Source organism: Clarias gariepinus, chromosome 19 (assembly GCF_024256425.1).
Source record: "Clarias gariepinus isolate MV-2021 ecotype Netherlands chromosome 19, CGAR_prim_01v2, whole genome shotgun sequence".
NCBI classification, from domain to species: Eukaryota; Metazoa; Chordata; class Actinopteri; order Siluriformes; family Clariidae; genus Clarias; species Clarias gariepinus.
The window spans coordinates 23,049,386-23,121,474 of NC_071118.1; the positions used below are offsets into that span (position 1 = coordinate 23,049,386).

Sequence of the window (72,089 nt, forward strand, 5' to 3'; positions counted from 1 at the left end):
AGTGGTTCCAGACTTTTGGACGCCAATGTAGCTTTACAGAAATCAGTACTTCATTACGTCTGTTAAATTTTGAGGTCTTCAGACTGCACTCCAAGATTTACACAACCAAATGTTCTTGACAGTATGATAGTGGCTGAATGCACACTCAATTTCCCACCTCTCTCAGCATGTCACTGTGACATAGCCGAGCCTTCATGACACCAACCCGAAGTCACAGATGGCTTCAAAATGGCTCAAATTGCCCGGAAATCAGGCCAATTCATTAATGTTTCCCAGCTGGCTCACAGAGTGCTAAGGTTAGGAATGGAGGACTAGAATTTTTTAGCTGATCGAACTGAAATCTCTCAGTCTGTTTGGCCTTTTAGCATTAGCATGTTCTAGGATCGTCTTTTCCATTTGGATACAGAAATCACTGAATTCGTGTCAACTTAAGCTGGCTTTACACTGTATGATTTTCCAGACAAAAGTCACCTAATGTAAAAGGGATCTTTGGTCGCGATTTGAGATCAGCCTTAGAATGAACTGTGTGACATGTTTATCGGTGGCAGGTTTAGTGTTGTTGCCATCAACTGCATCTTTTTTTCATATCAAAAACTTAGAATGTGATCTGTAATAGATTATGCCAACTGATTTATGGCACAGGATTATGTGAAAGGTACAAGACAGATTGAAATACAGTAGCGCCATTGGAGAAACATGAATGAAACATGCTAATGGACAAAAAATGATGCATAAGCTTAAGCTCAGGATAAAGGATGTTTCTGTTTATGCAACCCCATTTTCCAGACAAACCCAGATTAATGTCATAAGTATAATATTTTAATTTTCTTTAATTGCTATTGTTACATACAGCCAGTGTTGGCTCAGGGGGTTAAGGCTCTGGGTTGCTGATTGAAGGGTGAGGGGTTTGAGCATCGTCACTGCCGGGTTGCCACTTTTGGGGCCTTTGTGCAAGTCCCTTAACCCTGTGGCCATACAAATAAATCACTCCGCCATTCTTGATCCTAAAGCCGGATGGGAAAGGAGGAGAGCTGGACATCAGGATGGCAACTGAAAAACACCACTGCTATAAAATCGATGTGCTCAACAGCAACAAAAAAAGTTACATATAACCTGATGTGGAAAACACATATAATTACACAAACTTTCACAGAATCCAGCCAAAATTTTATTGGTATCATCTCATCCCATTGAGAAATCGAGAATAAAAGACCGAAGAAATCACACTGTGTAAAACCAGCTTTACAAGGTGTAAAGTCAATGCTATGGCCCAGGAATCAGCTTCTTTATAACAGATCTCACAGACATCGTGGAGGGTCAAAGAGTAAGGCTTGGAAAAGTGTTTGTTTACAGGCAGTATGCAGGGCTCTAAAAATCACACACTCCTCCGATAAAGTCCCTGACTTCGTTTGTGTATATGTTCTGGAAGGAGCAAAAATGTCAGACGTCAACATCTAGAACTTAATAGAATAACAAACTGTCTCTCCTCTTCCTTCAAAGTGAAAAACTTTGCTGCCTCGCAGACATATGTTCTGATGGCTGACATGAGACATCGCATGATATACGACAGGCTTGAAAATTTTCCATAAAAATAGATTTTAGTGCATTCAGCATTTGTGCCCCAATGAAGCACTGCAGCAACGCTTGTATAATCGCTGACACTTCACTAGTGCACTCCTATTTCCCACACTGCAGTACGCTGACCTGTGGAAACGGAATTCTGCTAATGGTTCCTGCTAACAAAACGCCTAAGCTAAGAGCTCGAAAAAAGAAACGACTATTGATTCCTGATGGAATTAACTAGTCTATACTGTAACAGAGATTTCTGAAACCGACTACTATATGGGAAAGGTATTTAAAGATTGGCTAGAAGAATTCTCCAGCATCTTCTCTAGTGATTATTGTTCATCAGAGTAAAGTCAGCAGAGTATACAGTCTTCACACAAGATACTTAACAAGGACTCCCAATCACATCTGGACAGAGGTTTAATGGACATACTCATCAATGGCTAAAACCTGAGTTATTCAAAGGACGTCATTAAAAAGACCACAACAATAAACATCATTATATAAATTATAGACCACTGACGTTTGGGTTATTTGCATGACTATGGCTACATAATATATTAACAAGATGTATGCACATCCATACTGTATATTACTATGATTTCTTCTCATGTCTCAATTAAATTTTTCGAAAAATAAAAAGTTCGAAAAACAGCCTGACATCATCTTTTTTTTTTTTCTCAAGCACGATACTCGTCAATAGCCTTAGTGAAGTAGATGTGTGACATAGAAAACACTGAACAGTCAGCCTCCATTCTTCAACACTGCCACTAAGGAGAGATTTCATTTCGCTTACTCTGACGTGAAATGCTATCGCTGGCACATGTCTCCTCTCATCTCCGTCTTCAGCCCTGAACCCATCTGCCACACTAACAGATCAGGGTCTCGAGTTAAGAGTCGAAACACATAATAACGGACTCTCGGGTACCAGCGGCATGATCTCCTTTTCCTGTTCTCTTTAATGACAGCTGGTGGAATGTGGTGTTTCACAGAGGGGTGGGTTCGGGGAGAGAAGAGTTCTGTCTGCTTGCATCCACAATCTCAGGGTCTCTGGGTCACAATAGATCCTCATAGTCCAAGAGCTTCGAGTGCTGTCGCGTCTTCCACAACCGATAGAGGCGGAAGTCAAAGTACGTTTCAATCATTTCCTTGCCTGCGACAGAGAGAAACAAGACAGAGGACTGATACATATGGTGAAATGCTTCGATAAATAAATATGACCACACTCTTACTAGGTCTGCAGAAAAACAAGATGAGAAAAACAGATGGGAAAACAAATGACTTAAGCACTACGCACCAGGATTTCAGCCTTATGGTATTCTTCAAATAAAGCATATTTGTACGAGAATGAGAAAATGATTTTAACACTGGAAAATACCAAAATGCAAGCACGGTCATAGTCAGAGGAGGAGGTTCTCAGCTTCAGCTGCATCAGTCGAGTTCATAACTGCCCGTAACAAGTTATAACTTTAATTATTATTATATATTTTTTAATTCAAAACTCATTTATATAATATACAGTATAAACCATGAAGGGCATTCAAGTCAAATAGGGATTTCTGATGAAATTTCTGATGAATGAAGGTGTAAAAACACAGTAAAATATTTGAATGAACATTTTAAAGAAGACCGTATGAGAATGACAATCCCAACAGAGGTGGCGCACTGTGAACAATTAGCAAATGTGAGAGGAACGCCTGATTCTTGAAATTTAACAGATAACTTGTACACACAATTATTCATTAACACCATTTGAACATTACAGGAACTCAGCTGGGAGTTATTGTCACATCCCCGTACAGTCCTGACCCCGTACAGTTCCAAGCCATTTCCAGATGTTTGGGCCATTAACAGAGTTCCTGGGAGGCCAGCGTTTCGATCATGGCTCCTGCGTACTGAGAAAAGTTCTGCGCACTGAGGAATCCAAGCACTGGTGAAATGCCGAGATGAGTACATACTGTAATTGTAGCAGTGGATTATATAGTGAAATAAAGGTAGTTTTTACTCAGCTGTGCTCTGTTATTCTGCACAATCAAAAGCCCCGGTCTGACTTGAATGCTCCTCATCCTCTTCATGGGAAGCACCACAACTGTAAAACTTTGTTATAAATACATCACGCAGTGCTAAACGTGGTCTTTAATTATGATTGATTAGGGAATAAATAATCATAACCAATCAGCACTGTTTATCCTGATAACAACAGTAGTTTCATACGGTATATCACTCAATCCTAATAGATGATAAATACACCGTACTGTATAATAAAATATGCAATTTGCAATTTACGAGTATTTAAAACTTAAGTGAAAAAAGTATTTTGCGTGTGTGTGTGCTCCTCACCCTGTGCAGATAGCTCCAGTGGTGACTCAAAGGTGACTGAATAAGGCCTCATCAGGTTCTTCAGCTTCTGAAACAGCTGTTGGCAAAAGATAAGCAGGGACACCAATTAATCCTGCCTCCCTCTCAAACAGTCCTTCCCAGCTCCCTCTCCCTCTCCCTCTCCGTGTCCTCTCGAAGCTGTATACAAAATGCCTAATTTTGCCCGAATAACAACCTGTTCTTTTCAGCCACAAGCATCTTGTTCATTTGTATAAAATGGCTGTCTGGAAGGGCAAGTTAAAGGAAGCTTCAAATGCACCAATTACCACGCGCTTTTAACTCAGGCATGGATATGAGGGGCTTAGAGCCTAGACCGAATCCGGGAAAGTCTATCCAGCTAAGGATTTCCTAAAGCATTTAGCACAATCTTTCTGCATAACCTGTCACTGTCACTTAAATGACATGTGCACATTTAAAGCAGGCATTCTATTGCATAACTTTAAGAATTGGAGGAAAACCGTACTTTTTTAAGAGGTGTTTTTTTTTTTTTTTTTTTTTTGTAAAACCTAAATAAGGAAACTTTTACTAATTCAAAGTCTTCCAGGAGGCTGGGTTTGTCTCAATTTGCCTCAGTTTCTGTCTTGACTGATGTAGACAACACAATCTTCAATAAACCACTACTTCTCTGTTGGATTTCTCATTAAAATGAAATTGAATCTTGCTCTTGAAAAGAGTGAGAAAAAGAAACCCATGTATGTTGGGTATGTTGCGAAATTGAAGATATATTTTTTGCTTCCTTATCTTAGAGAATCTTTCATTTCCCCAGTCGTATTTCCATTAGAAATGGCCCCCACACAAGCACTAACTTCTTACAGTAATAAAGAAGAAAGCCAGAAATTAACCTCACTTCCCATGCTGTACTGTAGTTCTTACGACTAAGGTCGACACTTCCTTTCAAATAACAGATCACATTCACACATTCATACAGTAAGTCACACTCAGTTCACAGAAAAGCCAGGCCTCTTGTGCAGTGACATACAGAAAAGTTAATTGGCACCCTATTGACCCTTACAGCACAAGTGCTAAAATGCCCCAGGGTTCAAACCTCACCAGCTAACAAACGACCTGCTAAAAAAAATTATCACTGGAAGTCTTTTAAAATACAAGGTTTTTATTTCGATTTTTATACGAGTGGACATCGCTTAATCTGGGTGTGCTTTTGTGAAAACGCAGTATGACACTTCAGCTTCTGGATTACGCAACCAGCAAGGGACGGAGTGTCAGACAGGCACAGACAGGCAGGTGGCAGAGACAAAATGAGACAAAGTGACAGACAGATGGAGTGAGAGAAAGAGATGGAGAGTGACATAGAGAAGAGACGAACATGGCCATTTATTGCTACACCAGACCCCAGGGGCTATGAGTCATGACTTGAGGTGAGATAATGGATTATAGCAAGAAGGTAGACAAGTGTGATGAACTGCCATTGTGTTCATGTGAAAACTGAGAAATCAGCAAAGTCCAGAACAGGCACTGTTTAGCACTGTGAGTGTTCTGTAAGGATATTTTGTTTTTCGTAAAAAAAAAAAGAAATCCTGTTTTTATTCTCTGCATTCCTGCAACTTTGTGAGGGCAGTCTGACAGAGATAGAAGTGATGTGCACTAATTATTGAAGTGCTCAAACACTGTACGAGTGTAACATACTGTACCAAAAGAAAGGTAAGTGATCATGACGAGTCTTTGTTTAAATGAATTTTTATTCTGCTTCAGATCTGCCAAGCCTTGTGTAGAAGCTCTGTGTAGTACGAGGTTTGATTTAAACAAAAATATGGCATCAGACCAACGTTCATTTATTTTCACAATAAGTCAAATGGTTCACAAATTTGGAATGATTGACATCTGAGTGGATATTTTAAACCGATATTGTCCGATACCTGATGGAACTCATCCCCCCTTTCATCAGTTTACTTTAAGCTAATTATAACCAAAAACAGACAAAACCAATTTCTTTTATCTAACCATAAAGCAGATAATGGGATTTCTTAACCTCATACAAGAGCTTTCTAACAGAAACAGTTTTGCAATCATTTTTTATAACTTTTTCAATAATCACCATAACCACAGATTCACCGATTGCAGTTTTCTTGGCTGATCTTTCCAAAGTCTGATATGCTGATAGCCATGGACTATTAAATAACCCTTTCTACAAAAGTGTACAAGGTTACAGAATTTTCTTCTGGTTACTGAGCTTTTTTGCATTTTTATTTTCTCAAAATAAGATCCAACTGAAAATAAAAAAAAATGTACAAAGGAGGGCAAATTTCCATGATATTTCATGACTCCTCCAGAACTTCAAGGTAAATTTTTATTGTGCTTTTCTCTTTGTTGAGGGCAGTTAAAACAGTTGCATTGTTTACTTTAAATTTGGTCTAATAATGGTGAGATGGACAGCTTATGAACCAGACTAGATTACTTTATTCCTTACTTTAAAGAGAATTATAGTAAATTCTACAGTAAAATTAAGTAATTATTGGGAGCAAATGTCACTGTGAACTGATATGTGGGATTGATCATCTAATAAATTTCCATTTTACAATAAATTAAATTCTTTTTCATTTATATATAGAAATATTAAATTTATAAAGTAATAAAATGTATTATATTATAATAATTTTAAATTCTACAGTACAATCAAATGATCTTTACTGAGCACATAAAGCGGGTGACTGTAGTGATACATATGGATTTTAAATGTGCCTTTTGTTTTAGCAGTGAGATAATGCCTTAAATTCACCAACATGACACAGATGTCTTTTCCGCTTTTTTGCAATCAGCAAATAACTGGTTTTATCAGAAGGTAATTCTGATTAATTACATCTGAAAATCACTTTTAAAGGCAGATCAAGCTAAAAAACGGCCAATTCTAGACACTATCAAACCATTTGAACAACTAACCTACAGAAAAAAATATATCAGCCATGTGGAAACATTAAACAAGTGATTTGTAAAGGAACTAAGCAATATTCTTCTTCAGAGTTCCTCTTACAGTTCAGTCATAACTAATTCTCACCTGATGTGTGAAGCTGACGGCTGAATGCTAACTGTCATATTCTAAGTACATATACGCTAACAAACATCTCTAATTGGCTAAAATGATTTTGGAGAACAAAGAAAAGAAGAACCCTTTATATCCAGAGTGGAGGGCCAGTATGCTCTGTTGGATAGCTGTGGCATCACTGGGATCCAAACCCCAGAGCTCAACTATGATCATGGCTATAATTTTTGCTATTAATTGGCAAACCATTGTTGGAATTGTAAAACCATTTGTTGCATCTGCATCAATATCCCATTTCTCTTAACGTCATTTCATGCGCTTGGAGCCTTTCCTTGGGATCTGAACTGATTCAATAATCTAACACGAGTTCAAGGCCTACCTTTTCTCCGTTAGGATTTCCCAGTACATAGCAGCCCATGACATGGATCAGGTTAGGCTCAGGGTTTATTTTACTCATAAATCTGCTTAGTCTTTTCCAAAACCTACACACAGAGACATATAAAAAGTGTGAGGGGAAAAAGAAATATATTGAGAACTGGATCTGAATAATAGAGCTATAAAATCACAGATTTTTTTACTTACTGGCTCATGTCCTCCTCTTTCTCCACCTTGGCAAAAGTGGCCACTTTATTCTTCAGCAGATACAAATGCCCTGGTCCACCCTGATAGAGTTTAATTTATAAGAGAATTCAGCCTCATAGGGAAACGTATAAAAAAACCCTTACATACACACATATACCAAACCGTAATTCACTTTGATTATTAAATAACATTTACTGTGTCACTACTGCATTTTCCGTGTGGCCATATTTGTTGTAAATTCACCTGACAGAAGATGAGCATATGCCAGATCTTGCATCCTTTCCTATAGGAAGTAAGTCTTTTTTCAATTTCCTCTACAGGACAAAGGCAAAAAACAGGAATCATCATCACTGTATGGCCAAGATTTAGAGATTTGATCATTTAGTATGACATTTAAGGCTTTTGCACCACCGTACACCAAGACAAGTCCTCAGAACAAGTTACAGTTTATCATTATCATTCTGAATCATTATCATTATTAAACTGCAGTCCAATTTATTCATTTCAGGCAACATGCAAGCCAGGGCTGATGATTATAATGCCATGCCAGTTTAAACGAACAACAAAAAAAGAGAAAACAGCACAAGAAATGACAAAAACGAACAAACAAGTTTGACATATCACACACCCACACATACAGAGACATGAACCACACATGGCTACCTACCCAAAATATCATCGAATGTAGCATGCTCATGATCCTAGATGTAAAGATATTGATGTTGAGTGATTAATAAACGCAGAACATCAAATTAACAACAAAGAATGACTTCTACAATACTGGTGCTACTTTATTTAAGAGTTTCAAATGTGTTTGAAAAGGTCATGCTATATAGGATAACAGAGGTGAGAATAAGTCTTTGTTTCATAAAAAAGCCTCAAATATCAATACCTATGTACTTAGTCAAGACAGACATACCTAAAATCAAGACCCAAGTAAAGACAAACAAATGGCAAGTCAAGAGCAAAGAAAACATTTTATGTCTAATAGATGTCCAAAAGACGTCAACACCGAATACCCCAACGGTATAATGTGGTAGATTGAAAGACATCCACAGTAAGACGTCTTTTAACAAAAAGCAAAACCTCCCAAGGACGTCTAGATTGCTTTCAGAATTAGTTTAAAAGACAGTTTTAAGAGAAATGTCCAATAAACATCTATAAACAACCATATTTGGAAATAATTCAAAACTCAAAATAGATTTTTTTGGACGTTGTTAAAAAGATTTTTATGGATGTTTTTCAATTGTATTTCATTCAGCTGGTCAAGGGATATCTAACGTTGAGGTGTTTTGAATGTCTTTTAGACATAACATGTTTTTACAATCTTAATTAAGTTTGCAGAATTTACCTTTGAACATTAAAAAAAAACTTAACAGACACCTAAAAGTAAGACCCTAATTTACCATGGTTTGACTTAAGAAGTTTATAATTTTACAATAGAGTGAAAGTGGTATGCATTCAATAAAAACTGTACTTTGAATTTTATATTTTGTTGTGTTCCCGGACTAGTGACTTAAACTAGCGGTCAGGCACTAAACTACGCTTCGGAAGGTCCCAGGTGCAAACCCCACGACCACTAAGTTGCCACCTAATTCCTTAACTGCTCAGATGAATAATGAAATGAAAATGTAAGTCGGTCTGCCAAATGCCTAAATGTAAATGTAGTGATATGTGAGACAGTCTATCCATCCATCTAGGAACCTTTGAAGTCCAACTAGGGACCGTGGAGGCCAATGGTTACCATTGTATTTACTCCCATTTGTACAACCATGGTAGGACCTACGGGCAATTTGGGAATGCCAAATCTGCATGTTTTTGGACTGTGGGAGGAAACTGGAGAAACCAGAGGAAACCCACCAAACACTGAAATAACATGCAAATTCCATGCACACAGACCCTACTTGGGAAATGAACTCAGAACCTGAAGCTGCAAGACAACAGTGCTAACCATTAAGCCACCGTGCCGCCTTGTGTGGCAAAATTCTCACAAATATATACAATGGTCAGCCATAGCTTTAAAACCATTGACATTAAACCCATATAGGTGGGGACCGTGGATGCCAATGGTGACCATTGTATTTATTCCCATTTGTACAACCTTGGTAGGACCTCCGGGCAATTTGGAAACACCAAATCTGCATGAATCTGGATCCTTCAGATGCTGTGAGTTGTGTGAGGTGGGTCCTCCCTGGTTTGGGCTTGTTGGCCTGGCGCATCTCATGGATGTTTAATGAGACTGGGATCTGAGGATTTTGAAGGCTGGGTCAACAACCTTCAACTCTTTGCCAGTTAAGTCCCATGCACAGCGGGCTGTGGTGCACTGGGTGTTCTGATACTTTTCTGTTCTGGCCAGCGATTGACAGTTTGTGTTGCATTGGCTTGTCTGTGGATCAGGCCAGACGGGCTGGCCTTTGGTCCCCATAGACATGGGTGAGTCTAGGTTGCCCATGATCCTGTCACCACTTTAATGGTGTATAATTGATAATCAGTGTTAATCAAATCACCTGGTGATGGTGTTAATGTTATGTCTGATCAGTAAGGATGTTCAATAAAATGTTATAAAATTGTTCCCCTATGAACATAAATTTGATGTCACAGTTTATTTGATGGACCAACCAAAACTGGCATAGATTTAACTATTCAACAAATGTCTCGTGTTTACTGAGCTATGCGTAGATAGATAATTCTCGAGTCAAGACGCAAAAAAAGACAGACAAGTCCCAAGTCAAGGTCAAAGAAAAACAGACAATTTCTATGACAAGTTCTAAGTGAAGACCAACATGTCCAAGGTCAAAACTTAAGTAAAAAAGTATGATTCGTGAGTCTAGTTCCAAGTCCTTAACTTTGACATACAAATATTATACAATGGAATTCTACCAAATTAATAATTATTGTTGTTGTAGGATATTACTTTGCCAAACGAAATGTTTTTCCCATGGTAATACATAAATAACTATAATAGGCACATGGTACAAAGCAATGTAGTGCAACTATATATTGAAGAAGATGCAAAGTTTTTTACAAAATATATAAATATATAAATATATAAAAAAGGTTTACACTCAGGTATGAAAGTGTAAAGTGGCAAGAGATCATTCAACACTAAAAACAGTAAAATTTTTCTGTTTTGGATTGTCTTATTGGGTCTTGAGTAACTTGTGTCCATGTCATGTGACTCAAGTCCACACCTCTGGATGTTAACTTGCTTCATTTGTGCACGATTATATTGTCATTCCATGTTCATGACAGACTAGAGCTTTATGCTGTGTGGACTTACATAAAGTATCGGGATAATGGAAGGGTCACCTCTGCGAATAATGTTGGGGACGTACTCTGCTTTGGGAACTTTCGATGATATCAACTGAAAAGAAAAACACAGTGACAGTCATTAGCGTCTTGGGTGGTGCAGTAGTGTGATTTGTCTTCTCAAACCTGACTTCATTTACTTTTTGCTGTTATTGGCGAATTGCATGTTTGTCACAGAGTATGTTTGGGTCTACAGTTCTACAGGTCTAATAAATATCTTGAAAGATATGATCTTTCAGTAGTAGAACCACTCTTTCACAATTTGAGTCCTGCAATATGCCTGCGTAATCAGGGAAAAAAACTCCATAGATAACTTCATTCAGGACATTAAGGTCATCATGTGACTTCATTTTATTGCCATACATATAATGTTGCTGAGCTTTGACCTGACCCCCTAAAGCAATTTTTTCATTGCTCCAAACTCCAATCCTTATAATCCCTAGTAAACTGGAGCCGTTTCTGATTACCGTTGATTTTTTCACCAATGCAATTCCACCAAGTATTTACAGTAGGTGATCTCCATTTATGATTTTTTTTCTAGCCACACGTCTTTAACAAAGTTTACAGATTAGCCGAATGTTTTGATAATGTATTGAAGAATTCTTTTGCAATTCTTTTATTTCTATTAGTTTTTGCAATGGTTTATGTGTACTGTGGGAGGGCATCGATCGACCCTAAGCATCAAATAAAAAAAAAAAAATAGATCACTTCCTAAATCATTAGTTAGTATTTTATTTCCTCTAACCAGTCAAGAAGACAAGGCGGTTGCCCGACACATTTTTACTATTGCAAGCGTCCTAGACAGGCTGTAAACACCTTCTCAGACTAAACTGCCATTTAAATCATTTTTATTAGAGATGGCAGTGGACGAGATGTATTGACCTCTTCAGGAGCCTTATTTATAATATTATGAAACCTGAAACCAATGTCAAATTGAAATATATGCGATGCTACTGCCAGCTCTCTTTTATGATTTGCAACAGTACATTTAGGAACTATTGTATTGTAACACAATAGATCTGAAAGTATGTGCAAGCATTAAATAAGAAGTTATAAAGTAAATATATATGTAAAATATATGTCTTTCATGCATGCACCATGGTACATAAGATGTACAGAAGTAAAATGGCAAAAAAATATATATTTACAGTATATAGTACATCACTTATTTCATATCTATCTCAGTGAGACATAAATCACTCGGAACTAAAGCAATCTAAGGCTCGGCTCAGCCTCCTGATTGATTTTTTTCGTTAGAAAAGTTGGCAAAGCTCACCATGACTTTAGGAGGGATGAAGTCATCGCTTTCACAGGCCAGTCTCTCCATCTCTTTCTCCTCCTCCCAGCCCGTGTCATTGCAGCCTCCTTCGTCTTGTGAAGCAGACGGCACCTGCAGATCTCCACCTACAGCACAACACGACATGGCAAAGCACAACACCCCAGACTCAGGTCAGTTCCCAGACAGACAGACAGATAGACAGACAGCAGCTGCAGACTAAGCGTAGTGCATAGACTGCATGACACCGATGGCAAAAGGGAACAGATGAAGAGATCAACAATCTGGAAAGTTCTTTCAAAAGCACAAAAATACCTGGCAGCATAGGAATGAAAGAATAAAGAGAAATGAACACTTGGATAATAAGACCAAATTGACAATCAGACAGCTCCCTCTTCCCATAGACACAAATTCCCCATATAGCGTAGGCGGCACACAGAGACAAAGCGGTTACAAACTACACATATAGGATGTCACATGCTGACACAAAATCTGCAGACCACACATACACACACACACTCCCACACACCCTCATTGGCCCACATACACCCACACACATACACACATACACACATACATACGAACACACAGTCTGAAGCCCTAGACATTCCAGCTGAGACAGATACTCACAGAAAGAGAGAGAGTGAGGAACACAAAATTGGAGACAGAGCCCCACTCAGAAGAAGACAAACAGACAAGGTCAGAGTCAGCAGCAGAAGAAGCACAGCACTCTGTGTGTGTGTGTGCATGTGAGAGTGTAATAAGTGGCTTGTTATGGCCGGTACGGGGGGGGGGTGCTTTTATAAACCTAAACCTTAAGCTCTCAAATCAAACAGTTGTCTAAGCTTTCAAAATATCACTGATTGATCATGAGTAGATCTGTGCATGTGCATGGGACGCTACCCAAAAGCTCTAAACGTTTCAGTCTGTAGTCACATAAATGATTCCTACAGTAAACATGCATTATGATTTCTATTAAATGTCCCCTGGGTACATTAAGTTGTTACCGTAACCTGGGATGTACTGAATCGAACAGTATTTTAAAAGCTGCTGAAAAATAAGGGGGGAATCCATTTACATTATAATAGATTTGACAGAATATCTGCATCCATTCCCTAGTTGTTGTGGCTTAAAGGTCCCTTATTTTATTATTTCTAAAAGGTCTCGTAAAGTGTGTCTGTTAATGCTCCAGCTGAAATACCACTTAGATAATGCATTTTTCATACCTCAAACTTCCTCTGATTCACTTTTCTTCCAAATGCACTATTCCAGGCTCATGAAAACGAGCTACTACTGAGCCACGCCTTAATAGAGAAACATAGGCTTGTCTTACACGAGGTAACATTTGGGGGACAAACTAATTTGCCTGTTTAAACCTCAGAAAAATGGAGGAAATAAAAGCAGGAAAATATTTTCCTCCCTTTTTTTGGTTGTAGACGCACATACAGTACACGCACACTGGAGACCCATCTGAAAGTATAAAAGTGACTTTTGCATAATAGGTCCCCTCAAAGATTTGTGCTTGTGTTTTAGTTGGGGGTTTTTATGCTGTGGGGAAAAGCCTTTCCCATATCATCCTGTTTTATTCATTCGTACAAATGCCCTTACTTTACAAATTTACATCTTAAGAATTCCAATTACGCAAGAGATTTGAATCAGCATCTTAAACATTTTCGGCATACAAACTCAAGGACTGAATTGAACGCCGGTTAAGTTGCGAGTTTTTCTGAAAGCCGTTCAAAACGTGATTGCGTCAGTGAAAAGCCAAACAAAGCGAGTTTAAATTATTTTTTTTTTTGTCAAGATTTTGAAGTTATCAAGGACAATAGCAAGAAGACTTTTGGTATAAATAAAAAAAAAAAAACAAGACATCAAGGTTCAGTGAGGTTTAATTCAATTCAATTTTATTTATATAGCGCTTTTAACAATGTTCATTCCTTCAAAGCAGCTTCGCAAATGTATATGTATATATAATGTATATTTATTTCATTATGAATGTCTTTTCTAATTCATATTTTTCGTAAAATATGATTATAGTGTTGGAAATTGGTAATATTGGTAATATCTTTAAATGTCTGGAACGGTTTATCTGCATTTACATTATTTCTTATGGGAAATTCTGTATCGCAATATGAATTTTTTGACTCCAGAAAAAAAAAAAATTCTCTAAGAATCTACATATCTTTCCCTGAATATCTTTTCCTATAAATATTGTCACCAAATCTAAACATGGCCTTCAGTCAAGAACAAGCGCATACTGTACCATGAATTTACAAACCATGGAAGTTCGAGCCAATAGAAAACACAAAGAGTCACAGTTTTATCATTTTTGGGGAGACCTGTTGGCTGAGTCGGTGGTTGGGAGTAGTGTCCACTTGATCTGAAAATCTTTCTCTCTTATCACTTGCTCCTGTCTACAAATAGTAAAAAATCTTGAGCTTGCAATTTTTTTTGCTGTACTATACGGCTTTCTAGTCCACATGCACAAATCTACTCGTTAGTTTGAATCCTAGTAAATCAACAGGAGTCCAAGACCGTTTAAGTGACTCTGCTCCTTGGGTTGGTCATATATTGAGAACAGGGGAGAGCAGGCACAGAAGAATGCCACTCTTTTCGCCTCAGGCCAAATTACGCTTACTTGGACTCTTGGTAATGCTATTATTATTATTTAAACATAAAGAACTAGCTAGTGCGTGGGAATTATTTAGGACTAATTGTAAAAAAATGCATTAAAAGTCATACAGGTCTTTAATGTGCAGCGTGAGAATTTCTTATAATTAGTCCTAGAATTACGGTTGCGAACAAATAAGGTGTCTGTATATATACATGTGCATTTTATACATATACTTGACCACATGATGAATGTGTCTGTACATGTGTGTAATCAGTCCAGTGTGCACGGTGGGTTCATGGGTTGACTCACTGTCTTTTGAGTCGGGTAGCGAGTCTTGCTTGACCGGGGTCGGGTCGCTCCAGGAGCGGTTGAAGCTCTTCGCCCTGCGCTCTGCAAAGGCTAGTGGAGGTGGAGAGATGATCACACACACTCTCTCTCTCTCTCTCTCTCTCCCTCCCCTCAATCACACACTTCTCTCACACTGTGCCCGCATAATATGTGTCACACATGACGTAGAGATGCCAGGACCACTAACCACATGCTTCACAGCTTCACATATACACACACATTTCTCACCTTCAGTCCATCATTGCCTAGTTTAACGCTGTTGTTTCAATTTCCCTGTTGGTTCTTCGTATCCCGCTTAAACAAACCCCTCAGCACACAGTGAAAGACCAAGGGCTAGTTCCAGTTCATTATCGTAATAATCATCAAGAAGAAGAGGACCACCCAGAACCACACTCACACACACACACACACACACACACACACATACCACTAATGCTCATATTTACTCATGCACACTGAGACACATTCTTATAGCAATCCATGTACACATAAGACTTATGCAAACGCAATACCATGCCTGTACATACCAAAACATAAATGAGAGACACAAATGAACAATGCTCAAATGAAGTCAATCATGCACTTAATAAGTCACTCATATACTGTACATGCACACACAATGACTCACTCTGAGCTTTCATTCTTCTGCTGCCCACCATTCGAAGGTGCTTCCGGAAATTTCTGTACTCATGTTTTATTGAAGGAAGGAGAAAGAGAGAAAAGGGAAAGAATAAGATTATTGGTTCAAAATGGTGAACAGATGAACAGAGATGAGAATCTAAAAAGACAAAAGTCTGTTTTCTAAACATATTAAAGAGGACATACTGGTCAAATTTACATTTAGGCATTTGGAAGATGCCCATATCCAAAGCGACTTACAATTTAATCTCATTATACATCTGAGCAGTTGAGGGTAAAGGGCCTTGCTCGAGGGTCCAACAGTGACATCTTGGTGGTTGTGAGGTTTGAACCTGGGACCTTTCGAACCATAGCCCAAAGCCTTAACAACTGGGCTATCCTGACCCACATTTTTACTTTCCCTTAACAATGGCTATGTACCTAAACTTTACAGTTATCAAGCACCCAATAAAAAACTTGACTTCAACATCTGAAGTTCAGCTGTCCAACCATAGTGCAAAATCAAACCTCCCCTTTATCTCCAAGGTCATAGGAAAGGTTGTAGGAAAAAAGTTATGCTCATACCTACACAGGTATAACATTCATGAAACACATATCAGTCAGGATTTGGGGCTCAGCATGCTGTAGCACAGAAGCAGCACTGGTTAAAGTGGTAAATTACCTACTCCTGGCCTCTGATTACCGATTTGTCTTGTTGCTTGTATCTAATTCTAGATTAGAAAATGCTGTAGGAGTTATCAGAAAGGCTGTCTCCCAGCTCAAATCTTATTTGGCCGATTGTTATTTATCAGTTTACAGATGTTAATTGTAACATTCCAAAGTTTGGTGTTCTGCAAGGTTCTGTTTTAGCCCCACTGTTTTTTTTCTCTCCTTATATCCTTACCTTTGGGTAAGATCATTTGGAAACACAGCCTTAGCTTCCCCTTTTATGCTGATGACACTCAGTTTTAAATTTCAACAAAGTCAGAAGAGAGACACAAGTTTAATCATTTTGGGAAATGAATAAAGGACTGTAGACACTGGATGCTTATTACCTTCCTTCTCCTTAATTCTGAAAAGATAGAAATAATTGTACTAGAGCCACATGTAGCTACAAGTAACTTTCTGCAAACTTTTTGATTACTCAGTAACCCTGTATGGCATTTCTGTTTTATCATGTGCAAAAGTAAAGGACCCCTTGTAAAAAGTAACCTTGGTGTGATTAATGATTTCAGTTTTCATTTTAAGCTCATATAGATAAAATCACAGGTATAGCCTTCTTTCATCTTATAAAATTTAAGAAATATAAGCAGTATTTATTGCTTATTCATTACATGATAGAGAGAAACCAAGGAGATGTTGCACTGAATGGTATAGTGCCACTATTTTATTACCCACCATGCCCACTACTTTGAACAAAAGATGCAAGCTATTTATTAGTACCTCATATAATAAAGACAATGCTTTCTTTTACAAAGCCCCACAGTTATGGAACATAATAGAGACCAGAGCGTTCTTGTACAAAGACCTCACAGTTATGAAACAGTGTAGTAGCTGGCAGCATGTACACTACATCTGTGGCTACAGATGTACACTGTGAACAAATTACAAATGGTAAAATAACAGCAATCTGTGATCTGCAAAAATATCAAAAGAAACTTCTACAGGCTTGTTCTAGAATGCAAGTTAACTGATAAAAAAAATCCCGAATATAAAATTCACAGAAGGAACAATGAGCAGAGTCTGTATGGGTGGGAAAAATGTCTATAATAGGTGAATACAAACCCTTCCTGCGTATACTGATCAAACACAACTAGTATTTAAGGACAGAGGACTCCGATGCAATGAAAATATATATAATATATATAAATAACGTATAACTGTACGGAAATGCTTTTCTGAAGTCAAATAACGCCTACTTATCTCCACTGCAACCCCATTCAAATTAATGTAACTAATGTTGTTAGCTGATACACTTCATTTAAAGTCATCCTTGCTACCACTATAAAATATTTGCCTTGTGGCCTAAGGGCAGTTCATGGCCAATTTGTAAACCAAATAAACATAAACCAACAACATAAAATATTGTATACAATCCATAAATGTTACCAAGTACATTTTATGATCGGGATCAATACTGGCAAGTACTCCTACTCCTAAGTGCAAACCTATACTGTTTCACTGTAACTCTGTAAAGTGGAAAATCTAAATCTTCAAGTGGTTAATTGGCAATGCTGCATCCCTGTATTCATTTATTAAAGACTGTTTTTACTGCAATTTAACGTTCTGCCACTTGGTCAACTTGGTACTGACCCATGCTGACCTACTCTATGCAATTTTCGTTTCCTCGGAGCACCTTTAGACACATGGGTAAGGTGCATCCCTCACTCCTGCTGACAATTATTATTATTCTGCCCCAGTTTCCGCCTAGAAAGGTATCACACTACTCTCATTACTATTATAACCATACACAAACAGCCGCAAAAGTGGATGAGAGGGCAAGGAACTACTGCTGCAATTCGTTTTGATCACAGACACACAATTGTAATAGTGACTTGGGAATAATTGGCAGGGCAATGAGAAAGGGATGGAATGAAAGAAAGATTTGCAATGAGTAGGGAGAATGAGAGCACAGTCATCCCATGCTGTCTTTTGTTCCCTTTGCCCCTCATGGCCATGGACATCAAAGACATGAATGAATGGCATCACCTTGCTTAATGAGGAGACGACAGAAGGAGAGAAAGGAAGCAATGAATGATGACTCAGTGATATTTTTCATCCTCATCAACATTTCATGGGTGTTCCCTGCATCTCCTGGTTCATTTTTATTTCCTAATACTCTTCTTATCTTTCCCCTGTGTCCCATCTTTTTTTTTTTATTCCTCCATTTCTTTGTGTATGTAGAGGGTTGTAGAGAAAATGTGCGAGTCTTTGTTTGCTACTCAATTCCACTTCTGAATTCGAAATTTTGCCCATGAAACATCATTCTTCTCTCGTAGCCTTGTTGACCTAAAGCAGCTGGGCATTGTGGGATATATACAGTACGTACACATTTCACATCTACTCTGATTATATAACAATTTTTTACCTGGCCCTCCTCAACCCCTCCCCTCTTCTTCTCTCTTTCACTTCTTTTCGTCTCCTCAATCTCCTGTATAAATGATTGCGAAATCGCCACTGGCTGTCTCCAGAACAATTGGGAATTCATTCAGACCTGTTTCAATTACATTTTTTGCATCTTCAAGAATTGCCTCAGATGATATTTATTCATATGCTATTCGACTATGTAAAAATCACATGGTATATTCAATGTTGCTGGCTTTGCTTGATCACTCATTCTTTAAGAACTGATTTTTTTAGTTTGAGTCTGTGAATATCACAGAAATCACTTCTGCCCCATGAAGTCTAAAGCGAAATGGGTAAATGAGGACTATTGGAATATTGTAATGCAATGATACTTTGTACTTGGTGACACAGTGGTTATTTTTAATTAAGGTGTGGTCACAAAGTAATTGATTAATTAAGGCCATATATTATATTATTATATAATATTCAATAATATGGGGTTTGTTAAATAAAAATTTCGAGCTTGTGATCAATAATTTTTAGGCCATCAGCTCATGACTTAATATGTTGTGGGAATGACACTTTATCACTATCTTTTAGATAATTACTTGAAAGAAACACATAAAAGCATCTATTAGCTTTGTTTAGCGGAGAATTTGCTTTAATGTAACATGGGCTAATGGTAAAGCCATTTGCAATGCTCTGATATGTGTTAATGCTTTATTCCAGGGTAGTAATGTGTTTCATTATTGACCATCTCCACGCTTAGGTTCATTGCCCACGATGATTTAATTCATTATTTTCCTTCAAATTCACTCATTTTTAATTACTACGCATAGCTGTGACAAATTAAATTAAAAGCTTGTGCGAAATTAAACTTATAGCCTCGAAATATTAATAGGAAGCCACGACAAAAAGATAAGGAATAAGTATACTCAGGGATTCTGTATTGTATATGTTTGTCTGGTAGTAAAGAATTTTCTGCCACTGTAACATATAAAACATTACCACAGACTAGAATAAACCTTTTCTCCCCTTTAATGAGAACTTTTAATGGCAATCAAACGTATACCCAAGTGTATAATTTTAAAATATATATTTTTTAAAGGATCTGACTACATAACAGGAGTGTATCCATTAAACAAACATAGAAGGTTTTTGGTTTATTTAAATATGAATAACATAAGAATAATATATATTTGGTTCTTTACATTTCCTAAAGCTTGATTGTGATCCAAGGGCGACTTTAACCAAATTATTATGTCTGTGATGAATAAGCAAATGTTCTATATATGGACCCATTATAGAAAATTAGAGCTTAATTTACAATTAAGTCTATGAAAGCATTCTATTTTTATTACCCACTGAACCAAGTTTTTAAGTAAACAGATTGTCCATTATGTTCTCAGTATAGAGAAATGCCTGGAAATTATTGTCTCCCGTGATCACACAAACAGTACACTACTATAGAGTAGATTAGGGTATGTCTCTGCATTATTTATCCCATTTATTTCCTGTTCAGTATAACGTCACTTGAAAGGATAAGTCACGGAACATTCATGCGACTGACTTTGAGAAAGTAATTTGTCCTTAGTGGTTATGCATCTCTCTGAATGGCGTAGATATGCATCTTGTGACCTTCAATACTGCCTCAATTTATATTTGAATGAAATCCTATATTGACTTTTTTTTCATTGTGATTTTATTGCCTGACCGTTTAAACAGATCAGCTTGCAAAGCTTCAACATTCATGCTAATACCACCATCAGTGCAGCACAACTGCATTGTATAGATTACTCTGAGATCAACTATGTGGTCGCTACTACTGGATTTCATGTTAAAATGATGTCGTAGTAGAATTTTCTAAGCATCACCATGTTTCATGTTGAACTTTTTTCCTTTAGTTGAAGTTTTGGGCTAGTGGTCAAAAAAGTAGATGTAAAAGGCTTGGAGTGTGTGATTTAACTTTCAAGACAATATAGAATATTACAGTATAATGAACTGTAAATCCTGGAACATTTGTTCGCAAATAATTATAAACAAAACTACACATAGTTTTAATATATAATAAAGTGCAGAGGTTTTGAGCCACTACTTTTTTTTTTGCTAATTTTGCATCCAAAGATCTAGACTTTCTTGTATTTTTAATGTAGTCTTGAAAAATAATTCTCCAGGCTTTCCTGTAGGATTTTTTTCCGTCCAGTCCCTGTATCTGAGCAGTTTCAGATAAAAGTTTTTTTTTTTCTGGTAAAACCACACAATGACCTATGAATCATTCAAGCTTAAAAGAATTTTAACTTGAGGCATGAACCATTATGAAACAGGTGAAAATGATGACAGATGGTCAGACTGGTGATTACTATACTGTACCGGTGATGCTGAATGCTAAATGGTTGGAAGAAACGAGGAGAGGGGAAATGAAGTTGCTGCTATGTTTGTTACATAAACAACCAATTTTTTTATAATTTAAATTTCTTTGGGCTCTTTGCAGCTTGTCACAGTAAAACATTGCTCCCATTTCTTTTATATATTCTACATACTTCTACTTCAACATAAAGAAATAAAGAATGGATTATGGCTTTGCACAGTAATCACTTATATATATATATATATATATATATATACAGTGGTGTGAAAAACTATTTGCCCCCTTCCTGATTTCTTATTCTTTTGCATGTTTGTCACACTTAAATGTTTCTGATCATCAAACACATTTAACTATTAGTCAAAGATAACACAAGTAAACACAAAATGCAGTTTTTAAATGATGGTTTTTATTATTTAGGGAGAAAAAAAATCCAAACTTACATGGCCCTGTGTGAAAAAGTAATTGCCCCCTGAACCTAATAACTGAGCAGCAATAACTGCAATCAAGTGTTTGCGATAACTTGCAACGAGTCTTTTACAGAGCTCTGGAGGAATTTTGGCCCACTCATCTTTGCAGAATTGTTGTAATTCAGCTTTATTTGAGAGTTTTCTAGCATGAACCGCCTTTTTAAGGTCATGCCACAACATCTCAATAGGATTCAGGTCAGGACTTTGACTGGGCCACTCCAAAGTCTTCATTTTGTTTTTCTTCAGTCATTCAGAGGTGGATTTGCTGGTGTGTTTTGGGTCATTGTCCTGCTGCAGCACCCAAGATCGCTTCAGCTTGAGTTGACGAACAGATGGCCGGACATTCTCCTTCAGGATTTTTTGGTAGACAGTAGAATTCATGGTTCCATCTATCACAGCAAGCCTTCCAGGTCCTGAAGCAGCAAAACAACCCCAGACCATCACACTACCACCCCCATATTTTACTGTTGGTATGGTGTTCTTTTTCTGAAATGCTGTGTTACTTTTACGCCAGATGTAACGGGACACGCACCTTCCAAAAAGTTCAACTTTTGTCTCGTCGGTCCACAAGGTATTTTCACAAAAGTCTTGGCAATCATTGAGATGTTTTTTAGCAAAATTGAGACGAGCCTTGATGTTCTTTTTGCTTAAGTGGTTTGCGCCGTGGAAATCTGCCATGCAGGCCGTTTTTGCCCAGTCTCTTTCTTTTGGTGGAGTCGTGAACACTGACCTTAATTGAGGCAAGTGAGGCCTGCAGTTCTTTAGTTGTTGTCCTGGGGTCTTTTGTGGCCTCTCGGATGAGTTGTCTCTGCGCTCTTGGGGTAATTTTGGTCGGCTGGCCACTCCTGGGAAGGTTCACCACTGTTCCATGTTTTTGCCATTTGTGGATGATGGCTCTCACTGTGGTTCGCTGGAGTCCCAAGGCTTTGGAAATGGCTTTATAACCTTTACCAGCCTGATAGATCTCAATTACTTTTGTTCTCATTTTTTTCTGAATTTCTTTGGATCTTGGCATAATGTCTAGCTTTTGAGGTGCTTTTGGTCTACTTCTCTGTGTCAGGTAGCTCCTATTTAAGTGATTTTTTGATTGAAACAGGTGTGGCAGTAATCAGGACTGGGGGTGACTACAGAAATTGAACTTTTAACTGTGATAAACCACAGTTAAGTTATTTTTTAACAAGGGGGGGCAATTACTTTTTCACACAGGGCCATGTAGATTTGGAGTTTTTTTTCTCCCTTAATAACATAATCTTCATTTAAAAACTGCATTTTGTGTTCAATTATGTTATCTTTGACTAATAGTTAACGGTTTTTGATGAGCAGAAACATTTAAGTGTGACAAACATGCAAAAGAATAAGAAATCAGGAAGGGGGCAAATAGTTTTTCACACCACTGTATATATATAAACTTTTTCTTATAATTTGTTTTCTGATCATGCACAGGATATGAAGATTTGTTGCTTAAAAGTTGTCTAATTGAAAGCTTCTTTACACTCTGGCAGAAAAGTTGCTTTTAAAATGTCAAGCAGTCACCTGGCTGTAATGATGAGGAGGTTAGAAAAGGTTACACAGAATACAGAAGTTGCTGAGAGAACCAAGCATTTAACAGGTAAAAAATAAAGTTGGTTTTTACTCACGATATCCTGAAGGACAGTACAGGAGATCATGCATAAAATAAAAGAGAAAAGAAAGAGAAAAAGTCACTTTACAGCACTGATTATGTGTATGTCTGTAGTATGCGTGGTATGGAGGTGTTTCCGTGTGCGATTTGCTTCCTGTGTACTCATCAACCTTCTGAGTCACTGAGAGTGTGTGTGAAATAAAATTGAGTGTGATTGGTTGGAGAACATGCAGGACCAACAGTTGGTAAGGTCACTGCAGATTTCAACTTAATAGTGTGTGTGTGTGTGTGTGTGTGTGTGTCAGTGGATTGCTTACGCTTGCATGGTCGTGGTAGCAGTCTGGAAGCTGAACATGTTCTCTTTGGGGTACCACTGGTTGTCTTCTGTTGCAGAAAAAAATAAAGTTAGCTGTGGGTTTAATGGACACGACTGAAAAGATGCAAAAAAATTTTATGGATGCATGCAGACAGGGATTATGGGAAATCAAAGTTTTAGGAAGCATAAAGAAGAGCCAAGCTTGTATTATTACTGCATGAGTGGCTGATGACATATTTTGCGCATCCTGATTAGTCTAAGAAATGTAAAGCTAAAAATTACCGAACAGAAAACATTTTTAATATGTGTGCTTTGCTTTAATCTGCTTTTTGTTTTTCAAAATTAAAAACTGGAATGCAATGATTTCTCCTGACGCTGACGTATAAAGGAAGAAAATCCTATATGAAAATAAAAATCTAGATTTATAAAATTATTTTAGAAAATAAGAAGAATATTGACTTATTCCCTAAGAAGCAGAATTCAGTCCCTCTTGTGTCACGCAGCATAAAACACAGTTCCACTGCACAGAGGGCGAGAGAGGCTCACAGAGACACAGAGAGAGAGACATGAAGAAAATACAGACCACGGCACAAATCAACAAAGCCCCCTTTTGATCTCCTGTCTTTCTCTCTCTCTGTCCGTTCTCTTTTCCCATCTCACCTCTGTCTATAAAAGTCACCCGGTCCACACTGCTCATGCGCTCTAGTGGGCGGCGCTGCTTGCCTGGCTCTCGCATGCTGCTCTCAAGCTCTAGCGAGCCTTGGCTGCGTGACGGTGCTCCGGGGCATAGGTCGCACGCCAGGCTGCACTCTTTGCCCTCACCCCACCCGCGTATGTTGTGAGCGCTGACGGAACTCTGCAGGGGTTGAGAGAGGTTGTGGTGATGATGATGGTGATGGTGGTGTTGGTGCTGCGATGGACCTGCTCCGGCGCTTCCTGACGCTCCACCTGCAGGCTGCTGCATATTTGGGCCAGTGGTGCTATGGTGGTGGTTGGCGTGATGATGGTGGTGATGCTGGATGGGTGAGGAGGATGTGGAGGCCTGGGCGAGGGCTTGAGAGGCAGACGGGGAGTCCCGTGTCTCCCTCAGTACATCCAGCTCTAAGCTCTCCTTGCTGTTACGGCGTCCTGAGAGCATGGCACTCTCGCCGCTGATGGTGTAGACGCGTGATGGCTGCAGCGAGCACTCCACACACTTCTGCTGCTCCTCCTCGACCGAAAAGCTACGCTCCAGTGATAGGCGGCTCTCAGAGGAGGTAGAAGGGATGGCTGAAGGCTGCAGCAGGCGCACCGTAGGGTCGATCAGACTGGGTTCGGTGCTGCTGTTTGAGTCCTGAAGAGGAAAGATCTGCTGGTGGTTGTTGTTCTGGGTGCAAACACTATCCGGCGAGTCCGAGTCGTGGCCAATGAGGGTGTCAGACAATAAGTGATCTTAATTGAATAAACAGACACAGACAGTAAGTATGACAAAAAAGGGAATAAGGGATAAATAAAGCCATGGCCAGTGGGAAAATTAAAAAATTAAAACATTACAGTGAAGCCTCGGATTACGAGTAATGTGGTTTGCGAGTGTTCCGCAAGACGAGCAAAGATTTTAAATAAATTTTGACTTGGAAAACGAACAAGTCTTGGTTTACGAGTACCGAGTATTATGTATCACGCATGCGCTTCTTGTTTTGACGCTGAGCATCGCATGACCACAACTTTGTCTCCCCTGCTGGGTCTTAGTTCGCGTCTCTTATTGGTATAATTAACATCCGTGTACGCGTGTCCTGTTTACTATAACACTGTGACCACGTGTGTGTGTGCGTAAAACATTTTATTTTATGTCTGTATGCGTGTGTGTACAGCGCGTGTGTAGAGCAAAAGCAAGTCTCATTAAAGAGGTGCGCGTGTGTGTGAAAAGAGTGGAGGAAGGTTAACTGTGTAAAACGAGAAAGGGGAGAGAGGAGGGGCTCCTTACTTTAGCATCACACACACACATACAGTACACAGCGCCTGCGCGCACAAATGGAAACACTTATCTGTCTGAATTAATTTTTACTTTTTTTTTTTAAAGGTAAAGTGCAGGTTAATTTGGTTGATTTTCACTTTAATTTTGTGTTAATTAATTTTAGGTATTTTTTTTTTTTGAGCTGTGGAACAAATAATTTGGGCCACCATTATTTCTTATGGGAAAATTTTATTTGGTTTACAAGTGGTTTGAAATACAAACCCGCTTCAGGAATGAATTATTCTCATAATCCAAGGTTCCACCGTACTTTCTATGAGGCTTGAGATAGAGGTGTACATCACGCCTGGGATCCCCTGGATCCAACAAAGGAGCAAATTGGGTTCACATGGGGTGCTAAGTGTTGCATTTACTATTAACTCATCTTCAGTGACTGCTTTATTTTGGCCAGAGTCACTGTGATTAAACTAGCTTATCAATTGTTACTAAGTTTGTTAGAAAATGCAAAAACAGTCATTTTATGAGCAGGAAAGATTTGTTTAAACTTTCTGCCCGAAGCAGACAGGATTTGTCAAACAACCCTTTAGGACCGGGTGGGAGTGTGATTTAAAAAAATCCCACGCACACCTCTAACTTGAGGCACACACAGAAAGGCTTATCGGGAAAGAATGAGGAGAAGAGAGGTTAATGAGGGGCTGACCTGATCCGTTTCGGCTCTCAGGGTGAGCGTGAAGGTACTCTCCAAATGCTCGGGCTGCTCTGCAAAGACACACACAAAATCCATCATACACACACTAGCTATCTCATCAACGCAAGCACAGCAAGACACAAGAGAGGCTGCAAGTCATGATAATTGATGTTCTGAGCCCAATCAATTACTTGGACTTGGATCTATATCTCTATGTCACTGTCATGGGATTTGAGAAACTATAGAAGCTATTTGCACCTGGGTAAAAATAAAAAGGCAGAATAAAGCTATCTGTGCCTTGGTGGAAATAGAAATGTGCAGCAAATTTAATCTCTGACGATTTCCACGTGGTTGCCAAGTCAGTCTTTTAAACATAATAACCATTAGGAGACAAAGAGCTTCACTTGCTAGCAAAGCTATTTATTTGTTCACACAAAATAATAGTCATGATAGCCTAAGGTTAGCTAGCTTGCTACTGACCTTTATGCTACTGAGGCACAATAATATATATTAATATTAATAACACAATACTTAGCCTATAGTTAGCTTGCACTGTTTTAGTTTAGCTAGCACTTTCACAAACTTGCCTAAATACTGAAGTCCAATAGCAATATGCTAAAGGGAAAGCTAAAACAGTTGAGCTGGCTTGTGTAACTAATGTTAAAATGCTAAAGCATGTGCTAATTCTTTTATACAAAACCTGTTTTGTGTGTATTTATATAGCACAAATAGCTGTAAATGTGACCAAAGCTAGTTTACCAGGCTAACACTAATTTTGTTTAAGAATACAGTCAAGTCGAGTTGCCACATTTTGCATATGTTCTCATTCTCTTTATCAAACATTTTTAGCATTTTAATGAAGTTTAACTTCAAAACAAACAGTAGCCTATACTGTAGACAAAAGAGTTAGCTCCTGGTAAGCTAACAAATACAGTATCCTTAATCACATGCTTTAGAGACATGAAATTAATCAATCCCACCCCCAAAAAATGAGTGTAACAACGCTAAAACAATCTGACAAGGAATGGCTATGAAATGCTACCCCCTGATTATTGCTATGAACCTATGCTAACCTGGTGATATAAATTACATGTAGCAGAGCCCAGTAAATTATCACAGTCCATATAGCCATTCTATGCAGTACAAATTTTTATCATACAACAGCTTGAGGATCCATCCATCCATACATCCATCCATCCATCAATCCATCCATCAAGGAACCTCTGTAGTCTATTGTATTCATTCATTGACCCCCGGTCAATATTCACACGCGCTTTTACACACTACGAGCAATTTGGGAACGCCAATTAGCTTAACGTCCATGTCTTTGGCATTCCCAAATTGCTCATAGTGTGTAAAAGCAATTTGGAACGCCATTTAGCATAACCTGCATATCTCTGAACTGTGGGAGGAAACTCACCAAGTACGGGGGGAAAACAAACAAACTCCATACACATAGACCGAGGTGGGAATCAAACCCGGACCCTGGGGGTGCAATGTCACAGTGCTAACCACTAAGCCACCAGCTTAAAAATCACTCTTGATAAACCTACAATATATGAAAAATTTTATGTTTTCAATGTAGAGGCCTAATGATTATGATTTATGATACTGTGTCCAGTACATTTTAATCTTAAAGAGAGCCTATTACGCAAAGACAGCCAGAAGGGTTTGCATTCCGCATATTGCCGCAAAAAAATTCCCTGCTTTTTGTCTTTTTTCCATTTCTGTATTGCCAGAGGCTTAAACAAGCAAATTAGATTTTTTCCCCCTAACGTGACCTCATATAAGGGCTGTTGCTCAGCTCTGGCCAGCTTTGCTCATTATCTAATCTAATTGTATTTATTAATCTAAATTATCTATTTAAAATGCATTATCTAAGGGTATTTTAGCTGGAGCATTAACAGATACTTTCAGGGAGCTGTGAGAGCTGTCTTAAAAATAGTAAAATACGGGATCTTTAATATTCCACTGATAAACTTTTAATATCATTCACAAAGTATGCAGTGCAGCTCACAATAACTAATAGCATTCTGATAAAAAAAAGCTAAAAACATGATTTTATATAAGGTATACATGTATGTAATGTACGGTCATGCAACTGGGTCCCTCCTAAAAACCCACTCTTTTAATCCATGATATTTTTGCACATACCGTTAATCATCTTACTTAAAAAGGCAATGTGATGTCCTGCTTAGGAAAATAATAAATGACATGGTGAACAAATGCAACCCAAAACTACCCTATATTTTTTAATACCAGAACACTGTAAAATGACTTTTGCTTCTTATACCACAAAAAACTTGACTTAAAGTTACAGCTGTGCTGTTATAAAGTGCTGACACTGGAGACTCCAAACAATAAACTTTTCCCATAACTATACACTCTCACTCATTCTCTAAACTGTTACTCCCCTGGGAGGCTTGGATCCTATCCCATGGGGCTGGAGGCACTAGGTGGGATATACTCTCACATCACATGGCACAAGCATGCACACACACTACACGCAATTTGGAAATGCAAATTAGCCTAATCTGCATATCTTTGGACTGTTGGAGGAAATCGGAGTACATGGAGCAAAATCCACCAAGCACGGAGAGACCATGCCACCCGCACATACACGCAGACCCGAGACAACTCAAACCTCAGTCAGGAAGTGCAAGGCCACAGTGCTGATCGAAACACCACCCACTGGCCCGTATCAACAATTAAAAATATATTAAATCTGTAATCTTAGATTATGTGGTATACATGATTACTAAGGAATTAATCAAATATTAGAACAATTACAACAGCGCTGCTGCCATTATACATTTATAAAGATCTAAATAATTAATAAAACATTAACAGCAACGTGGTATAACACGCATTAGACAAGCGGAGTAATGTACAGAACATGCTGATAAGTCACTCTCAAGCAACAATGGTTCGTTTTATGATGAGGAGTTTATTAAAACTGACGCTTTGTCTTATTTCCCTTGTACTGCTGATGCTCAGCAGCTTGGTTTAATCTTAATGGAGTCTATTATGTGTTATCATTTTACTGTGCGATGGTTAGAAACGATCTGCAATTCATTATTTGGTAATTGTTAGCATGCAGTAACGGCCTGATAATGACACATTAAACACAGTAGGTCTTCCCTACTTAAAAATAAACAACTAGAATGAAATGTAGGGTCCTGCAGATATTTATTTCTCTCATTTATGAATTGGAAAAGTGACACCTTTTTAGATTAGTATCTGACCTGGAATCTTTCACAGGCACAAAAGATTGTTGGTATAAGTTTGCAGGGCGTAGTGCTAAAGTTCTACAGTGTCATATGTGACAAAGAGAAAGAGATCAACATTGAGAACTCGGATATAATCTCCTTATCTTTTCACTTCGAGCATGAAAAAGGATGAAAATGTAAAACTGATCTTTAGGTGAAAAAAATATCAGGGACGTGTAAGTCAAAACGGGGCTTTTGATTGCGCAGAATCACAAAGCACAGTTATGAGAGTGAAAAACAACCTTATTTCTTTATTTAATCCCATGCTACACTGATGCACTTATTACAGGATTTCACTGGTGCTTGGACACCATCAAGGTAGAAAGCTGTGGTGGTAGAATCAGGCTTAGACAAAGCAAAAGTAGGCAGCTGATCATAAGATGAACCACCATCAAGAGATGCAGAAATGAGGTAGATGAGGAGGTAGGATGATCACAGGGACAGTCTGGTCGGCAACACTTTTCTCCAGTATGGAATTATGGGAGATTTTTGCAGTATAAGTGCAAATGCCAGAATTGTCTTAAAGTCGCAGGAATATGGGAATGAGAAAAAAAAGCAAAAGAGATGTAGAAGTAATGAAAGATGTTAAATTAAAAGAGAAACAATGAATGAGAAATGTATGCGTGTCTCTGTAAACTGCCAGCTCACACAAGACTAACACGCTTATTATAACATGACTAAGTAGAATGATTACAGCAATAATGGCAAATAAATTCAGAATCAATGTACCATAATCTCACACACAAAAAAACAAGTATACAAAAATAGAGAAAATAAAAAAGATAGAATACTTACACATGTCAGAAAAAAACAGACAAGAAGAGATTCTCTAGGGGAAGTACTGTATCTGAAGACTAACGATGAAGAAGCAAAAAGCTGAAATGACTGTACTGTAATGCATCAGCCGAGAAGAAAAAATAACAGGAACCTAAAAAGGGAAGTAGTAAAAGACAACCCTTCTTATCAATAACAGATGGGAGGCAAAAAAAGGGTTTGGCCTTGAAAATAATACTGTCTAGGCAAATGTAGGCAAATTAACAGAAGGAAAAACTAAAGGCATTAGAAAGTATATATACATACTCCATGAGTAAAGGAGAGGGATATTTTTTATTACCTTTCTCGACCATCTCCTGACCGATTCAGACCTTTTTGCTTTTTACTTAACTTTTTTTGGATTTAAAGATGCAAATAGATTTATTGGATTCAAATTTAACATTTAAATTTCATTTGCCACAAGCATACATAGTATACAGTATGACGTAAAGTGCAATGCTTACACTACTTCCAATGACTGGAAACAAAAAATGTGCAAATACACCAAAAATAATAAAATATACAGAAAGCCAAATCAAAAGAAAATGTGCAAGCAATGAAAATATATAAATATGCAGAGATGTGTATTAATAGACAGTAGTAATGCGCATAAGGATAGATGCCAGCAGTAGTTATGACTGTCAGACATAAAGTGCAGAGGTTCCATTTTAATGATTGTTTCATGTGCAAAAATTTACAATACAGTATGTCCAACAAGAAGACCGTAATGAAACGGAAGCACTTTCCTGACTGCAACAAAGAGATCAGTCTAATGTTGAGTTGTCCTTGGTTCAGCACCACTTAATGTAGACAGTGTGCAAATCAGGGGCCTAAGTGGGTTAGATGCTCTGAGCTGATTACACAACCCTCTGTAGAGCTCATCTCCCCTACATGGTGCTGTTTCCACACCAGGTTGTGATGTTTCCCATCAGGATGCTCTGAGTGGTACAGGTGTAAAAGTGTACCGCAGGCTAAAGTTCTTGAAATGTCTCAGAGACAGAGATGCTGCCGGGCCTTCCTCACCATGTGAACACCAAGGTACCAGAAGCTGTTAACTATCTCCGCTGGGGTCCCGTTGATGACAATGGGCTCGTAGTTCATCCCCTGATTTGCACACTATCAACTCTGTTCCCTTGCTGATGTTCAAGAGGAGGTTATTCCTCTGGCGCCAGTTTTCCAGGTGTTTAAACTCCTCTAGGTAGACCTTCTTATTGTTGTCAGTCCCACCACAACAGTGTCATTAGCAAACTTGATGTTGGTAGTGTCCACATAGTCATATGGTGTGTTTACAGTGAGGGAAGCAAGGGGCTCAGGACACAACCCTGAGGTATCCAGTGCTGAGGGTGAGGGAGACTGAGACATGTCTGGCCAACCATATTCCCAGTGGCCTGTCAGTTAGGGAATTGAAGAGCCACTCACACAAAGGGAGGCCGAGTCCCAGGTCTTCCAGCTTGGGCGGGTGAGTGTGGAGGGAATTCTAGTGTTAACGGCTGAATATAGACTATAGTCAACTGATCTATAAACTATAGTCAGCAAACAGCATTAATTCCCCTTTCTAATATCTAGGTGACTTAGGGTTGTATGTAGAATATGTGAGATGGCATCTGTGGTCAATTCTTTCTTGATCAGTTGATCTGTTGATTGTACTTCTTGCTGCAATAAATTCTGACTTGCTTTTCGCAACTCAAGACACAGTTTTGAAAGTCTGCAATGTCATCCTTAGCTGAGGTTAAGACTGTATGGTGGATGTGGCAATAACTCCTAATTGTGTAATGTGGTGTTGGTGAATGATCGTGTGTACAGTTCCCAAAGACAGATGTGTCTCTTCCACAAAGGTTATCCATTAATTTTCAAAAATGAGGAATTCTACTTTCTGAACATTCACAGGAATGAAGGCCGTGGGCACCGAGCCACCTCAGATGGGACTGTCAATCATGGACGAAAAGCCTTCCTTAAATCGTCTGCACCATTCAAATGTTTTACTGCAGCTTTTGTCCGAGTCTCATCACCGTACTTTGCTTGAAGTCTTCTGTAAATGTCAATCGGTTTTACAACCTGATTTACCGCAGTCCCAGTGTGACTTGGCTTCATATAGAGCTTTATAGTCTTCATCAAAAGACATTTTTGGGTCATCAAAACATCAGAATTACCCAACTAACAATTTAAAAATGAAAAGTAGTTTCTCATTCTGTCTTTAGGAACTTTTGATTCAAAGAATCTCCAAAGCTCAACATTTTTGTAACACTAACTTTCCATAATGTTGGTTTTTATCCAAAATGAAAATGTTGGGTAAGCAATGTTCTAACAGCATTGTGAAGCAATGATTAATTACAGCAGATGTTCTGATGTTCAATCTTGCAGGACCATTTTTGGAACATTACAGCCAAACCTTATTAGAACCTGCAGAATACATATGGAATTAGATTTTAAAGAAAAAAAAAAAGAGAAAATAATCAATTGCAAAGTGGCATGATGTAGTCTGAAACAAAGCAGTTGCTAATAGTTTGGATTAAGCAAAAAGAGACATAGTACATTTGAATAGTTTATAGGTATAGTTGCAATGTTGTGGAATGCTGTCCAACATTATAGCAGGTGAAAACAGTTGTTCCACTGCCAGGCTCTTTTTTTCTCACCAAGCTAATAAGACAAATAAACTACACCACATCATGTTTCCAAGCAAAGCTCATTCACTTATTTATTGTCTAAACCGCTTAAACCTCTATACAGGGTCGCGGGGGTCCTGGAGCCTATCCCAGGGTACTTATGCCACGAAGTACATCCCGGATGGGGTGCCAATCCATCACAGGGCTCACAGACTCAAACTTATTCACACACTACAGTCAATTTGGGAACGCCAGTTAGCCTAATCTGCATGTCTTTGGACTGTGGGAGGAAACCAGAGTACCTCGAGGAAACCCACCAAGCACGGGGAGAACATGCACATAATCAATCCTGGACCCTGCAGATGCAAGGCAACAGTGCTACAATGTGTTACAATGTGATGACACTGGAGACTCCTTTCAAAACCATTAAACATATATCTCCGCACAAAAAAAAAAACATCCCTGTGTACGTCATTACTATACACACAATAATGTATCAGAAAGAGTGCTTTAATATAAACCAAGTTCATGAGGTTTTCTGTAAATTCTAGGAGTCAGACGAGACTGTCATTAGTCTGTGTATGAGAAGGCTTCATGGGTAACCATCCATCAAACAACCTCAGAAACATGGGAGCGAGCTCCAGATTGCCAGACATCTGCACCAACCCCAACGGTGGCATGCTGAATGACAGAGTAAACCAAAAGCAGCCTTTGCGACACACAATCAGAGCAACCAGTAATCCCTTGCAGTCAACCCGTGATTTAAGTTACTTGCCGTTTAAGTATTGTGTGAATATTCGGAAACCCCAGTTGAATTAAAGTTTATTCTGATTCGCACACGTTGGCACAGACTGGCGCAAGCCCCTTGTGAGTCACAGCTCTGTAAGAAGCTGCTCTGCATCAAAACATCGGAGGAGACGAACTGAACAGGAAGCCTCTAATGAGGACACGCTTTTGCTGGGTTTATTTCCTTGGTTTATTTCAAGATAATACCCCTACACAAACTAATGCACGCACACGCTCGCACAGCGGAACTGGGTGTCCGCAATAAGAGCGACAAACAATGTACATCCTCTTCTAAACACACACAACCACCAAGCACCCACTCCTCTCTTAAAATTGCAGCCTCCTCCACATGAGCTGTCACGCTGCCGGGGATCCCTCTGCCGGCGATTCCTCTAGTGTAAGAGCGAACCTCTCAGGCCCTGTAACACCATGTCCTGGAATGTGAAGTCTGCCTTCTGACACGAGGCCATGATGTGTATGACACCGCTCTCAATTACTGAGGTTCAGCCTACACAAATAGGTCTCCACATTACCTTAACGAGCACTCAGCCCAATTTCAGCAATAATGGGAGGACAAATCAGTGTGAAGAGCCATGCAATCTACTTTAACACACACAGGCAATTACATGACGGGTAAACATTTTGTTCAACTCATGGAGATTATATATCCACTTAGACTGGAGAGATATGATCATAAGTTTTGTCATGGTATAGGTACCATGGTCGTCTGACTAATTAACCTTTACCCTGGTAATTTTGACAGTACCATGTTTTGTTGTTATAGTACTTATACCACACTATGGTACATGGTTCCACTGTGGGATAAGTACCAGGACTTTGTACTGTCAAAAAATATGATACACACGTTTATGTACCATACGGGTAATTCATCCATTCATCCATCCATCCATCTAGGCACCCCTGTTATCCAACCATGAAAACCATTGTATTCATTTCTATTTCTACAAACGTGGTGAGACCTCCAGTCCTGATTCACATGCACGTTTACACACTACGGGCAATTTGGGAACATCAAAATGTTAGCCAAATCTGCATGTTTTTGGAATGTGGGAGAGAACCCGGAGGAAACCCATCAAGCACAGAGAACATGCACACAGACCTGACGCTGAAATCAAACCTAAGACCTAGAGGTGCGAGTGCCAACCACTACAACATCGTGCCACCATAATGGTAATATGCTCAGTATATAGTAACCTCTGTAGTGCCATTTTACAGTGACATCCAAAAGTTAATACACAATTCTTTTGTGAATACCATTGTAGGTACTGTAGCTTCAGTGGGTACCCTTGTAGTATTATGGTATGGACCACAACACTTTAAAGAATACCAAGGTTCTTATTGGGTATCACAGTGGCTACCAAACTTCGGTGGGTATCTAATATGGTGATGTCTGTACTACCGTACATCTTACCAGTAGTATGCACTGATATACTATAGTGGATATCTGTTAAAATTTAGTAGCCACTGTGATACCACAATAAGTACCATGGTATACATCACAAGTGTTGTAGTCCACACCATGACATTGAAATGTCACAGTACCCTACTCTATAAAGTCCTATAATGCCTACCATGGTAAGATCCGTGTGAAGTACCACAATCATACTATTGAAAATGATGGTATGTACTTTTTTTTGTTTCTTGTTTTTTAACATGAATAAATGTACCTAACTGGAAGCATGAAATTTGATCTGCATTGCAATGCATTGTAGACTCCTTCCAGAAATATTAAATAAATGTCTCCCAGAGAAAAGTTTACCATCTTAATCCATTTATGTGTACAGTACAACAACAGTTTTTCAGATTTTATTTTTTTTTAAGAAATAAAAATATTTATTCTTCTATTGTCTATTTGTCTATAACAGGTCGGCAACCCGCGGCTCTGGAGCCACATGTGGCTCTTTGATGCCTCTTCTGCAGCTCCCTGTGGTTTTGGAAAATAAATAACGAGTATTTAATGTAAATTTATTGTATTGTAGTTTGTTCGTTTTTGAACAAATTCTAAATTTGAAGATTATAGTGATCTTAATTTTTTTTGTCGCTTAAAATATGCGTCACACCCGGCAATGTGCGACACCCATTGGCACACGATTTATTGAGCTTTTATTCAGGTTGACATCTGACTGCACACACCAGTACACGCGATAAAAGGATGACGGCACACAGAAGCAGGTGCCACTTTTGTTTTGCTGCAGGTTGATCATTTCAAGTTCGGCATTTTCTTTAATAAATACGAGGAATCCCACCATGCACAGGGAGAACATGCACACCCACCCACACACACACACACACACACACACACACGCACACACACACAGACCAGTGGCAATATTCGAACCTTTAACAGGTAACTGAACGTGTTTCTTGCAACGCTAGTATATTGCTGTGAATTTGGGTATTGTAGAAATTATAGAAACGTATTATATTGGCTGCTTATGAATTATAATGCACTCTAAATTAGTGTTTTACTAAATGTGCACTTGGAAGGAAAACCACTTAAGCCTACAGAAAAATTGATAAAAGGCTCAGTCAGTATTCCATTATTAACTATAATATGAAAATACCTAACTAGACTATGATCAATATCAGTTCTTATTGTTTATTATAGTCCGTATTGATAAATTTCTTCATTTCTCTATTGACGTCTATGTTTTAAAAATGATCTCTATGATTATTTAATCTAAAATCGCCTCTCTTTAATTCAAATGCATGTGCCTGGCGGTGTGTGTATAAATATATTCAGACATATGTTGAGGTGCTGCTGGCGTCACAACTGAATTGCAAGCATTACATTAACACCTACTGCCTGGCTGGTAGACATCTCGGGAGGATGAGTTTTAACTGCAGAGGAGGTCATTTAACACATATGATTTTGCTGCAGTTTTTAGAACACTAGCATGCTGTTCGAGCAATTTCTCTCTCTCGCTGCATGGTGTGATTAGAAAACAATCCTTTCAACTGAAAGATCCTATCATCAGGCACCTCTGAAGACCTCGTGCACTGCTTTATATTTTTCATTTACGTCCTCTGGGTTTTGATTAACATCAACAAGACGCCCCATTGCTTGGCGAATTGCAACATTAATAATACATGATGAGGAATACGAAAAAAGAACCGAGAGGAAAGAAATGGGAAACCAACTGGAGTTTGGGATTTTCCTGCAGGTCCTGGCACTGAATGTATAATTACTGTAGATTTGATTGCAAGGCAAGATATCTGTAAGTAGCGAAAATGGTCTAGGACCTATAAAATAACCTAGTCTAGAATAATTCTAGACTATAGAATAACCTTTAAAATAATACAGTTTTCTATTTCTGGTGGACAGATCCTTTTTTTTCTGAGAAATAAAAATAAAAAAAGGCTTAAGTATGGCACATGTCACCTCAGGATATGGCAAATACAGAAGAATGAATTCTCCTTCTGGCATTAGTTTTTAGACACTGTAATGCTATTGTGTTGAAATAAATACTACACTGATACTACACACGGCCATAACCTTAACACCACTGCCAGATTTATTACATAACATTGATTATCAATTATACACTGACCTAAAGGATTATTAGGAACACCTGTTCAATTTCTCATTAATGCAATTATCTAATCAACCAATCACATGGCAGTTGCTTCAATGCATTTAGGGGTGTGGTCCTGGTCAAGACAATCCCCTGAACTCCAAACTAAATGTCAGAATGGAAAAGAAAGGCGATTTAAGCAATTTTGAGCGTGGCATGGTTGTTGGTGCCAGACGGGCCGGTCTGAGTATTTCACAATCTGCTCAGTTACTGGGATTTTCACGCACAACCATTTCTAGGGTTTACAAAGAATGGTGTGAAACAGGAAAAACATCCAGTATGCGGCGGTCCTGTGGGCGAAAATGCCTTGTTGAGGCTAAAGTTCAGAGGAGAATGGGCCGACTGATTCAAGCTGATAGAAGAGCAACTTTGACTGAAATAACCACTCGTTACAACCGAGGTATGCAGCAAAGCATTTGTGAAGCCACAACACACACAACCTTGAGGCGGATGGGCTACAACAGCAGAAGACCCCACCGGGTACCACTCATCTCCACTACAAATAGGAAAAAGAGGCTACAATTTGCACGAGCTCACCAAAATTGGACAGTTGAAGACTGGAAAAATGTTGCCTGGTCTGATGAGTCTCGATTTCTGTTAAGACATTCAAATGGTAGAGTCAGAATTTGGCGTAAACAGAATGAGAACATGGATCCATCATGCCTTGTTACCACTGTGCAGGCTGGTGGTGGTGGTGTAATGGTGTGGGGGATGTTTTCTTGGCACACTTTAGGCCCCTTAGTGCCAATTGGGCATCGTTTAAATGCCACGGGTTACCTGAGCATTGTTCCTGACCATGTCCATCCCTTTATGACCACCATGTTCCCATCCTCTGATAGCTACTTTCAGCAGGATAATGCACCATGTCACAAAGTTCAATCATTTCAAATTGGTTTCTTGAACATGACAATGAGTTCACTGTACTAAAATGGCCCCCACAGTCACCAGATCTCAACCCAATAGAGCATCTTTGGGATGTGATGAAACGGGAGCTTCGTGCTGCGTTTTAATGTTTCGGCTGATCGTAGTAATGTACAGCATAAGCGTTTTCTTCTGGTCAGGGTCGCCAGTTATTTACCAGATTTACAGTAGCATTGGGAGATCTGAATATTTTCCCGATTTATATATATATATATATATATATATATATATATATATATATATATATATATATATATAAATGGTTTCAAGATGTGAAAATATTGACATATTTTATTTATATGCGTTCATATGGCAGATGCTCTTGTCCAGAACAACTTTTATTTTATTACACATTTGAGCAATTGAGGGTTAAGGGCCTTGCTCAAGGACCCAACAGGGGCAACTTCATGGTGGTGGGTTGGAACATTCCAGACTGCAGTATAATGCCTTTACAACCCATTACATGTCCATTGTTTTCTTATGGTTGTGTGGGTTTCCTTCTACCTCCCAAAAAGACGCCAATTAAATTGGGTACACTTTTGGTGTAAATATGTGTTTAAATCTGCGATGCCCTTTGAAGGTCTCACATTCCATCTGGTGTGTTCCTACAGTTTGCCCTGTCTTTAAGATAGACTGGAGAAAAATGGAAGAATTAAAGATGAATGAACCCTTAAGAAATACAGCTGTGTTCACAATAATGCTGTAAAACTCAACTTAAGCCCCGATCCTTCGAGATGGCCTTTTCACCAAAGAAGATTCTGCATCAAGAATCTTTCTTGTTGGCAAAGACATTGGAGTCCTGCATTAAAGGCATTTCAAGGTGATGGAATGGACTTACCCTGCCCAAACAACTGAGACACCGTCTGCATCCAAAAAGCAGACGGAAGACCTACCAAGCACCAAGCTCATTAAACTAAGATAAAACTCTCAAACCTGTCTCTTCTGGCTCCTGGACCTACTGAATATACTACCTATTCCTATCTAGCAGGATTCTAGCCGGATATTTCTAGACCGCCCACTAATTACACTTGCACTTCTTTAAGTCACTGTGGGTAATCGGAAATATAATTCTACAGGGTGTCTGAAAAGCCTACATACATAAGGACAATTAACACTTTTAAAACACTCTTGGGACACGCTGTAGCTGTAACTCTAAATATAATTCAAATACAAAACCCGCAGAAGTAACAACCTTCCCCCGAGGTCATTCATCAGGTTAATGCACTCTATTAAGGGTGTAATGCATTGAAATGTTTAAGTGAAGAAAACCCTAATACTCTACTGTCGACAATCCTACGCAGGTGTTAATCTCGCTTCTTACAACACCTCAAGCTCTGTAAAGAAGCGTTTTCCCTTTCTTCCTTTGCACCACGCTGTGGACAAGGTCCTGATGAAAGCCTGCAGCTCGGCAGGGCGCGACACACCCTACGACACAGAGCTCTCCCATCACTGCATAACTAACAAAAACACACACCTGCACATTCACCGAGCATTTTCACACAGCGTTCTGCTCTTTCCCTCCACATATCCACTCCGCCGGCGCTTTGAAGCCGTTCACATGTGGGCAGTTCCTACCCACCTGTCCTTTAAATAAATTATTGTTTTTGCGCCTTTTATAGAAGCCGTCACGGCGCAGCTGAGCAAGACTGCAATTATAGAAATGCGAGCTGCATGGTATACATTTCCTCTCCTAACAAGAAATCATCTCTAATGAAGCAGCAGCTATAAAACGAAAATAAACAGTAATAATAATAATAGTCTCTAAATACGAATGTACCTTTCCCGACCTTTTTATTTCCCCCGGAAATACTCCGGACATAACTAGTTTTTAAATAATTAATAATGACAGATAGATCCGAGAAGGCTGCAGCGCAGGAAGGCATTAAGGAAACTCTGCTTCTATGGTCATTCATTAGGATAACAGCCTCTTCCAAATCCACTTGATACGTGCGATGGAAGATCCCTGCATTGAGACACCAGGACATTAGACGTTAACAGCCGTAACGGCACGTTCAAAAGCGCGGCCTCTTCTACACGAAAGTCGCAGACCATTGATTAAATTGTCATGTCCTCCAAGCCCCACGGCTCTATAGTAGATCACTCTCTGAAGATGTCTCGAACCCTCCGTAGGTTTCAAAAGCGCACATCTTTGAAGGAGGAGCTTGAATTGTCAAAGGCATAATCGAAGATCCTGAAATCTGTACCATTGCATCATCTAAGCCTAATTACAGTGCATGGTGCACATTCTCCATCTCCACCACCGCAGGATGAAGAGGACGGGGGGAGAACCGTATACACCAATCAGCTTGACTGGTTCAACTGTTTATGCTTAATGCCTGCAATTTGGCTTCCTCACAAGGTGATAATTAGGTACGGTTTAAAAACAAAAAAACTCTATACTATAAACGGAACATTTTGCCATCTCGATCATTAGTGCTTCCTTGTGGTGTTCGTTTGTAGACATTCTTGAAAAATTGCTTTTTGGAAGAGCAAGTGCAGGCTTCATAAATAACCAGTAAACTTTAAAAAGACATCCACGGGCAGCGGAACAGAGCAGTTCTATGGAACACATACTGTACAGTACATTTTTCTTCGTTGATATCAAATATAAATGCATGTCACTTCGACTGGGGTAGAGCTAATAATGAGGTTACGGCCCCATTACGCAGAAGTGTTCGGTGACATTCGGCAGCTTATGATTCTCTCGGCCAAAGATTTAAACAGCAGCAGACACTCAACTGAGCATCTCTTCTTTCACTGAAAATTCTCAGCAGGAGTTTGTAACCCATGATACATGCGAGTCAGAAATCAGCAGTTTGGCATAAATGATTATTTCTTTTGCTTACTTAATGTAATTGCCTCGACATGCTTGGTGCACTAGAGAGTCATCCAAGAAATATACACATGTATACAGTTTTATGAGGTTGCTGCTTTTTTTAATTTTATTTTTTATTTTATCTTTAGGCACTTTGCAGCCTGTCATAGAAAAACATTTATTTCCATGTCTGTAATTTAATCTAAATCAATGAATTAAATTTAAAAGAAATGATGGTGGGGCTCGAGACTTTTGCACAATACTGAATATGATGAGTAATAAACTCATCATACACTTTCAGGCACATTTGCACAACCCCTGGACATTTCCATTTATATTCACTTTCATTCCCACACAAAAATTCCATAAATTCTATATTCTGTATTGTACAGCTGTTTTTCTTATTTTTCTATATTTTTCATATATTTTTCTTATATTCTATATTTTGTATTGTACAGTTTTTTATTTTATTTTATATTTTATTTTATTCTTTCTTAGTTAAATTCACCTTTTATTTTATTTTCATATTTATTTCCTATTCATAGTCTTTTATTTTAAGGTCACAGGCAGTTGTCTAAGCATTTCACTGCATATTGTACTATGTATGACTGTGTATGTAACAAATAAAATTTTAATTTTAATTTTTAAAGCTTTGACCTTACATATTTTGGCAAAATGTAACAGCAAATAAAGTCATTATAGAGCAAAATGCAAAGAATCCAAAAAAAACATCACTTTTTTCAGTCATTAAACTAATTGACGGGCTGAATAAAGGGTGTCGTGAATGAACAAAATGCATTAATGGGCTTTTGGAGACTACTGAAGCCAAGAAAAAGGATGTCTGTCGACCTTAATAGTAGTTACCCTCAGCTCTTATGGACCACTATGATAAGACGCTGTCATCAACTGTTGAAGTGGTTGAGAAGGAGACTGATGAGGACAACGCTGATGATGTGCTATAAACTGAGCTTTTTTCTATTAAGTTTAATGTTTCTCATGATCTTGAGGTAATCTCACTCATTGTCGTCTATACAACTTTATCCTGTTGTACAGGGTCACGAGGGGCCTGGAGCCTATCCCAGAAAAGGGCAGGATACAATCTGGACGAGATGCCAATCCATCATAGGGCACACACACATACATACACTCACATGCTCATTTACACACTATAGGACCAAGCACAGGGAGAACATTTAATTACATGCACATAGACCCTGAAGTGGGAATCAAACACAGAACCTGGAGGTGCAAGGAGAAAGTGCTAACCACTAAGCCATCTTCAAAATCCTTTATATTTTTTGTTTACATCCGATTCGCAAAACAGTGTGAAACAACATAAGAGTTCAAGAGGTTGAATATAGTATAATAACATCATAGTAAACCGTTCCAAATATTGTCATAATTCAGCAGGTCTCAGTGCTCTTCTTACTAGTAATTGATTAGGCCTTGAAAACTAGTTTTGTAAAAACTGCCTTTTCTTTATAAAACACTTTTACCTTGGCAGAAACCTCTAAAGCTCTAGTAGCCCTTGATGTTTTTTTAAAGCAAAATCTCAGAAACACACTGCCTGGCCAAAACAAAGTTGCATTTCAGAAGGGTCAAATTATTGGTCAGACATCGAGGAGGAGATGAAATAACTGGACTTGGGTTGAAAACTAAGCATAATGCTGAAGCATCAACTTTACAGAAGAAATCCGAAAAAATGCCTCCGAGTTTTCCAGTGGTAAAGTGCTCGCCCTATCATCCCGAGATCGCGAGTTCGAGTCCTGGGTGATGCTGTAACCTCTCGCAGCCGGAGGTCTGGAGAGAGCTGATTGGCCGAGCTCCCTCAGAGGGGAGGGATGAAAGGTACTTAGTGCTCCCACATAATCAGGACTCTACAGCCAATTAGGGGCGTCTGTGAGCTCACACAAGCGGAAGGAGCGGATAGCGCTGTCCTCCGAGTGTGTTAGACCGCCCCCAACGGTGCGTGAGCGAGCAGTTCGAAAAGATGCGGTCGGCTGGCGTCATGTGGTTTGGAGAAAACACGTGATAGTCTTGCTCAAGGGCCCAACAGGGGCAACTTGGTGGTTGCATGGTTTGGACCTTATAAACCACAGTCCAGCGCCTTAACCACTGAGCTACTCCTAATTCCAGTGTTATGATACGGGGTTGATTCAGGTTGTCAGATCTAGACATTATGTGGCCATAAAATGAGCTGAAAATCATCTGATGCCTAAATGTACTGAACGACTAGGTTAATACATTTATTGGCTTTTTTCTTCCCTGATGGCACTTGGCATATTCCAAGAATTTTTTTTTTTTTTTTTTTTAAACGAAAAACTTATTATCATATCTGAATCAGTCATGAATGTAATATAAGAGTGTGCAATATAAGTGTGTATATATTGAAATATAGCTAGACACAGTAATGTGATGTAATGTCTCATAATATATCAATTCTTTGATAGTGCCTAATGCCAATGTTTTTTTATGGGAAATAACTATTTATTTTACTTTGTCAATAGCTATGAGAATAAATCTTCACTCATTCCAAAAACTTCAAAGCTTCTGTGTGTGTGTAGAGTTTGCATGTTCTCTGGTACTCCAGTTTCATCTGGTTTCATAGTCCAAAGACATGCTGATTAGGTTAATTGCAGTTACTAAGTTGCCTGTAGTGTGTGTGTGAGTGTGTGTGCCTTGCAATGGATTGGCACCCTGTCCAGGTTGTACCCCGCCTCATGCCCAAAGTCTCCTGGGATATTCTCCAGGCCCCCCGTGACCTTGTATAGAATAAGCGGTATAGAAGATAAATGAATGAATGAGGCGATAGAGTAAAAGTTTAAGCTACAGTATAATAAAGGTATACGTTTTTGTTTTTTTATCTTAAAAAGTCTTTTATTTTCACACTTTTGTGGCCGAAAGCTGAAAAACAAAAAAAAAATTTCCACCTACATTTACTGGCCTCTGTTTCACATTGATTATGTTGTTTTATGGCTGTCTGGAAGAAATACATGAGAGGGGAATAACAAGCAGCTCTCGGCAGACATGGCCATTTGTCTATTTGCACACTGGTGCAAGTGCGTCATAAGAGAGCAATGGAGATCCTCATTGATGACTCAGCCACTCTGCATAGAAACCAGGCTGGATGGACTTCAAGTGGGAACATGAGTAATAAGCGGGGATCTTTAAGGATCTTATCCATGTTTAGGATAAGACCCTAATCCTGACCAATAACTGTTAACAGCCTTTACCTATATATATATATATGTGTGTGTGTGTGTGTGTGTGTGTGCATGAATCACACTGAAGACTTGGGTGATAATTTTCTTCCACCATGTTGACGGCAAATAAAAACTAGAGGGTCACACGAAGTAGCACTTTGGACCCGTTTAATCACACTGTGCTGTATAAAATATAAAAAACAGTAGATGAATTAAAATCCAAGGGTATGTCAATGACATCTGCTTGGAGATCTTTACAATAGGTTCAGCATGAAGTAACAGTTTTTTCCTGATGTGTAGGCAATCAGGAACATGGAATGTTAAGGATGAGGGTGTGTGCGTGTGTGGTGAGATGGGAACAGGGAGAGATGTGACAGGTAGGAGGGTTGAAATAGATAAACTCTGATCTTGCTATTGATTACCAGATAGCAGAACATCCACAGCACCTAGCCGGATTTTCATTGTTTTTTTTTTTTCACTGCCAAGATTAACAAATAATCAAATGACTTAAACAGAGATCATGATATGATGTAATGTAAAAGTTTACTATTTATTATAATAATTTTTTTTTTCACCGAAAGTGGGAAAAAACAACAACAACATGTTGCATATTATATAAAAATACATTATTGTTTATATTTCAGAGTTGTGGCCTGTATTGCCACAAAGCCGCCATGAGGTGCTTAATAAACGCCATCAGTGGTGAAATCTGCATATTTTAGCTAATATAAGTAATTCTGTTTCCCCACACCATGCGAGTTACTGATCCTGAGAAGCGGCCCCGAGGCTACAGACGTACTTTCATTCTAATTATTTATTTTCAAAGAAACCACAGTCAGGACTTTGCTGCCTTCTACATACTTGCATTGATAATGTATTCCTCTTTTTTTTTTTAACTCAGATCAGTCTATGCTCGTCTGTGTCCGCCGCTCTCGCTGTGCCCTGGTTTAAAGAGTCTGGGTGCCTGGACTGTATTTTTTCAACACTGCATCTGAAATCGGTATGCAGAGCTATGTGCACACTCGTCTGTCCTGCATACTGAGCAGGAATTTTATCCTTTAAGCACCCCCTCAAACACACACACATTCACACACACACATCCTGACCCGAGGGGATGGCATGCACCCAATAGTCAGACATTAAAAAAAGCCTGAGCCAGGGTGATACCAAGCAAGGTTATGCCCATGACCTTCTGTTGGAAAATAAGACACGTGAAAGGGTCTTCTCAAGAAATCTGACGCATTCTCGACACGGATGACGCAGTAATTTTACTTAAACGGTGCATAAACTGCACTGAATTAGGACACACAACCCGATGCACTGTCTGAGGATGATATATGAGGATGACAGCCTGCAGCGCATGTAGTGCAGTGATGAGCGCTCCCGACGCCAACATTCCTATGTAAATAAATCACAAGAAGATTACTTCAACTCAATAACTCAACAGGGATGCGATCGACCCGGCTGAGTGACTGATGGATCGATTGATCTGTCTTCTACCATCTTCTACCTGCTAGTGCCAGTGCCAGTATCATCATCAGTCCCGGTGCCACACCATGAGTGATCAGAAGGTGAACGACCTCTACGTACCCCAAAATCTATGAGGTGTAGTTGTGTATTTATATGCTGTTCCTTTTTCCCCCCACTTAAAAAAAAAAAAAAAAAAAAAAAGCTTAAGCCTCTGCAGTGGTACCTGACACACATGCAGCTACATCAGGGGGTGCATTTCTGTCGTAGCCTTTGTGTCACGTGACAACAACAGGACCACAAAGGGTGCTTTTTTTGAAAAATATTAAATCCAGTATGAATGCAATGCTACAACCACATGCTGTAGGAGGAATCAGACAGGTTAAAATGATGCACCACATGATCCATTATTTAATTAGAGCATGACTGATCACTTATATATAACAGAGCTAATAATAAGAATAATAATGATGAAATTGACAACATGCATTCAGTTCATCATTCTGGTGCACTCACTGATGCGTGTTTGCTTTAAGAAGATGAAGATCCTGCACATTTCAGCGCGTGCTGCCTTGGACAGAGCTGTGCATGTGCAGGTGCATGTGGACACCAAGTGGAAAGCTGCTGCTCACCTAACTTTTGCTGCCACCGATGAAATAGCATCATTCCTCAGATTCCGCCTCTTGGACACGGCAGTTCCCATGCTGGCATGGAAACCACGGCGGTCAGAAAGCGGCTCATTCCAAAACGATCACGACGCACAGAGGGAAAAGCACGAATAGAATAAATAGATGTGGAGGGGGAAAAAAACCCTCGTCAGGCAGCGTCCTCTCCCGAACTACAGGCAAATGTGAGGAAATGAAGCATCAACTGCGCCTGACTCGGGCTCCTGCCTGCGCTACGCAGCGCTCTGTCACAGAGTACATAGAAGAGCAAAAAAGCCCAAACAACATGCCCCGCCCCTTTGCTTGTTTCCCATTCAGCTGTCAAAGGCCAGGTAACAAAGGGGCGTGTCTGTTTCGCCTGACGAATATGTGTAGGCGTGTCGAATAGGAAACGCCATATATGGTCACGGAATTCCACCGCGTGAGGCTGTTTTATACAGGATTAACCACCGTTCCTATAATACGGGCACAGTGTACCCACTCACTGTAACTCACACACTGTAACTCACACACTTTAACTCACACACTCACATAATGTATCTCACACACACTGTAACTCACACACTGTAACTCACACACTCACATAATGTATCTCACACACACTGTAACTCACACACTGTATCTCACACACACTGTAACTCACACACTCAATGTAACCCACTCACTGTAACTCACACACTGTAACCCACTCACTGTAACTCACACACTCACACACTTTAACTCACACACTCACATAATGTATCTCACACACACTGTAACTCACACACTGTATCTCACACACACTGTAACTCACACACTGTAACTCACACACTCACATAATGTATCTCACACACACTGTAACTCACACACTCACATAATGTATCTCACACACACTGTAACTCACACACTGTATCTCACACACTCACATAATGTATCTCACACACACTGTATCTCACACTCACTGTAACTAACACACTTTAACTCACACACTCACATAATGTATTTCACACACACTGTAACTCACACACTGTATCTCACACACACTGTAACTCACACACTGTATCTCACACACTCACATAATGTATCTCACACACACTGTAACTCACACACTGTAACTAACACACTCACACACTTTAACTCACACACTCACATAATGTATCTCTCACACACTGTATCTCACACTCACTGTAACTAACACACTTTAACTCACACACTCAATGTAACCCACTCACTGTACCCACTCACACTCACACAATGTATCTCACACACACTGTATCTCACACACACTGTAACTCACACACTCAATGTAACCCACTCACTGTAACTCACACACTGTAACTCACACACTCACATAATGTATCTCACACACACTGTAACCCACTCACTGTATCTCACACACACTGTAACTCACACACTCACATAATGTATCTCACACACACTGTAACTCACACACTCACATAATGTATCTCACACACACTGTAACTCACACACTCACATAATGTATCTCACACACACTGTAACTCACACACTGTATCTCACACACTCACATAATGTATCTCACACACACTGTAACTCACACACTGTATCTCACACACTCACATAATGTATCTCACACACACTGTATCTCACATACTCACATAATGTATCTCACACACACTGTAACTCACACAGTGTAACTCACACTTTATCTCACATACTCACATACTGTATCTCACACAGTGTGTCTCACATATTGTGCCCCAGACACTATCACACAGACCGTATCTTGCACATCGTATCTCACACACTGTATTCACATACACAGTAAAAAACATTGCTATAATAATTACTCACTCACTCACTCACTCACTCATCAGCGTCATTACCGCTTAATCCTGTATTCAGGGTCACAGGGGGGCCTGGAGTCTATCCCAGGAGACACAAGGCGGAGTACACCCTGGACAGGGTGCCAATCCATCGCAGGGCACACAGACATACACACACTCACAAACTCTGGGCAATTTTGAGAACACCAACTAACCTAACCCATACTGTATGTCTTTGGACTGTGGGAGGAAACCTGAGTACCCAAAGGAAATCCCCCCAGGATGGGGAGAACATGCAAACTCCATGCACACAGGGATTTCAGGAATCGAACCCAGACCCTGGAGGTGCAAGGCGACTGTGCTAACCACTACACCCATGCCGCCGCTATAATAATTAATGTAGTGTTAAATAAGGCGGTTTACATAGTGGTTTGCACTGTTGCCTTGCACCTCCACATTCCAGGTTCAATTCAAGGCCAGGTTTGAGTCCTGCACTTGTGTGCATGGAGTTTGCATATGTACACTTTGCAATATTTTCCCACTTTTTTTTTCTCCTTCAACCACTGTATGATCAGTTTTGCAATGTGCTTTGGGCCATTGTCATGAACAGGTGTCTCAGTTAAAAGGTGTTTAATAGTTGTACTTATATAGGTCTGTTTTCTAAAAAGATATACAAATATTATTGCTGTGGAAATTAACTTTCAATAAACAGGAATTGTTTAACATGTTATAAACGTTAACAATGTTAATGCATGCCTTTTTACCTTTCCCAAAGCATCAAAAAGTATGGAAGCTAGTATGGAATCCTTTGTGTTTAAGCAAAGTGTAGCTGGAAGAATACTGGAACAATAAACCAAGCTTTCATTAGGTAGCAGGGAATTCCCACGGGTGCCCTATGTGTGGGTCGTTAAATAGTTAAATGGCGGTTTTGGCAATAGAAAAGATACATTCAGCCATAACATTAAAACCATTGACAGGTTACGTAAATAACCTTAATTGTCTCATTTCAGTGACACCTGTCATGGGTTGAGCTATGCAAGGCAATGAATGATCAGTCAGTTGATGTGTTAGAAGCAAGAAAAATGGGCAAGCATAAGGATCTGAGTGTCATATTTTGATTATAAGTCAAAATATGACAGCTAGAGAGCTCGTTCCGGGCATCTCCAAAACAATAGGTCTTGTACTGTATTAGCATTCCCAAATTGCCTGTATAGTGTGAGTGTGTGTATGTGTGCCCTGTGATGGGTTGTGTGTCCAGGGTGTACGCTGCCTTGTGCGGATAGGCTCCAGGCCCCCAACACTCCTGTACACAGGATAAAGTGGTATAGACAGTGAGTGAGTTAGTGAGTGGTATCTACCAACATTGGTCCAAGGAAGTACAAACTGGAGAAGAGATCAAAGAAAAATGCACTACGGGAAGAAGGCAAGCCAGAGATGCAGTGTTTTGCTCCAGGCAATGTTCTGCAGGAGAACCATGGGTCCTGGGTATATGTTATTTTGACATGTAGCACCTTCCTAAACAGTGTTGCAGATCTTTATACACCATTTTATAGCAATCATCTTGCCTAATGGTAGTGGCCTCTTTCAGCAGGATTGTACAGGAATTTTTTGACAAATCTAACATAGGGGTCAAGGTGTTGAATTGGCCTCAAACTCCCAGACCTCAAATCGAGTGTCAGTAGGATGTGCTGGACAAACAAGTCCAAACGCATAGTGGCCCCACCTTGCAAATTACAGGACTGCTGCCAACATATTGGTGCCAGATACAAAGCCTTGAGGGGTCAGAGCTGTTTTTGGCACCACATCTGGGACCTACACAATAATAAGCAGGTAGTTTTAATGTCATGGCCGATTGAAGTACTGTATATATAGTGTATATGAGAGAAAGGGGATGAATTACGGACACTCCTAGCAGTGTAGAAAAATATAATTCCACATTTAGGAAAGTGAAGATGAAAGAATGGGATGCACAAAATAGACACACACACACACAGACATGTAGACAGTGCAGAAACGATTCAGCCGCCAGCTCTCAGTAACACTGTTAAAGAAGATGGGTTTGCATTATCAAATAGGTTATAGACAGGGGATGCAACAGAGACAGAAAGATAATACAAAATTTATACTCTAGAAAATAGCAATAGGATGAGTCTCACTCATTCATCATCTATGCTGCTTTATCCCATCCCAGGAGACTTAGGCCAATCTATCACACATGTACACAATCACATTCTCATGTCCATAATACGGAACAATTCGGGTACGCCAATTAGCCTAATCTGAATGTCTTTGGACAGTGAACCAAACAAGAGGAGAAAATGTAAACAGACCCGAAGCGGGAATCGTATCCAGACCCTGGAGGTGCGAAGCGACAATACTAGTCACTAAGCCAACATGCCACCTTAATAGAGCTACTGAATTACTATATTTGTTCTGTTCTCTAATAAATTATGCTTTAAATCCAAATGCAAATAAAGGTACTTTGATTATAGAATAATTACAAATGAAGACAAGATGGTATTCTGAGTTTATTCTACTGGAACGAGAAAAATGAAGACATTGTCTCCTGCATACAAACTTAGTAATAGGCATAAATATGTACCTGAGTTCTTGAAGCACCACAATCAGCATGACCCATCAGTAAACATTTTAATTAACATGCAAAACACCACCGTTTCTTGTTTCCCATCGTTGCTCTCTCTATTGGTAGTCTGTCCATGTAGTCACTATACAAAAGAGTCTGCTCACAGCTCGTGAAGCCAAGGCACTTGTTTGAATTGACGAATCTTTGCAATAATTAAACTGCTTAAATGAGATGAAGTACTTTGTTTTGGTAGACTTAAATTGACAACATTTACACAATCTATGTGTTATACAGATACAAGTTAAAATCTAAATGCTTAAGTAAATATGAACATGCTGCATACTGTATGCTGGTGTTTTTTTTTTTTTTCTAATTCATCAATTTGGTCTTGTCTCCTAAGATACACACAAAGTAGTGGCCCAATAATAGACCTGGACAATCCCTCCATGACGTCACCCATTGGTTTTCTGAAGAGCTGTTTTGAAGCTCAAATGTTGGAGCTCTGCTCATGGACATCTTGGCAGGAGCAGACTCAGTGTATACTAAGGTTAATCCATGAATGAGCGAATTGGCAGAGCAAACAGCGCCTAGCCGTTGGTTGGAAACCACCTACTTACTAACACAAGCTATTAAGCTTAGTTTTAGCTGAGCTAAAATGCTGAAGTGGCTATTGACTATTTATATGCTAATATTACTTTTGTGTTCGATTAAATTCAGTCGTCCATGGCCTACACGTCATCTCATTTCAACTCCTAAATTTCTTGTTTTAAGTTAAACTACACTGATTCCAGTTAGCTGATAGCTAAAAGTGATCGACGACAGACAGCTAGCGCTAGTTTACACCTGCAAAGCAGCTGTCACTCAAATCAGACATGCCACAATTATGTATAATTTTTCAGCTTAATATAATTTTAAATAGAAACAGTCTAGCTATGAAGATTAAAACAGTTTTTGTACCAGGTTGTTACCCTTTATTTCTGTTGTAATACATGTGGCTACTGTATATGGGGATTGCCTCACTTTTGAAGTAACCCCAGTGGACATTAAAGGAACTGCACATTTTAGTACTTCACACTGGCTTCGTTTTCGGAACCAGAGGTTGCCCTTTGGACCCAATTTGAACCACCGTTACCAGGATCAAGAACTTCCTAAGAATTCTGTAATCATTTTTTTTTCATCCTGAAAACATACTTTTGTATATAAGTATAATATTCATTGCTAAGAAGTTACATAAACCTACAAACCTCATCACACACTCATCTCAAACTGTGTTAAGTTTTTAGTTCATTACACAGACTTCTTTCTTTTCTCTTTTTTTTTTTACTCCTGTTTCTTGGTTTATGATACTGTGACCCCTTAACCATAGTTGACGAGCACACTGCATAGCTACTAGAGACAATTAAGCATCACCCCCTGAACGTGAAGGTGGAATTATGCATTAAATGTGATTCAGATAATAATATACAGTAATTTCATGTTAATATGAGTGTGCTATTGTGCTATTTTTCCTGTTTAACTTCATTTCGCCTTGGGGTACATTTCGCCTTCAATCTGCTTCACTCTATTTGTTTTAAAGTCCAAAATTGCCATATCCATTGTTTGATTGAAAAAAAAAAAATCTTCCAGCATCATTTAAATAAAAAAAAAAAAAAAAAAAACTTAAATAAAACAAACACTGCAGAAACCACAGTTGGATGCACTAATCAGAATGGTGCTTTTATGGTTTAACAGTTGATGGACATCCCTCTGTTGGAGACTCCCTACGACAATCAGGGAGAATCAGGACAGTTAATTCTCAACGCTGAGCACAGTAAATCACAATCACATGGTTGCTCATGAACATAAAGTGAATATGGGAGACTCGAAGAACATATGCCGTGTGACTGGCTGAATGAAGATTGTTTTCTTTATGGGTAGAGAAGAAAATAATTGCAGATAGAAACTAGACAGTTTCTTCCTTTATTATTCACAAGACCTACATTAACCAGTTAAAAAATAAAACTACTTTTTTTTAAAGGTACATTTTCATGGAACATTAGATCTTAAATTAGATTTCAAACTCTATATTTGCCTTAAGATACTGCAAAGACAATATTGTAATTTGTATACAATATTATAGTCTTTTTTGAGATATCTTCACAATCCATAGATACTGTGAAATTCTTGGGTTAATGATGTCAAGTGGTGTTCAAGTCAAACCAGGACTTGTGATGAAATTTCTTCAAAATAAAGGCGTAAAACCTATTGACTTTTACAGAAGACAGAAGCCCAATATAGCTGCAGTAAGACATTTGAATGGTGCAAAAGTTTCAGAGATGGCCATACGTCCGTGAATGATGATCCTGCCTAGGTGGCTCAGAGCCACATTACAATCATTTTCATAAACACTAACCAAGTGGAACGCCTGATTCTTGAAAATCCACGCATACAGTAATTAGTCACCAACTTGCAGAAGAGGCGTGGGAACTGTGCACACAATCATTCACGAACACCACTTGGACATTACAGGAACATCCCCTGGCCTTGTTTAAAAAATGATTTCTACATGTTTGGACCATTAAAGGAGTTCCTGGGAGGCCAGCATTTCAGATGTGAAGCAGTCAGTCCAATCGTGGCTACTGAGAAAACTTTCTTGAACTTCTATCTTGATGGCACTAGTAAATAAGTGCGGGGTTAAGTGCATTAGTGATATAGGGGCTTGTATAGACATATAAATAAGGGAGATTTCTACTCTCATAACTGTATTCTGTTAATCTAAAGTCCCGGATTGACTTGAACGCCGTCAGGTTTGTGGTGGGTTAGTGTACATGACCACTGGACATGAGACAGGAATTCACCTTGGACATGATGTTCAATTTAGTGCAGCCAATTCACCTACTGCCACAGTGTGATGTTTTTACCCCAAGGGAAGAAAGTTTTTTTTTTTAATGATATAAAGTTAAACGTCTGATATGCTAAAGTGCTGGTGAAACTGAAAAGAAGGGAAACTGTTATTTTTTTCCCTTTGTCGCTGAGAACTATCTTTCCATCTGCCTTTTTTGTGCTAAAGCTCTTGAGAGCCATACAAACACACACACACACACACACACACTCAAGGCTGCAGGGGTGGTAACTGAAAAGAGGAATTGCTATTCTCGTTGCTCACTTTCTTTCTGCAAAGCACATCAAGCAAACAAACTGAGAAAGGTCAAGCAAGCAACTCATCTCATGGCTCCAGCCTTTTCAACACTGACCCATATGCAGCGATCGCACACAGTAGTCTTCACCCTGAAAAGCAGTGCATTCGTGCTGTACAACTTCATGACCATGAATCTAATGATTTGCATGACTAGTCAGTATGAACTAATCGAAATTCTAAATACAGCTCATTATTGGATGTTATGAATATTATTCAGATTTGATTACTGAAAGAGACAGCATGTTGTCACAGCTAATTACAGGCTTCGTTTCAACACACGGATGCTGTATCACACCAGTGTTGCAGCGGCAGTGGCAACGCGATTATGACACTATGCAAGCATTTGCGGAAAAGAATTGCAGTAACGATTTACAGGATATTGCAGTATTAACATTCACCAGCCACTTTATTAGGAACACTTATAAACTGGCAGGTTTATGTAGCTATCTGATGTGGCAACATCATTTTCTTCTCATACTATTATAATGCTTTAGCCTTTCTTATTTTATATATCTTATATTTTTATATATCAAGTGGAAGGTAGAATATATACAATGACTTATCATGCCATATGTCAATCTCCCGCTTGTGTTTCTGAGATGTGCACATCATTAAGCAGATAAATAGGCTGCATGGATGCCCTTTTACTTATGACTCATAGTCACATACACACTCCACCCACCTTTATTACTCCACACACGTCCATACACTCACACAGCATTCAAGGTTCCTTTATGACTTAATTCTGTAAAAAATGAGAGCTCTTTGTGACAGACACTGATAATCCACTGCCAGGTAAATTAAAAAACACTGATTATCAATTGTATACAAGTAAACTGGTGACAGGATCATGGGCACCCAAGGCTCATTTATTCCTGTGGGGACCAAAGGCCAGCCTGTCTGATTGAATCCCACTGAAAAGCTATGTTGCACAAATTGCTAAATAAAGTCAATGATGGCTGTGTTGGAAAGAGATCAGAACACTTGTTGCACCAAAGAATTCAACGTCTGAGGCTTAGCAGGCAAAGAGAACAAGGTTGTTGCCCCACCCTCTAAATTAACCAGATGTCAATCCGATTGAGTATCAAACACATCTGATCCTTGGAGGTCCTATCCCACAATCCACAGCGCCCAAAACATTCCATCAGTAACGTCCCGACTTTTACTTAACCACATTTCTGCATGGTATTGCATCACCTAATGACAGTGGTGTGTATTTGAAGTGGCGTATAGTATAGTATAGTATAGTATAGTATAGTATAGTACAGTGCTGAATTTTAGGTGTAATTGCATGATATTCCGTTGAAACACGCTTAAAAATGTAACAAGTGTTAAGTGTTAAGTTGTTCTGTACTTTTTCCCAGTACACAAGAAAATGGAGGTCTTCTACTTTTACTTGAGTAATATTTGCCATAGGAAATTTCTAATTTTATTTATTTAAGTACAAGTTTTGTCTATTTTGCCCACTTTTACCCAAGCGGCAAGAGACACCCTGGTAGCACACACAATATTCAGCTTAATGTTTTGTTTTTTTCATATTATGGCTGATCAGTGTATAATTATCAATTAATTATTATGAAAGAATAATTATTATTTATGCCAACTTTAATTACCAGGAATTGAACAAAAGGAATGTTGTCAATGAATATTTATGCAAATAAAACTTTCATCGTCTGGAATTTAAATCGATAATATTTACAGAGATACAAGGTACAACTTTTACAGACTGAAGAATTAGTTTAAAAAGAATGTGTGATTGCAAAGAGATGTGTTCATCGTTTATATGGGTCCATTCATCCATCCATCTAGGAACCTCTGTAGTTCAACTAGGGACCGTAGAGGCTGATGGTGATCATTGTATTTATTCGCATTTCTCAGACCGTGACCTCCGGTCAACATTCTCATGCGCAATCACACATTACGAGCACTTTGGGAACAATGAGCCTAATTTGCATGTCTTTGGACTATAGGAGGAAACTTGAGCACCACCAAGCTCAGGAAGAACATGCAAACTGCACACACCCTGAGGTGAGAATCAAACCCAGACCCTGGAGGTGCAGGGCAACAGTGCTAACCACTGAGCCACCATGCCGCCATTTATATGGCTAATCATAGATGAATCAGCTAGCGAACATGAAACTATAAGGATTTGTTTACGAGCAATGTAAAAACACAGTTGGAAGTGGAAATAAGACAATTAACATTACAAATTTGCTTTTACCAAAATTTTACATTGTGTCCCAGCTCATGAACTCTGGGTTTACAGAAAAGATTTTAAGATTTTTACTGTAGTAACATCTGACACAAAGGTCTAAAAACCTTTGTCCATGGCTGTAGTATAACAGTAAAGCAATCATGTTTACCGATCACATTCTGTATGTATTAGTTCAATATTCCTAAATAAAAGCAGATGTAATGAGAAGGTCATTATCAGACAGTTAATGTGAACATGTTAAAAGTCACAGTGAGGCCAGGCCAGTGCAGGTCAGAGTCCCTGTCACCTCACCCTACATCATCTCTGAGTGCCCTTTAGCGGTGTGAAAGATGAGATCAGGATGCAGTACAACGGTTTGTCAGTTGCGCATTTCAGCAGTTTGGGCTACAAAGGGCAATCTCTCACATCTACTCTGCTTCATTTGTCTGAACAAAACAAAAACAAACACAACCGCCCCCTTACGCGCACACACACACACACACACTGAAATGGCAGGAACATTAATATAAGTGGGTAACTGCTACAGTATATAACACTTGGATTACACACCTCTGTCCACCGCAGTGAGACAACAGTGACCTCCTGGTAAATGTTTTCACATATTTGCACATTTTACATGTATTTTATAGTATGCAAAACAACAAGAATAATGGAATATACATAATGTGTCCTTCAATAATGTGTAGTTATATTTGCCAGAATGTGCAATATTTGTTAAAATCATAAATTTAATATTTTCTGTTCATAATAGTGGTCTTTAATTGCTCTTCCGATTACATATGTAATCTTAAAGCATAAAAAAAAAATCTATGTTGATGTAGAACCTGGATAAAGTTAAACATATTCAGATATCAGCCCATCCAACCCTCACCCCATGCCTACCATCTATGTGCTGTTCCGCCTACAAACCTCCACATTTGTCTTGAGTGTAAGCTCCAGTGACAGCGTTGCCTAGACCACTCCCTTTAAACATATATTTTTTTTCTTTGCTGTCAAATGTGCAAAAACCTGAAACCTTCTTTTCTTTTAAGCGTTCCACTAAATCTATGAGCCAAATGCAAGGTGATTTTAAGATGATCAATTCAAGTCTATCAGACCCAAAATGTTCTACATAAATATCTATCCACATGTTCTTCATTAATGTCACATTGACTTCTCACACTGTGGTTTAAGACATCGTGTGACTCGTGGTCACGGACAAATTGTTGCAGTTTGGATAAGTCCTATCAATTTAATCTGGGGTCCTTACACCCCACAGGCCCCCTGTCCCCTAGTCCTTGAAGATGGAATTGTACTAAAAATCTGCCTCATTGTAGTATTAGCAAACTTTCAGAAGGTTTTTCAAACTTCCAGACATCCTGGCCCATTTTAGAAACTTTCACAATAAGGAAAAAAAATGTAATTGTCATTTTAAAAATGCAGGATTGTATTGCAATTCCAATAATTTCAAGACTACAACATAGTCACATGATTACCAGGCAAGCACTTACCCCTGTGTATAATTACCAGCGTACTAATGGAGTTCCCATATTTGCACTTGCAATCACTTTCATACTTTTATTGTGCCTTTGTGACGTCTGGCTTTAGCGCTGCATATGCATTGATTCCATAACTTAGTCCTCTGCCTGTTTTGTCTTCTTGTTTTGACCATAGTCTGCAGATCATGTACTCCTTTAGCCTTGTATAGTTTATGCCTTATTTGGTCACCTGACCAACACACCCATATTTAGCTTTTAGCTCAAACTCTTGCCACAAAGTTGGAAGCACATAACCGTTTACAACGGTGCACTTACTGGAACTAAGGCCCAAATATCTTCCAGCATGACAAAACCCATAAGGTCCATAAAGACACGGTTTGCCAAGGTTGAAGTGGAAAAATTCAAGTGGACTCCAGAGAGGCCTGACTTTAACCTCACTGAACACCTTTGACATAAATCTGCTGAACATACCCCAGGGTTCCTCGCTCAACTGCCTGAGCTCATTAAAGCCTTGGTGGCTGAACTGAAAAACAGCCGACAGCCAAAATGCTCCAAAGTCTAGTGGAAAGTCTTCCCAGAAGAGTAGAGGTTATTGTAAGAACAAAGAGGGCACTAATTCTGTAACAGGATGTTCAAAAACCACATATCACAATTTGTTAGTGTATAATTTGGTTAAAAAGTTTATACCATCAAAGTGACATCATGAGTCAATATTGCAATACTGATTGAATTGAAGAGAAAATTATAATTGTAAATACTGTAAAGGAAAACATTTTTAATATCAATACATCAAATGTACCTGACATGAAGTCATACAGTCCAGTATATTTCCTTTATACATTGATTGATTTGGCCCCCTAAAGACTCCAACAATCTCATTACCTACCAAGACCCAGCAGGGCTTGCACTGAAGCCATTACACACCGGCCTATTCAATTAGCCTGGAAGAGAGAGAGAGGAAGTCCTGGTACCGTACGTGACGCCCATGCATATGGCCACCTTTCCCTCACCTTGTCTCTCCCTCTTCTCCATTGAGTGGAGCACTAGCAGTGGATCAGGGTTACACTGCTGTGTGAGACAAAAGCTTGTGCTGCTCATATCTCATGCTGATGATGTCAGCTTGGGGAGTGATGTATTGAAGGTGCTGCTTATTGCTTTCCACTCGTTCACTCTGCGCTGCTCAGCTGTTGGCTGCAGCTGCATGGCCTGATTCCTGTGAGGGGGAAACGTAAGCCAACAGCTGGGAAGGGCGGATACAGAAAGGAAAGGAGAAGGTGAAAGAAGAAGAAATGGTGTGAGAGAAATGTAAAAATTGTTAAACCTCAAACTGGAATGGTAACTGGTTTAGTATTTAGATGCAATTCTGTATTTTGGATGAGAAAGAGAATAAGTGGTAAAAGATGGTTTAGTTCAGCCAGGTGATCAGTGAGGTCTGGCCACAATGTTGAATGGGTTTCAGTAACACAGTGGCTATTACACTCGTAAAACCATGACACATAGGAAACCACTCACTGGAGAAGAGATTAGCTCCTGACCAAAAAGCCAGAAACTGAAAAGCTGTGCTTGCTTCTTTTCATTTAAAGTGTACTTTAATTGGACACTAAATGTCTGCTTAGACTGTTTATTTCTGTCTTTCTTCAAAGGCATTTAGAAACTGTATGCAGCAAGTGAATAATTCAACCTTACTATGCAACTCTATTTCATTACTCATCAGTGAGCTTTATTAAATACGCTCTAATACGCAACAAAATCTAGGGGTTATTTTACTTTGTGTAATCACTTGTCATAGTGGTCAATAATAGGCTATGTCAATCTACACACCAGGCTAGAAAGAAATCCTTTGGTATTTTTACTCACTCGCTCATCGTCTATCACGCTTCATCCTGTATACAGGGCTGTATCCCAGGAGACTAGAGGCAGGGTACACCTGGACGGAGTGCCAATCTATTGTAGAGCACACACATAACATCACATACTCATTTACACACTATGGACAATTTGGGAACTCCAGTTAGCCCAATCTGCATGTCCTTGGACTGTGGAAGGAAACTAAAGAGCACGGAGGAAACCCACTAAGCACATGCAGAACATGCAAACCCTATGCATACCGACCACAAGGTGGGAACCTGGAGGTGCAAGGCGACAGTGCAAACCACGACGCCACTGTGCCGCCTTGGTATTTTCATTTACCCTATTTTGGGCAAAAATGACCCAAATACAACCAATCCTCATTCTGTGTATTACTTTTACACTAAAGTGGAAAATGCACATTTTCAGACTTCTGGTTCAATAAGCGTCATTTTTAGAACATCGAAGACTTGATCCATTTTACCTACTGCACTCTATAGTCCAAAACTAACCTGTGCACCTTAATACCTGACTTGATATTATGAGTTACATATACAGAATATATATATAATTGCAATCCTAATTCTTTTGTAACACATCATCATAAATAGAATAGAAAATAAGAAATGACTAACAACCTAGTGAGCAGTGACGATTCTCAACAAACCCTCAACAAACATCCCAAGGTTATAAAAAAAAAACCCAAAAAATAAAGGGGTATATCAAAGGCTCTCTGCTTAAAGGGGTTCTACATCCATCTGTACGTAGAAAATATGTACATTCTTTGTGCACATTTTACCCTCACAAGAACAATCCAAACACCTCCTTTTATTAACTCAATCTCCAGTCAGTCTAGTCTCATTTCCACTGGTGCTACAATGTTCTGTTGGTGTGCTATAAAATAACAAAGCTAATCCCTATAAATGTGATTCCACAAACATGGCACAGGTAACAGAGGCACACTGCAGCCCCACTAGAATGCTGTGACTTTATGAAAGCCTGGATGCTTGCCCAAAATGATGACAGATGAATTATTGAGCTGCGTTCAGCCAGACAGTTTGCCACTATTCCATTCAGACTGGAGGAAAGATAAGTGAGCAGTGAGGAGGGCAGTGCACGACCCACTGCACATCAGGCTTACTGGACTGTGACCGTCCAGACTAATGAGATAATTAGCATTAAAGCCGTGCTGCCATGATGGGAGATAACCACGGGTTAAAAAAGACTTCGATTTGATCCACAGTCACATACATGGAGGTCAAAAAAGTCATTCTATAATGATTACAGCAGATAGCTGAGACAAGGAATGGACATGACTGAAAATATATTTTTGCCCTTGATTAATTTAGGTATTATCATTCAAATTCAACATAAACATGTTACTGGACTAATTTAGTATTTCAAAGATGTTACAGAGTTAGCTGTAAAAACACTAGAAATAAATGAAAATTTTTAATGTAGTAAGCCCCCTAAGCATTTGAGTTACGCACACGTTCCAATCGCGGAGGTAAGATCACATGTCAGGCATACATTGTCACATGCATGCAGCGTGCATCTCAGGATGTCTAGGAGCAAGCATAAAAGCAGCGGTGATGAAGCTGGTACTTCTAAGAACCGCAAAACGATATTGATGGAGACAAAAGTGAAAATAATTGTGATTGAGAGAATGAAGTGCGGTGAAAAGATGGCAGACATTGCTCATTCATTTAACATTTCACGATTGTAAAGAACATGGATAAGATCATGGAACATGTTCGTTTTTGTGATGGCGGGCCTAGCACCAGCGCCAACCTCGCACTCAACCAAGCAGAGAAAAGAAAAAGCAGCACATGTTCAGCACCATGGTCAGCTCCACCTCATACACAAAAGGGGCAGGGCGTCTCAACTCACTGTGGCTGAGGACAGTACAGCATGTACCATCCTGGTGTCAACCAAACAAAAGGGAAGAGTCCTGGATGCAAGACGTAATAATCCTTCTTTTCTGCTCTCTCTTTCATATACTCAAGGAAGCCTTCAATCTGGGACAACTGGCCAAGAAGTGTGTTCTGGCCTGCCCTTGCTCAATGCTTTACAGTTTTATACTGTGTATAACCTATTGTGTTAGTATCCTAGTACCTAGATAATGTTTGTTGGACTGACTCTGTATATAATTTATGATCGCCATTTATGAGATCAGATTCTGTGTGAAAGACAACTGCAAAACCCATTACAATTACACCCTGAAAGAGACCTCAGTTTACACAAACACACATCATTAAACCAGTTATTATTCCTACCTGCCATTTTTTTCCTGGTCCTTTTCGGTGTTTTTCTTCCCCCCTTATTTTTCTTTGTAATTCTTCCGGCTTTCCAACACTCAGCACTGCACTTTGCTGATTATGCCTACTTTTTTTCTGTGTTAAGCATGATATATGCATGGAATTGCACACTATTAATAAACAACCCTGACTAAGTAGCCATACTTTACACTAAGAAAGTTCCTTTTATTCAGAATCATGTTACACACATGCAAGGTGACTTTCTGGGTGCCCGAGGAGCTCAAGGAGCTTTTGTCTTCAGTAGAAGCATCAAAGACAGAAGCTTTTCAATATGACTAAACCAAAAAACACAAGCACTTGTCTTCAAACAAGAAATGACTGGCTACAAAGAAAATATTGACTGAAGAAAATTATTTTTTCCCCCTTTTGGGCGTTTTTCCTTCACCACGTGGGATCATTTGATCCACAAGTTATTAGGATGATTTTTACACCAGATGTGCTTCCTGCTCCTGTCCACCCATTTCTCCAGGCTTAGGGCATTAAGGATGCCCTGCATCTACAGTGGCTAAGTTTTATGTACAGTTGTGCCCATGAATTTTGGAACAAAGATAAGTTTCATTGGCATGAGCTTATTTTTTTTTTGTAGCATTAACATTTTTTTTTTAATACAGCCATTTTCCAATACAAACACGCCTTTAAGGGGGGTCATACATAATGGAACAAATAAGTGACAAACACTTCCATGGCCAGGTGTGACCGGTTCCTCCATTACTCCATGACTAATTAAGGAGATAAACACGTCTGAAGGTGGTTCATTTGCATTTGCTAAGTGTTCACTTGAACTCTCAATAGGAGGCGTCTATACAAGTGAAACAAACAAACAAACAAATAAATAAACAAATAAACACATTTATTTTAAATTCAATATAGTGGTATACAGATAAAATGACAAAAAATGTATATATCGCTTTGTTCCAAAATATATGGGCCTGAGTGTACATATGCAAAGGGATAAGAGCATTGTCCAAATGCCCAATAGTGGAAACCTTACAATTGCAACTGCAAACCTCTGCCCTCTAAATCAGCACACAAGAGCCTTAGCCACTTAAGCCAAAAGAATGACTTGGCAAGCATTAAAATAAACACCTAACAGAAATGTAGTGTCTTATCAATATGTTATAGGGCGTGGTGGCTCCGTGGGTTAAAAGCTCCGAGTTACTGATGGGAAGGTCAGTGGTTCAAGCCCAGGCTCCGCCGGGTTGCCGCTGTTCAGCCCTTGAGCAAGACCCTTAACCCTGTCTGCTCCCTGCACTCTGACTCCAGCCTATGAGAAGCGAAGAATGAAGAATTTCACTGCACAATAATGTATATGTGAGGAGTAAATACTAAAATAAAAAAAATGATTACTACTGCAAGTTATTTAAGTGGTGTATTTTGAACTATGAAGAGTTTTCAAAAAAGATTTGATTTTAGAGAAGCGGTTGGTATTTTTAATATTGATGTGCAAAATGTTTTCCTCCTTTTTTTTTTTTACATTACTTCCCTGGCTGCTGCTAATAAACCTCTACAAACTCACTGCTGTTCTGTGAGTAAGCAGATGAATAATAATAAGTATTTGGGGTCTTCTTTGTTTGGCGATGTGTTTCACGACACTCAGGGGTAAAGAAGGCACTCAGGAAAGTGTCACAGTGTGCTCTAACATAATGATAATTATAGACGTGTCCTACTGACTAACATTATTTACTGACTTAATTGCTCCACTCCACTGAAACAGTCTAAAGTTCTTCTGACTGATCACCTTTATCCTTTGACTAAACATTTCTATCCTGATTAAAAATGTTCTCATTCTGAATAACTGGGCTCCCATCGACAGGGCATGAAGGCTGACTGAATGATTTAATGAGGAGGAAAATTATGTTAATCATATGCTATGGCCTTCACAATAATCAGACCTCAACTCAACTGAACACCTCTGGGAGATTTTGGAGTGATGTCTCAGACCTAGAAAGCACTACAGGAGATTCCTAGTGATGTGTAAAATCAATGCCAAGGCACACTGAAGCTGGTTCACCAAGGAACTGTTATACCACCACTCTTTTTTGCACTTATACCCCAGTTATAACATAAAAACAAGAGGGAAAATTAGATTACTGTATACATTATTATAAACTCTCAAATCAACAAGGTATTTCAACCCAAAGACACTGGATCTTGCACCATTCTGTGTATAATTCCAGGGGACCCGTATTTTAAACCAGTTCATTTTACATCAACAACCATGTCATAGACACTTCCACCCATTTCTATTGTTTGATGTGCACATTAAGTAAAACTCTTGATCTGTGTTTTTATTAAGCATCAAGCTTACCTGACTCACTAGTACTAAGAATAGTCCAAATATACAGGTGCATGCTGCATGTACATTCCAGTGCAAAAGTTTTGACCCACCCGGAATTCCTTCATATTTCACTTACAAAGAGCCAGAATGTTTTGAATTTTTAAGTACTAACCAGTTTCAGATTAATATTTTTGTTTGTTTAACCACACAGTAACCTATGAATCATTAAAGCATTGTTAAACATCTATCTTAAATCATGAACCAGTGAGAAACAGGTGCGGATGATGACAGATGATCAGCCTGGTGATTAGTATACAGATGGTGGAACATGTGGCGGAACAGATGAGAGGGGAAATGAGGCTGCTGCAGAGGTTGTTACAGTACATAAACAATCTATTTTTTTGTTTATTGTATCTTTAGGCAATTAGTAGATTGTTGCACATTTGTTTCCATTCTTATATAGTTTAATTTAATACTAAGAAATAATAGGTGCCCCAAAACTATTGCACAGTACTGTCTGTATACAGATAGTAGAAAATGTCAAGTATGTAAAAGTAACTTGGGTTAAAATGATCCAGGTTTCCTTCTCAAATTTCTAAGGAAATTTCCATAGCCTTAGTGATGGAGCAGTGTGTCCTTCCCCGTGACTGATGGGGTAATGATGTTCAGCTCAGCAGATCTCGTCCTTGTTCCTTACAAGTCAGAAGTAGCCTGTGCCCTTGGTGACCCACTTGAGGCATGAGAGCAGACAGAGGAACACAGAGATGACAAAGGGCATGATAATCACATTACACCTAGATACACCATTCACCTCCAGACACGGAGCAGCATGTCTTACTAAACTAACGCCCTCCCGCTCTCTCTCCCTCGCTCCACTTTCTGTATATTTTTCATTTACTCTTGTCGTTTTAGATTTTTCATTTTAATCTCTAAACTGCCTGTGGACTCAAGTGACGGATGAAATGTGGTCCTTTCCATTAATAACCTTAGGCTTCTAATATGAACGGATTTTAACTCAATAACCTCTGAAAGAACAAACAATGTTAAGATATGATGTAATGGATGTCTCAAGGTGTTCGACGAGTCACATTACGTCCTGAACTAGAAGTGGGGTGAAATAAGAATATCCAAGGCAACTTTACAGGGTGCAATCATGCAAAAGCTCAGATCTGTCTACAAGAGCTCACCAAACCTCTCTTTATAACCACGGTTTGTTAAAATACAGAAACTATCACTGTCTCAAGCGCACTCATAATTTGGGTTCCACTCTGTTTCCCTCATAAGATTACTGTAATGAAAGCCCAGATGAAAGCCATATCACCCCCTCTGAGTGAAACCATTAAAAAATTTCAAAGCTGTCACCAGTCACTTTGTAAAAAGAAAGCAGGAGGTATTGAGGTTTTGTCTATCACAATAGTCCGAATATAAAATACAGCCAGTGTTACAAGCAAATGAGGTCTTAGTGATTACTGCGCACTCGTATTTGCATGACCATCAAACTTAATTAGCATTCACAAATGTCTGATGACACCATTTGTTTTAATTAGTACATAATTAACTGTCCTACTCAATCTCAAAATACATGCAACTGCTACAGATATTTCCATAGAAACAGAAACAAAGTACGCTAATGACTCAACCAAAAGCAGGAGAAAGCCAACAGCCTGAAAGTCATGTGGGTAAAATCATAGTAGTTTTACACCAATTATTCATTACATTATGACCATTGAGTAGGTCCCCACCAAAATAGTAATGCACTGTGTATCCTGACATCTTTCTATTGAAATCAGCATTAACCAATCAATTTGACCAATTTGAGCTACAGTATTGGAGCTACAGTATTGGCCGGACTTCACTCCACATGTGCACCAGTGATTCTTGGCCACTCATGTCCCTGTCACCGGTTCACCTGTTTTCCTTCCTTGGATCACTTTTGGTATGCCCTGACCACTGAAGCCTGGGAACGTCCCACAGAAGCTGGAGTTTTAGAGTTGCTCTGACCCAGTCGTCTAGCCATCACTGCAGACCAGGGACATCGCATGAGAGCTGCAGGTTTCTGACCCAAATGGCTTGCTATCACAATTTGACCCTTGTCCCAGTAGCTACAGATGTACCAAAAGTGAGCTAATAAAGGAAAACCAGTGAACCAGCGACAGGTTCATGGGTGGTCAAGGCTCAGTGATGCACATGGGAGGTGAAGGCTGGCCCGTGTAGTCTGATCCAATAGAAAAGACACTGTAGCTCAAATTTCTGAGATGCTTGTTCTATTAGAAAGGTGTTAACACACAGTGCATCCCTGTTTTAGGCACAGAAGGAGGACCTACTCAATAAAAATGGCGAGTCTCATAACGGTATATCCAAACTATGGATACTGACTGCAAACCATAAAAACCAGGGGCATCCAAGTTAGATCAGGACTTCTGATGAAATTACTTGTGAATTCAGTCAACATGTACAGAAGACTTCAAACACAGTCTGGTAATGAGACTCTTAGCTGCGGTAAAACATTTGAATTATGCAAACGTTTTAAAGAAAACCGTATGTCAGTGAATGATGCTCCCGGCCGAGGTGGCTCGGAGCCCAATGCAGTCGTTCCCATTAACATTCGACCAGAGGAAAACAATTATCCTTCAAAATAAACAGCTAATTTGTCACCAACTTGTGGAAGAGACGCAGACACTCAGCTGGGAGTTACTGCCACATCCCTCCTACAGTCCCGACCTCAAAGCCATTTCAACATGTATGGGTTATTAAAGCACACATTGGCAGGCCAGCGTTTCAAGCACGAGGCAGTCCGATCACGGCTCTCTCAGAGTATTTTCTTCCTTGATGGTATCCAAGCACTAGTGTCTCCAGTAACAATCAATATGCTTTCTGCTATGCAAAAGAGTTCAGGGCAGAGGAGTGTGTGATTTATAGTTACTCAACTGAAAAAAGGGTGGTTGTTGAGGGAATGACTCTTTTCATCTGGCATAATGCAAGTAATGGGATGTCACTTGGACAGCATTAATTAAAACTATAAACATGTCTCATGTGTCAATAATGTTCTTTAATAATCTTTAATAATGCAAAATGTAATCACTGGCAAACTGCCGCGGTGCAACTATTACTCACTTAATCATTTACCTTTTCAAAGTATATGCATACTGTATAAGTGAACCACAAAATATTTATGATCTGATCATTTTTGCTCCTGTACTATATATAATTGCAAGGATTTTGGGTGTTAGTAATTTTAGTTGTAAGATTACTTTCACAGTAAACAATACACAGGTGGCACAATAGCTTTGTGATTAGCACTGTCGCCTTGCACCTCCAGGTCCTAGGTTTAGTTTCCCTGTCGGGCCTGTGTGCATGAAGTTTGCATATTCTCCCAGTGAATGGTGGGTTTCGTCAAAGACATGATTAGCGTTTCGTACAAATGGGAATAAATCCAGTGGTCACCACTGGCCTCCATAGTCCCTAGTTGGATTATGGAAGTTCATGGACGCAACACACATGAGCAAAGGCCCAGCAGTGGCAACTTGTTGGTGTTGATGGGGTTTGACCCAGGGACCTTCCAATCACTAATCTAGTGCCCTAACCACTGAGCTAACCCCTGCCCTAGTGGTATGTGCTTGCTAAACATCCATTAGATTTTGGACCATGGCTGTGGAGCTTTGTCCGCTAGTGAGATCAGACACTGATGTTGTGCCAGACAGACTGTACTCAGTTGGCTTTCCAATTCATCTCAAAGGTGTTCAGTGAGGTTGAGGTCAGGGCTCTGTCCAGGAGTTCTTCCACTCTAAGCTTGACAAACCATGGCTTCATGGAGCTCGCTTTGCAGCAGGCCCCTTTAGTTCAACTAGGTGCCTCTTTAGTTACAACTGTGTGCTTTTGTGTCAATAGTTAACAGGGAAGGAACTATAAATGGGTGGGATGTCAGGTGTCCACAACTTTTAAGTATATAATGTAATGTATTTTGTCTTAGCTGTTCTGGCTCATTCCTGGAAAGCTCATCTACGATTCCTCTTATAGTTTTATTCTTTCGTGAAGATAAAAAGAGATATACTGTCCTTGGCAACTCCAGTTTCTGATAAGTTTAAATGGATAAAAAAAAAAACAAGTAGTAAAAGTAGACATTTTACATTCTGCCATCACTCAGAGTGGGAGAAGGATGTTGAGGAAAAAAATAAGTAGAAGCAAAGATATATATATATATACGCACAACAATAAAGCTTATCTATATCTATATTTTTACATTTACATTTAGGCATTTAGCAGACGCTCTTATCCAGAGCGACTTACATTTTTATCTCATTACACATCTGAGCAATTGAGGGTTAAGGTAGTTGTGGGGTTTGAACCTGGGATCCTCCGAACCGTAGTCCAATACCTTATCCACTGAGCTACCCCTGGCCCATTCTCTCTCTATATCTATAGAGAGAGAGGGAGAGAGAGAGAGCGCGTGTTAGTGACTTAATCAGTGATAATCATTTTTTTAGCGTGTAACTAAATAAAGATACTAAAAACAGCTTTCTGTTCTGGCGAATGATGAAAGTCGTTTAATTAAACCGCTTGAGAAAGTGAGCAAAAATAGACCTGTCGTAGCTAAAAACGTCAGTCGTCCCATCACGCGGTGTGCAGCGTGTGAAAAAAAATGTGAGAGTGTAAGCACTGGAGCAGAACGTTAAATTGCTGCATTATACTGAAACACAGCAGTGTTGACCCAAAGGCTGGAGAAAAAAAACAACAACAACAATATTTTCCAGGAAATAACCCACTGGATATTGCATACATCCAACAAATGTAGGGCTTGGTCCGCCTGTCTTTAGTAGACAGCCAGCTCCTAGTGCCAGAGCATTGCTTACTTCTATAGCAATGTGACATGTACACACTGGTTATAATTCACATTTACAATTTTTTGAATTCATTACATCATTAAATTCTATTTGAAAAACTCATTTAAAAAAACCCAGGTTGTTAAGAACATTATTATACTTTAACTTCTATTACAGAGCTCTTGAATCATGATTGGTCTGACTGTTGATTCAATTGTACAAGGGTAAGTCAAAAAATATCTGCACTTCTATTAACTTTTAGAAAAGGCAAATACATCATTTCAGCTTTTCAATACACTTTCCGCATCTATCAACAAACTTTCGAATTCCCTCATTAAAAATGTTTTAGACAGCTGCAAGACATAAATGCACCGCTGTTGCCACTTCTTCATCAGAAGGTAATTTTCAATATTGTAGAGCTGCTTTTAAGGAACCAAACAGGTGAAAGTCAGATGGAAAAAGATCAGGATTATAGGAATGATGCTTTAACGCCTTTCAAAGTTTTTGCAGGATCATAATGGCCTTGGGTACTGTCCGTTCAATCCAAAGTTTAAGGCTTCAGCTTTTCAATAAGCATCTCGCTGTAACGAGCACTGTTGATGTTTCCATTCCGTACTCCGCCTTTTAATCTCAGGCTCATAGGAATGAATCCATGCCTCGTCACCAATAATGATTCTCTTTCACCTTCCTTAAATTTTGGTTGCTGATATCCAAACGCTTCTGTTTATGCACCTCCGTGAGGTGTTTCAGCACCAGGTACACCATCAGACATCAAAAAACAAACTGATGATGGAAAACGCTGAAAAGACAGTGCGGCCTCAGAGTGCAGATAATTTTTGACTCACCCTCATATAACACACAGCTATATGGTTTAGATTAATGCACTCCTTTTAATACAGGATTGTTTACCCCTTTCACATTTACATTCAGGGAAGGAGTCTCCAATGTAAGAATGAGTCACATGACACACATCCTGGTTTCTCTGTGTTTCTCCTAATTTTCTCCCTAATTATAATCACAGACGCCCATAATTAATGTGAGAGTGTGTACGCATGCCACCTTCTTTCTTTTGTTGTTATACTTCGAGGTGACCATAACTCTGATTCATGTCAGGCTCCACCGCACCACCTCGTCGTCATTGATTATTTTCCTAGAACACCTTTCTCTGTAGTGATTTATTCCTTACATCATACTAACAAACCGAGTCTTATTCATTACAGTATATCGAGTCACCTAACCAAGTTTCCCCCACATATGCTGTGACGCTACTTAACAGCTAGCTCAGTATATCATGTAGCTTGGCATTCAAGAGAGAGCGGAAAAAAAAAAAAAAAAAAGATTTGGTTTCTGGAGGCATAGTGAGAAAGGCACATAATGCTGAGTCACTGCCTTTGTCCCGTGTTCATTATTCAGTTCAGCTCTCACACGGTCCTTCTCAACCTTCCGTTCATCTCTTTATCTGACTCTCATTTACATTTCTCTTAGACACAAGGGTGTGAAAATGAAAATATGCTCAGGGAAAAAGAAATTTCCCTTAGAAACTGTTCTGTCGTCTCCCATACTGTCAAGCTGCACCACGGGTGTACAAATAAAGCAGGGGGCGAGGTGAAAAATCCAAGGCAAACTGCAAAGGTTTGCCTGTGGTACAAGCCTGCTCTATCTTAATATCTTTCGAACTCCGGAGACAAGTCTATTCATTTCAGCAGAAAGAGTTTCCCAAGCCTGTGCTATCTGATTAAGTGGTCAGGTTGTCCTTTATCTTAAATGGCTACTTTGCATAATACACGTCCACTACCACTCCAGTCCTAGAAAGTGTTTTTTTTTTTAAACTTACGTTTACTGTTAAACATAGCTATGGTTTTATTGTAGATCGTTTGCAATGCAACTTCGCCAAATGTTTAAGTGATCTCCATCATGTCTCCCCCCCTCCAACATTTCTTCCACAAAGTTAACATTTCAGCACTATTGGTCCAGGCTTTGAAGTATTCCTAACCCAGTTCCAGGAATTTCCTTAGTTGTTTTCTTAGCTTGATGCAGTCCAATAATTTGACCACGCCTTTTATCGAACAGGCATTTTTTTTTATACACACATATAAGTATCACTGTGGAGACCCCGGTTCCAATCATCAAAAACCTCCTTCATCTTTCAGTGAAAAATATTTTAGTCACACCGAAGAGATTACTGCGGCATGGCTCTTATTGACCTTGTTTTGCCCTCTAAACAGGCTTCTCTTCTAACCAATATGCAACATAGTTCATTTACTTTGCTCATTATTTGGTACCATTGAATAGCGCTGCTCATTACACACTCCGAGACATCCTTTTTAATTTAACCAGTTTCTAGCCTGAAAACCTACACTCATTACAGAGCCTGTTCTGTGGCACATGCACACACACCCACACACACAAACACACACACATAAGCACACACACATGCACACCCTGATTTTAATAAAAGACATTAACATATCCTATTTTATCTAACTTAATACCAAGAGTGATAATAAACAGTGTGTTGTACAGTCAGAGTAAAAAGTCATTACTGCTATGTAAGGGATGAAACACTTTGGTTATTATATGAATATGATCAATGACATGGTTCAACCGAACACCAGATACCACACAGAACCATGTCAAAGTGTTTTATTCCACTTATGCTACACAAATCTGACTAGGAGTACATATGGTGTGAATTTAAGAACAACCTATATGAGTGGCATTCAAATCAAACCTGGACTTTTGATTTTTGCAAAACAACAGAGCACAGGAGAGCAAAAGCTACCTTTATTTCTCCAAATAATCCTCTGCTATACTAATGCACTTATCCCATTACATTAGTGCTTGGATAACATCAAGGTAGAAAGTTTTCTCAGTATGCCAGAGCCATGATCAGACTGCCTGCTTCACATCTAAAACGCTGGCCTCCCAGGAACTCCTTTAATGGGAAATGACTTAAAGCGAGGTCAGAAATATATATATATATATAGGGGATGTAACAATAACTCCCAGCAGAGTCCCTGTAGACATCCAGTTCAATCATGGCTCCGACATACAGAGAAAACATTCTACTTTGATGGTATCCAAGACCTAGTGAAACGCTGGGATAAGTACATAAGTGTAGCAGAAAATTATATACTGTATAAAAAAAAGTTTACATCTTAAAGAAACAGCTTAGTCTTTGAAAAGTTGTTATTGTAAATGTCTCTTTATAGAAATAAAAACAATTTAAAATGTAATCACCTTTTCACTCACTTATTATCTATCCGCTTTATTCTGTATACAGG

At 39.1% G+C, this 72,089-nt stretch overlaps 1 protein-coding gene across 1 annotated transcript; it reads right to left on the reverse strand.

Annotated features, from left to right (window-relative positions):
• Positions 1–1,968: 1,968 nt before the first annotated feature.
• nsmfa (NMDA receptor synaptonuclear signaling and neuronal migration factor a) lies at positions 1,969–46,512 on the reverse strand. Its single transcript, XM_053479147.1, has 15 exons — positions 46,270–46,512; positions 26,177–26,235; positions 24,186–24,956; positions 23,527–23,593; positions 23,226–23,231; positions 15,698–15,750; positions 15,031–15,120; positions 12,108–12,235; positions 10,803–10,886; positions 8,190–8,223; positions 7,766–7,836; positions 7,523–7,602; positions 7,320–7,422; positions 3,907–3,982; positions 1,969–2,719 (listed from the first exon to the last, which is right to left on the reverse strand). The coding sequence occupies exons 1-15, from the start codon at positions 46,338–46,340 to the stop codon at positions 2,622–2,624; spliced, it is 1,791 nt and encodes a 596-aa protein (XP_053335122.1). The 5' UTR covers positions 46,341–46,512; the 3' UTR covers positions 1,969–2,621.
• Positions 46,513–72,089: the final 25,577 nt, after the last annotated feature.

Bases quoted from the DNA above. Each gene is read 5' to 3' on its own strand.
- nsmfa (XM_053479147.1), bottom strand. From the start codon at position 46,340: ATGGGAACTGCCGTGTCCAAGAGGCGGAATCTGAGGAATGATGCTATT. The intron at 26,236-46,269 runs GTGAGCAGCAGC...GTGTCTTTGCAG, and splicing joins TCGGTGGCAGCAAAAGTTAG to AGCAGCCCGAGCATTTGGAG. The intron at 7,837-8,189 runs GTAGGTAGCCAT...TTTGTCCTGTAG, and splicing joins TACATTCGATGATATTTTGG to AGGAAATTGAAAAAAGACTT.